At 44.0% G+C, this 72,089-nt stretch overlaps 1 protein-coding gene, 2 non-coding genes and 1 pseudogene across 3 annotated transcripts; 2 read left to right on the forward strand and 2 right to left on the reverse strand.

Moving 5' to 3' along the window:
• Positions 1-405: 405 nt before the first annotated feature.
• Positions 406-1,226, reverse strand: LOC134342288 (uncharacterized; annotated as a pseudogene).
• A 12,940-nt stretch (positions 1,227-14,166) lies between these two features.
• LOC134342277 (probable G-protein coupled receptor 139) lies at positions 14,167-22,368 on the reverse strand. The gene is made up of 4 exons (XM_063040246.1): positions 22,347-22,368; positions 21,090-21,278; positions 15,660-16,321; positions 14,167-14,334 (listed from the first exon to the last, which is right to left on the reverse strand). The coding sequence occupies exons 1-4, from the start codon at positions 22,366-22,368 to the stop codon at positions 14,167-14,169; spliced, it is 1,041 nt and encodes a 346-aa protein (XP_062896316.1).
• An 11,448-nt stretch (positions 22,369-33,816) lies between these two features.
• trnai-uau (transfer RNA isoleucine (anticodon UAU)) lies at positions 33,817-33,910 on the forward strand. Its single transcript has 2 exons — positions 33,817-33,854; positions 33,875-33,910. It is a non-coding gene; the product is annotated as a tRNA-Ile (tRNA).
• Positions 33,911-35,964: 2,054 nt separating this feature from the next.
• trnav-cac (transfer RNA valine (anticodon CAC)) lies at positions 35,965-36,037 on the forward strand. The gene has a single exon. It is a non-coding gene; the product is annotated as a tRNA-Val (tRNA).
• The last annotated feature ends 36,052 nt before the right edge of the window (positions 36,038-72,089 follow it).

Genomic DNA, 72,089 nt, shown 5'->3' on the forward strand with positions numbered 1-72,089 from the left:
TGTTGATTTAAAATTGTAATATTTTCGAAATCTTGTGTATATTGCTTGATTAAGCACTGCTGCGTTTAAATAATTCATTACGGGTTATATATGTATAAACTGTGTGAACTGCATACGTCATCACGATTCGAAACCCATCTGAAAATATTTACAAAGAAAAACAAGTACAAGAGCAATGTTTACTGTAAGTTCGCGTCGATCGTCGGCTGCCTTTTTCGTTTATCTTCTGCAAAAAGTAGGGTGAATTTAAGATTTTGTGGGATACGGAGGTCGCAAGTGTTTGTTCTTGTGCTGTGTCTATCTTGGGCTCTAAACCTGTTTTATTCTCCTCACTGCTACGTTCTCCGATGACGCCCGTACTGTAGCGTCAAGATGGAAATCACTGCGACCGCATCTGAGAAGAACTTAAATTTTTTGTCTATTAATTAGCTCAATAATTGACGTGAGTGGATATTTCGCTGCGCTGATGAACTGCTCTCTGAACTTGGACTGAGTTACCCCATAAATAAACGTGTTTGTGCAGCAACTTAATATCACCAGCATGTATCCCAATTGTGGAAATATGTATTCAGAATCGTTGTAATTATTTTGATCCAACCCGGCGATGGTGTTATAAAGAAACTCGGCAACATTCACCGACCACAGGACGATGAAGCTTCCGGAGACGGTGAGAAGTGAGATCACAGACCTCCTCCTGCTCTCCATCTCCGGGTCACTGCGGTTCTCCGCCTTGCTCTGACCCCTCAGCCCCTCACGGACGCGACTAGTCACTAAAATGTGTCTGACTGTCAGAGAGTTGAACAGTAGTATTAACACCAACGGGATTAACGGCGTTACAACTGCAGAAAACCATCTAAATCCCACCCATCCGTGATCCGTAGAGTATCTCGGCTTTCGAATACAGTCCCATGGAATACTGTCAATCACTTTCGCAGGACGATATATGAAGAAGTAGGGCGCGTTGGTAAAACAGAGCAGAACGCCGGTTGTTGTCAAAACCACAGCCGCAGTTTCCCGGTGCAATATTTCGTTTTCAACTTCTGGTAACAGATGGCGACAAACCGATCAAACGTAGAAGTGACGGTAAACCAACCAGAACATAGTCCCAGGGCATAGATCACACTGCATACGGGGGTGATATCCAGGAAAGTCCCTGGGAAATAATAATAACTGACCCGCCATAGAATGTCTTGAAAGATGATGATAAGTAGATCCGCCGTTGCCATGGTCACCAGGTAGCGAGTGGTGCAGGTAGAGAGGCCGCACTTTCCCCGGCTCAGGATCACCATCGTCACGAAATTCACTGGGGAAACAGCAAGAAGTATGAGGGACACACATCAAAGTTGCTGGTGAACGCAGCAGGCCAGGCAGCATCTCTAGGAAGAGGTACAGTCGACGTTTCAGGCCGAGACCCTTCGTCAGAATTATGAGGGAATTACTCTCTCGCGGTCCATGTGTTTCAGTGCAGAAATATGCTGGACATTGAGAACAATAAAACCTTGTGGACAACTCGTTTCTGGAATTTGAAAAAGGTGTAAAACGGTGCGGTGCTTGTTACTGGTAGAGGAGCAGTGTCATGGAAAGAGGCATTGTCAACTGATCGCCGGGGGCACTTTGGAGAAATCAACGTAAATCTCCCAGCATTGGGTTTTGACTCATGGTAAAACCTGAAGAATTGGAATTTTTTTCTCAGCGACGGTGATTGCCGCGTTCCAGTCACCTATGTTCTGGCATTCTCTGCATACCACGAAACCCGAGCTCTGTCCATTTACAAATTTCAAAGCAAATTTAGTTCTCCCGTTGCATTGTCTTCGACTCCTTCTAGGCTCCCGTTTGTCACTCGCCCACAGGGTTTCACCGGATTCGCTTATTCAAATTCCGCAACTACTCGGGTTCCTTCACACTATAGCAAGGGATCGGATCGAAAGATTCAATTCTCGCTTTTAAATATTCCCTCTGACCCGATTAACGTTGCAGATATTTTGCACGTTTGTGCTTAAAACATTCAATTTCTAAAGCAAAGACAATATAAGTACTTCAAAACATCTGCCTCTTTTAGGAGTTGCTCCAAACTACTGCAGCATTATTCTAAATGATTCAATGGTTATTGTTCCGGAGCGGAGTATCGCACGGACCTTACCCCGCCAGCCGCTAACGGAAACCGCAGTGTTGGCTCTTAACTCCCGCTTCGCCACGGACAACAGGGTGTGGAAACAAACTCTGGTACACTAAAGCGCGCACAGACCCTGATTTGAATTTTCGAAAACTCCCAATGGTTCCGAATCTGAGTCACAAGTGATGTCTACCGCTCTCCCCGAAATATCACGACGATCCTCTTCCCGCGTTCCCTTCAAACTTGCAGCAATTTATTTAAACACAGCGCAATACATTTATATTTAAGTTTAAAGCATATTACAATATTGATACGGAATATCACAAAGTAGCCAGTAAAGGTACCGAGGGGGTTGGATTATCGGACAGCGGCTTTACATTGATAAACCAAAACTCTCCGCCATGAATCCGCAAAATGACTCCATCTCCCCAATCTGCCATTCTACATTAGTTTCAGCTGCCGGTTTATTTTCAGTCGAAGCCGTGGATTAAACTGTAAGGGAACCTCCGAATGCACAGATTGTTGTGTTACAATATCGGTACCGCAGTCACCGATACACCGGCATCACAACGCTGTCGGTAACTGAACGAGTCCAAAGACCGCGCACACAGACAAGCAAATGTCAGTTCGCCGATGTTCTTACCAGGAACACCAATAACGGCAATGATCATGTAATATATCTTTCTCACACTGTACAATGTTTCAAGCATGTTGTGTGAGATTCAGCCTGACTTCCAGCTGCCCGCGATCTCGCTGAAGAAACACTGAGCTGATGAGTCTCCACGCTCATTCATTTATACTCGCTCCAGCACACCGAATATTCAATACTACACAAGGCTGACGTGTCTCCCAACAGCTGGGAGCTTGATGCAAAATTTCAAAATCTCAACGACGAAGAAATGACGGTTCAGAAGTCAATGAATCTTGTTGTAAAACACTCTCGGTTTTATTATCGTTATTGTTGAAACAGCTGTCACGAAGTTTGGAGCCAGTATGAAGCAAAGGAATTCAATAATCTCCATATGACCTTCGAAATGATGCAAATGCTGAAACCGACAGAGCATCTGCATTCGTTACATATGTTCCAACAGTGACAATTGATTTGCAGATGAACTAAATTGGTAGCGTTGTCGACAATTAGGTCAATAGTCGTATTTATTTGTTTAGCAATCTGAATTGCACTTTCTCTGCAAATATAACACAGCATTGTTTAGGAACGAAGGAGATGTCCTCTTTCCTCAAATTAAGGGGCTTCCCTTCCGCCACCATCAACACGACCCTGAACCGCATCTCTTCCATTTCACGCACATCTGCTCTAACACCATGCTCTCGCCACCCTACTAGGGATAGGGTTCCTCTTGTCCTCGCCACCAGCCTCCGGATCCAGTACGGCATTCTCCGAAACTTCCACCACCTCCAGCGGGATGACACAACCAAGCACATCTTTCTCTCCCCGCTCTCTCTGCTTTCTGCAGGGATCGCTCCCTACTCGACTCCCTTGTCCATTCGTCCCATCCCCCATCCCTTCCCACTGATCTCCCTCCTGGCACCTATCCGTGTAAGCGGAACAAGTGTTACACATGCCCTTACACTTCCTCCCTCACTACCATTCAGGGCCCCAGACAGTCCTTCCAGGTGAGGCGACACTTCACCTGTGAGTCGGTTGGGGTGATATACTGCGTCCGGTGCTCCCGATGTGGCCTTTTATATATTGGCGAGACCCGACGCAGACTGGGAGACTGTTTTGCTGAACACCTACGCTCTGTCCGCCAGAGAAAGCAGGATCTCCCAGTGACCACAAATTTTAATTCCACATCCCATTCCCATTCTGATGTGTCTATCAACGGCCTCCTCTACTGTAAAGATGAAGCCACACTCAGGTTGGAGGAACAACACCTCTCCCACTTTCTGCTTCCCACAGACATCTCTCCCTACGCGACTCCTTTGTCCATTCGTCACTCCCCACTGATATCCTTCCTGGCACTTATCCTTGCAAGAACAACTGCTGCAGCTGCCCCTACACCTCCTCCCTCTCTACCATTCAGGGCCCTAAACAGTCCTTCCTGGTGAGCCTGTTGGGATCATATACTGTGTTTGGTGCTTCCGACGTGGCCTCCCGTATATCGGTGAGCTCCATCGTAGATTGGGGGACTGCTTCGCCGAGCAACTATGCTCCGTTTGTATAAAAAAGTGGGATCTCCCAGTGCCCACAGTGGCCACCCATCCTAATTCTGCTTCCCATTCCCATTCCGATATGTTATCCATGTCCTGCTCCACTCGAGTGTTGAGACCACACTTGTGTTGGAGGAACAACACGTTATGTTCCATTTGCGTAGCTTCCAAACCGATGGCATGAACATTGATTTCTCGAACTTTCGGCAATGACTCACACCCCCCAACTTCACCATTTCCCATTCCCTCTCTCACATGTCCTTGCCAGCCCATCGCCTCCCTCTCGTGCTCCTTCCACTACCCTCTTTGCTTTCTTCCCTGCCTTTCTGTTTCTTTCACCAATTTGCTTCACAGCTCTGTTCCTCACCCCTCTCCTTTCAAATCCCATCAGTCTACTCTTCAGTCCTGCCGACGGATTTTGGCCCGAAACATCGACTGTCCTCTTTTCCTAGATGCTGTCGGGCCTGCTGGGTTCCTCCTGCATATTGTAGTGTTGATTGTATATTCTGTTTTTCTATTCTGATCTGCTACCTCGATGTACTTATGTATTGACTGGTCTGAAGTGAATGACGCAGAAGAAGAGCCTTTCACGTGTCTAGTTACCCGGTGCAGTAATAAGCCAAAGGGCCATCAGTTATTGCATGAAATTGATCAGTTTGTAAGATGGACAGTGAAGTGCAGGGAGAGGTCAATATTGAGGTACGCAGTGATTACCTTCATGGGTGAGTAGGGTTGGGATATTCACAAAGAGTGCTGCTGTAGAGACGGACAAGAAATGGAAGTTCAAACATCAATGACGGTAGGGATGCGGATCGATAATGTGGTGCTTAATATATTCCGAATACCCGCCTCCACTGACAGGAAAGGTCATGGTGCAATAATATATAAGATTGGTCCGATTAGAGTATCGTAACCTTTCTGCTCTTCACAAGTAAAGGCTGTGATGGCAGTGGAGCTTCTGCAGAGAGATTTCAGCAGAAACTGGAACATTTCAGATTGCAGCGGAGAATGTGTCATTCTCTCCTTGAAGCAGAGGAAGAGGCGCTTCACACAGATATTTAAACATTAGAGTCATATATATGTTCCGTGTTGCAACTGATGTCTCCAATACAAAGTTCATAGGTAGAGTTTTGGCCCAAGTTAGCGTAAGGTGTTGACTCTCTTCTTTTCATTCCGATATAAGCGATTTACTGCACTTTCAGAGTCGTCACGTACCCCGTGACGGGTTAAAGTGCCAGCAGAAATAGAAAACACTTTGGAGTCTGGTATTGCTATTAACTAATGCTGTTTGTTAATAACTACGCCATACAGTCATATAAATTCAGATACATTAAACAGGTTAGTAAACATTATATGTATATAAGTGTGGAAATATATACATATAAACAAGCTTCTTCAAGCCTAGAGGTAAACGGACACAGTCTTACGGTGATGAGTAAAGTTCAGTTCAGTTCGTGGTATTGAATTGAGTAGTGATGGAGAGAGACATATTTGTAATACAGGGTAAATGCCGAGAGAAGACAATTACGTCGATATTCCACAGATTCCACGACAACAATACAAAATAGCAATAGTAGGTTTTTCCCCGAAGTTTTTCCACTCCACACACGAAATATCACCGACAGTGATCGCCAACGAATATCCTTCCAACACAACTGGTACCGCACCCGAATTCAGCTACGGGACATCCCAAAGTGGTGGCCACAGGGTACTCCAACAGAATCCACGTATGGATTATCACCAACAGCATTCTATCCCTGTGGTACCGTCTTCAAGTGGTAAAACTACCAACCCAGGCGAGGATTATCAGACACAGGTAGTTTCCACACAAGGTTACCCCAAACACACAACTGTGATAGCCACCTATCCAGTTCCACGACATACGAAATAACGCCAACCGTGATTTGCCACAGGGGTGCCTTTTATCAGTGAACTACCACACCCAGACAAGAGTAACACACAAGTGGTATTCACAAAGGTTTCCCCTCACCAGAGAACCCACTCCTGCAGATTAACAAATTGACAATCACAGCTTCGCATTCGAATAGAATCAAACTCACCCTTACGGGCTACTTAGAGAGAGAGTCCAAACAGTGACCTCTTTGTCACTCGGTTTCCTCTGTTTCACACCTATCTCTCTTCTGTTCTCTTCCTGCAAACTTGTTCTAGTTGCAGACAAGTTGTGGGAGTCATTTATCAATACTCAGGATCGATCTCAACTCACTCCTTTTCGGGTCACTGAAAGTTTAATCCGGCGACCGACTGACTGGTGTCTTTCAATGACCGAATCCATCTTGACTCTGAGCCTGTGTTTCTCTGTGTCTGTAGCTGCCCCTGTAAAAGGCAAAAGCGCTGCAGGGAAACCATAACATCGATTGTCCATCAAATAACTCCACCCTCGGTTACCACGATGACTTACATAGAAACATAGAAACATAGAAAATAGGTGCAGGAGTAGGCCATTTGGCCCTTCGAGCCTGCACAGCCATTTATTATGATCATGGCTGATCATCCAACTCAGAACCCAGCCTTCCCTCCATACCCCCTGACCCCTGTAGCCACAAGGGCCATATCTAACTTCCTTTTAAACATAGCTAATGAACTGGCCTCAACAGTTTGCTGTGGCAGAGAATTCCACAGATTCACCACTCTCTGTGTGAAGAAGTTTTTCCTAACCTCGGTCCTAAAAGGCTTCCCCTCTATCCTCAAACTGTGACCCCTCGTTCTAGACCTCCCCAACATCGGGAAAGCCCAGTTCATCCAGTCTTTCTTCATATGAAAGACCTGCCATCCCAGGAATCAATTGTAACCCGTCCTTTTTGTACAGGTCACACCTGCGCCAAAAGAGGTCCCAATGATCCAAAAACTTGAATCCCTGCCCCCTGCTCCAATCCCTCAGCCACGCATTTATCCTCCACCTCATCGCATTCCTACTCTCACTGTCGCGTGGCACAGGCAGTAATCCCGAGATTACTACCTTTGCGGTCCTTTTTCTCAACTCCCTTCCTAGCTCCCTATATTCTTCTTTCAGGACCTCATCCCTTTTCCTACCTATGTCATTGGTACCTATATGTACCAGGACCTCTGGCTCTTCACCCTCCCACTTCAGGATATCTTGGACACGATCAGAAATATCCCGGACCCTGGCACCAGGGAGGCAAACTACCATCCGAGTCTCTGGACTGCGTCCACAGAACGTGCTGATCGTTGCTCTCTCTCTCTTCTCCTCTCTTTCCATGGCAACCCAGAAGCTGACAGCAGTAGTCAGTGTCCTTGTAAAAGTGTAAGCGCAGGCTGAAAGGCAGACTTTGCCCCTGTCTCTCTCTCAGCAGAAATCCAAAAGATAGTCTCAGTTCTTTCTTGTGCCTTAAAGTGACAGTCCACAGCAAAAACGAACCCCAGGGGTACATAACATGTTGTCTCCGCTAAATTAGAAGTAAATCTAATTTTAATTCTAATTTCCTTGATTCATAAATCTTTAATTCTTATTCCACTGTTCGGACTTACTCCCCTGTCTGCGGCGTTCTCAGCTGCTATCGTGAGGCAGAGCATAAATGAGAGGGGCGACATCTCATCTGGCAACGATCGGGAAGGAAATGTGTTAACCTTTCTTACTCAGGATGAACAGCTGTCTTGCTGTTTCCGTGGTCATACCCATGTTCCTTTCTCTCTCCGCTTCGATAAAATCCAAAGGAACGGCCAGTATTTCAAGCTTCACAGAGGCCGAATAAGTTTCATGTGCTGTTTTGTCTTCACCGGCCCACAATCTGTTTTAAACCAGTCCAAGCACTGACACTGACCGCGCCAGTGTTTGCAGGGAAGAAGACTAAGTGGGAGTGCAGAAGAGGAATCTTTAATGACAAGCTGCACTCCATAATGTTGCTTGCTTTAAAAGCATGTTGTCAACCAGCTGCACGTAGCTCGGTGCTCTGTATTGGCATCGGCGACAGCGGAAGGCAGGTGGAGAACCACATTACGCGGTGAGTTCTTGCTCCTTGCGTGTTTTTCCCCTAGTGGTAACAGAGACATCGAGGAGCAGATAGGGAGGCATATTATGCAACACTGGAATTATAATAACGTTTTTGTGACGGGTGATTTTAACTTTACTAATATTGACTCGCAACTCCTTAGAACAAGGGGTTTGGATGCGGTTGAATTTGCTGGGTGTGGTCAGAAAGGATTCCAGACGCAATATGTATGAAACACTCGGGTTTCCTCGGCTACATAAAGTCAACCTCCGACCCCGCCAAACGTGTGGACAAGGTTTATTTGGAAACAGGGAACACGAGGTACTCTGTGCCATTCTCCGGTGATGTGCATGCATATATTTGCGGTGATTGCCTGTATGGTGGATCTTTCGATTTAAAGAACATTCAGTACTGGAAACACGAAACAGAAATTGGGGTTAGGAATCCAAACTGGGACTTAGAATATATGATGTGGTGTTTTAATAAATTGGAAGAGATGGCGAGAAAGCATTAGCCACCAAAGGTTAACAGCAAGAAAGCAGAAAACCAGGCCCCTCAGAGGGCAGCGGTAACCCACCGAGACCCTCTGCTCCGACTGTCTCAGGCACCGGACTGTACCCTCAGATAACGCCCCACCTCCTTATCAGGAGCTCCCGGAACACATGGGATGGTTCTGGGTTTGTCTCAGCAACGTGATCACCAGCGGCAGAGGCAACGACAGCCGCCACCAGTGGGGCGGCGCTTAGAACGGTGTAAAGGTCAGAATCACAAGACCGCGGGACGGGCAGGGAGAATCCAGATTCTTCGGCGGGTACATGAATTGGTCTCGTCAGCAGAACTGGATCCAAGGCAGAGACGGAACAGGGCCCGCCGGTTCCGCAGATCAGGGGTTGGGTCAGATATTGGTTTTGTGAGATATGGCCATTTTAAAACCTTTGAGCCCGGCTGAGCCAATTCGGAATTATGCTCCCCACCCAAATCGGAAACGTGTGGCGGTGCTGAAGCGGTTGATCCAGACCAGCGAATTTTTCACCCCTTGCCGGAAGATATACAGGCCCTACCGAGAATATTATAGTCCCTTAGCAGACGGCAACGGAGGAAATCCCTGAAGTAAGAATACATGCATCAGGGGACTCGACAGGAGACGGTCCAGCATCATCCAGGGATGTCATGATAGGATGGCTAAGGGATTGTAAGCAACCTGATAGCTAAACAAGTAACATACATCAAAGTTGCTGGTGAACGCAGCAGGCCAAGCAGCATCTATAGGAAGAGGCGCAGTCGACGTTTCAGGCCGAGACCCTTCGTCAGGACTAACTGAAGGAAGAGTGAGTAAGGCAGTGAGTAGGTGATTTTGGAGAACTCACGAGATGTATGCAAGTGAACGGAGAAACATTTAGCGATTTTATTGCTAGATTTACCAATACGTGGGAAGCTAATGGAGGAATTCCTTAGAACATAACGAGTGCGACGCTGCTAAATTGCCTCGGACCTGAGGTGACCCACTCCTTCAAATTAACAAATTTGAATTGGCAAATACAAGACTGGACGGTGTATATAAATGTGCTAATAAATATGGAACGTAATAGCCTGCAGAAAGGGGGTTCTTCGGCCGGCTCAAAGTCCGTGTAATACTCCAGCGTTACCTGTCGCTGTTTTGTGGGGTTTGTGGGTTTTGAAGGGGTTTTGTGCGGGATTTCAAATAGTGCAACCCAGAACACCGTCTCCGTGATGCTGTCCTCAGAACAGCGGTTTTGAAAGAGATAATGTCCTGTGGATTGAAGACAGGCAAGGAGCCTTCGAGGTTCCGAAGGACGCGCTGAAGCAAGCACCAGACTTGGGTTTGCCTGACTATAGCAAACCCTTCGAGGTGTACGTAAACTGAAAGGAGCACAGGGCAGTGCAGTGCTGACTCAGGAGTATGGGGCATTGAAGATACAGGAGAGTATTGGGTTAGGGTAGGTTTAGTATTAGAGTTAGGTAGGGTTAAGGTGAGGTTAGGATACGGTTAGGTTTAGGGTTAGGATTAGATCGGGGTAGGATTAGGTAGGTTTAGCTTTAGCTAGGTTTAGGGTTAGGTAGTTTTAGTGTTAGGGTTAGGTTAGGGTCAGTATTGACCCAGGAACATTGGGGACTAATGAGACCGGAGGCTTGCCATTCCACCTCATCGCCCGTGTGGTAAGGGAAATGCCAGGATGCCTGCGAGCTGTAGCCGCCACAACAGTGTTGGTTCAAAAAGCTGATCCGCTACTGCTAGATTACGCCTGTACTGTCTTAACGCCCCTTAAAGTGATGCTTCTCCTGATTTCGGCGGTGACCTTGCACCTTTACAAACGTCAGACCTACGGCGCATGAGGTAATTCTCCTAAGGCTAATTTATCATTAAGAGCGTAGGCACTAAACTCTGCCGCGTTAGTGCCTTTAGCAGAGGAAGGCGAACCACATGTCTGCATCAAAGCTGTAGAATTAGTTACCTCGCCCCTTTCAAATTTATTCTCTGTGTCGTTGGTTAATCCGAACCTGATATCATTCACAGATGGGTCTGCACGCAAACCCAGTGATTATACAATACCGGCCGGATATGCGGTGGTGACCCTGTTTGATCGCACGGCACCAAGAGCAAGCAGGCAGTGAAAGGGGAGGCAGAGAATATGATAAGATTTTTTGTTGCTCGGAATACTGAGATTTATAAACGAGGAGAATGCATTTAATACTTATATACGCCTTACATGTCTCAAGCTGTTGGGTGCTCCCAGCCAGACTCTCTTACGCAGAAAGTGGGGGTAAGTCAGGTTCTTCAATGCGTGTTAAAGAATCACTTGTTTGTGACATTAGAGAAAAGTGAACGCCCCGTCCCGAAATTCTCGTTTTTGAATTTGCCATCCCCCAATTAAATCTGCTCATGGACCTTGAAAAACCCCGTGCAGTGCGAGTCTGTCCTTCAAGCAATTCTGTTAAACAAGTTCAACAGTTTTTAGGTTCGCAAACCTGCACAAGAGGTTTATTCAAACATTTAGCTCAATAGCGACCCCTCTGACTAATCTCACCAAAAAGACATCGTGATCTACTCGATGTCCCTGAGGGTTGACACAGCTGTCAAATAGCTCAAGAGCCGTTTTGTTACTGCCCCAGTTCTACGTTCACCTGCTCCCGAGCTACCCTTCCTTGTTGAGGTTGGGGCCCCTGATATTGGTGTGGGTGTGGATTTATCTCAAAAATTCACTGCGGACCAGAAACTGCATCCCTGTGCCTATTTTTTTCTGTCACTCGCTGAGGTGAATGAAGAAATCTGAAATAGAGAACTCCTGGCGGTGAATTTCGCACAAGAGGAATAATGGGATTGGTTTGAGGGGACTAGGCACCCATTCAGTCTCTGGACGGACCATAAGTACTTGACTTGTTTTTAGGACGGGAAAAGATTGAATTCCCCGCAAGCCTGGTGGTCACTGTTTTATTTTTATAACTATTTAATTTTATTATACCAAATCGTCTTGGTTCTGAAGATCAGAAACCTGATGCAATTAAGACTCAGATATGCTGCAGAAGTTGGGAGCCCATTACATCGGGCAAAACGTTATTGATCCCGTCTCGTCGAGTTTATATTCCCAAGATCTGCAAGCCGTAGAAGAGAATAAGCGGGGTTCTTGGACTAGTCGATTATTTTTCCCACCTGCGATAACTTTTGTGATTCTTAAATGGGATCACACTTTTGAGATAACAGATCATCTGGCTATCTGCCGGACTCTGGAGTTCATTAAAAAATGCTGGTGGTCCGGCATATATATGGATATTTCTTTGCTCGTCCAGGGCTGTGATATCTGTGTCCAGTACAAAGATCTTAATTCCCTTCCTCAGGGACTTCTTCAACCTCTGCCCATTCCTTCATGCCCCTTCCCCCGCCTTTCTCTAGATTATATTACCTGTCTGCCCCCAATCAATTCCTTCCCGCTATTTTAGTTGTGGTCCACGGGAATTCCAGTTCATTTCTCTAACTAAGCGATCGTCAGCGTGAGAGACAGCAGCTATTCTTATGCACCGAATTTCCGTACAGGTGGTTATCCTACTGTCTTTGTTCCAAACTGAGGTCCCCAATGCAGCTCCAAATTAGGGAAGCATTGTGAACATTGATTGGGGCATTCCTCGAGGTTCCATCCTCAAACTAGTGAACAGAGAAAGAGGACGAACCAGGACCAGGACCGAACCCTTCGCTGCCTTTTGTCCGGATATCTGTCCTCTTGGAGTGACCATATTATCTAGTCGGAGTTCGGTAACAATCCTCTTCAACGTTTACCATTTGGTATCACTCGCTTCAAGGTCAATTGGATTTCAGCCGCCTCACTTCCCTGATCCGGAATTTGGGATACTCTCAGCTGTACACTGTGTTCACAGGCACAAACAAAATTGGCTCAAGGAGAAAATACTCAGGCCAACGACCACAGAAAGAGGCGGCTTGGTCTTTATTTCTATATTGGTCAGCGGGTCTGCTTTTCACCTAAAGATCTTCCGCTCAAAACTAGAATCACGGAAAATAGCCCCTCGCTTTACCGGTCTCACGAAAGTCATTAGGAAAATTAACCTGGTAACATACAAATAACAACTTCCCCGTTCTGCGAGAATTCATTCCACCTCTCATGACTGTACATTGAAACATTTACTTTTTAGCCCCTCTGTAGCCTCTCTACATGGTCCCTAGACGGCTTCATCCACGGAAGTTAAGGGGACAAATACAATACTTGGCAGACTGCGAGTGACTGGATCAGGAGGAAGAGTTTCGGTTCCTTCCAGGGATATTTTGGACCCTAAACTTATTTCAGAATTAAATCGTTTACAGATAGCCCTGGAGCGTCAGGTGCCAACCTTAGGGAGAGGAGTTCTGTCATAACCACGGATCGTCGGTATAGTATTCTGTGGTCTCCGTCGTTTGCTATTTATGTTTCATATTTTCTGCCTTTTATTAATTATAATTACAATGCATCGTCGCGCTTCGGTTTTTTATATGTGCTACAGGTTGTTCTTACCTAGCTGATGTATAAGCGGCAATTGTCTTTGGGTATTTCCACTTACTTCTCCTCCAGAGTTTGCTGGTGTCCAAGAAAGCGTCCTTCGAATTTTCTCTCTTATCAGAATAGTTACTGGTAAGCTTGTCGAGAGTCGGGGCTTTTAATTAGCTGGGCGTGGATTACTTGGTGCCGCGGAATGTATTAAAAATGCTAGTGCTAACACCTCGGTGTTAGTGGGACTGATCCTTGCCTAGTGAAGTGCTGGCCGAGTTAGTCCGAGTTTTCCAAGACGTTGTAGGTTCTACTGTTTCTTTTTGTGTCTATTGTGAATAAAACTCTTTTTTTACACCCTTCCGCGTCTCAATGTGATCCTGCCCTTGTGTCGGAAGATGCAGAATAACGTCCATGCCATGCACAATTGCACCTGTTCTGTGGTGCGCATAAAGTTTGTCCTATGAACAAATTGTAACTATTTCCATAAAGGTGAGACTCAGTCAAAATATAGCGTGACCGACAATTTAATCGCCATGCTTTTCGAACTAATTACAGCTTTGTGAGGGCCGTCATTTTGTGTGGGTATAAGGGACGGGTAACCAAAGTTTCGAACTGTGCGGATTTCTGTGAGGATCGTCATGTTCTGTGGATAAAGGGGACGGGTGTCAGGAGTTGGAATTGATTGGAGATCTTTGGATATGTGCGAGGATCGTCATGTTGTGTGGATATAGGGGACGGGTATCAGGAGTTGGCTTAAGTTCCAGAACGAAGGTCAGGACGCACATCAGATTATGCAATAGAACGTGAAAGCCTAGTTTATGAGCACGAATACAAATTCCGCAAATAGATATATATCCAATTCACTGGAAAGAGAGAGGTAAGTATCTGTTTTACTGACTGGCATGTCTAGGGATGTGAGTCAAAGCCCGCTGCTCCTCGCCTTTCTGTAATTTCCATCAATCACTTTCATGCAGGCTCCGCAGGCCGGAGTTCTGAAGGTGTTCCGTGAGAAGTTGGGGTCGGAGGCGAAGTTGGAGCGAGCGGAGTGGAGACAAGTTGGAGCTGAGCTGTTGCGGAGCCCGTCCACCTAAAATAAACAGGGAGGTCTGTATGTCAGGTTGGATCTACACAACCAAAACCGAGGGAATGTCTCCTGTCCGCGAAATATGAGGAAATAAGCGAATTCTATTTGCAATGTGGAAGAGGAGGTTAACGCTTGGGCAATTAGATCTCTAATGATGTTTGGCTATTTAAAAAGCCGCGTGTTTAATGGTTTATGACGACGGCTATAGGCAAGAGGGAAATACACTCCAGCTGTGAAATGCAAGTCAGAGATGTTGCAGGAAATTAAAACTATTAAGAACGTCGGAAATATCGGCAGTGACAAAACCGTTTTCTGCGCTCGATGCTCACAATGTGGAGTCTTTCTCCAAGAAAACACAAAGCAATACTGCATGCTCGCTTTGACTCCCAGTTCCCGCGTGTCTGTGTTATTCGGTCTCCATCCTCAACGCACTCTGATCTCTGACCGGAGGCATGGTTCCAGCAGCATTAAAAGCGAGACTGTGTAATTACATTTCATCTTCCGCAAGCGCGGTACACTCAGTTCTTGTGAGGTCCATGAAAGGAATATTGGTATTTCCGCCCGTTTGCCCGCCTGTCACTCTTGTCTGACTTTTCCGTTGTCTGTCTGTTTCTGTGCATGTATCACGCGTCTGCCTGCCTGTCAGCCCTCCTTCTCTAACTCCCCCTCATCTCTCTCTCTCTCTCTCTCTCTCTCTCTCTCTCTCTCTCTCTCTCTCTCTCTCTCACACACACACACACACACACACACACACTTCCTCCCATCTCTGTCTATTTCTATCACCCCACCCTCCTTCAGTCCTCATTAGCACAAAGACATATGTATAACACTGACGCCTGGTCTAAAGCATAATTCCGAATTACAGTTCCTAAAAAGTAGAAACATCTTGGATGCACAATTTCTTTCGAACATGCTGCCTATTGCAGAAATGTATTATCATCATCATTATTATTCATATAGAAACACAAAAGAATGGGAGGTTTCCGACATGAAAGTTTAACAATATTTATTTGCATGTACTCTGTCCAGCTGGCTGACTGTTTGGAAATGTACTTTTTATTATTGTGAATACAGACACACAAAATATGAGAGTGGTTCCCGTGCTCTGAGTGGCGCTGAACCTGGGGAATATGGGAATGAACGTAGCGCTGGACGCTGGGAGATCGCGACTCTTGCTGATGACTGGGCGTTCAGCTCCATCCCCACAATTGGACATGAGGCAGCGCTGAACAGGGACCAGGTCCTGGGCTGTTGGGCTGAGCTCATTTCGCAGCTTTTTTAAAGAACCGGACTACTGAGGTGACTGGATATTTCATCGCGCTCTTTACCTGCTCCCTGAACTTGGACTGAGTCACTGCGTAGATAAAGGTGTTGGTGCAGCAACTTACGTTCGCTAACACGTAGCCAACTTGTGCCAAAACATTTTCGGAACCAATGCTGGCCTCTCCTGTCCCTTTGACCTGGTAATAGACGAATTCTACGACAACCGTCAGCCACAAGAGGATGAAGCTGCCAGAGAGGGTGAAGAGTAAAATCACAGACCTCTTCCTGTTCTCCATCTCCGGGTCTCTACTGTTCTCCCGTTTGCTCTGACCTCTGAGCCCCCTCCGGACACGACTGGCCACCAATATGTGCCGGACTGTCAGAGCGTTGAGCAGCAGAATTATAGCGAATGGGAGCAATGGTGTTAAAACAGTATCGAACCAGTCAAGTCCAAGCCAACCTTTGTCAGTGAAGTAGCTTGGCTTGGGACCGCAGAACCACGGGAGGTTGTCAATAATCTTCCCAGGTTCCGTTGCGAAGTAAAACGGAATATTTTTCAGACACAGAAGAAGTCCGGTTGTTATTTGCACCACAGCCGCAGTTTTCCCGGTGCAATATTTAGTTTTCAGCTTCTGACAACAAATGGCGACAAATCGATCAAAGGTGAATGTGACGGTGAACCAGACTGAACAATTTGTGGTTATTCGACGGAGTACGTGGATAACAGCTGTTACGAGAATAAACATAAAATTAAGATGTTTGCTGGCCTGGGCTAGCATCAGTGGCATCAGCAGTTGGTCTGCCACCTGCCCTCAGGGGAAGGAGAGATAAGGAACAATGGAGCAGCGTCTGGAGATGTGTAATGAAGGGATGTGGGAGGAAGAGCTGTCTGGAGCGGCTCCCCCCTTTGAACCCTGAACTGTTTGAAGTGATGGACAGGCGATACCCCAGCAGGGGGATAAAAAGGGACAGGTTCGCTAAGACAGACACACACGCCACCCGAGGTAACGAGACCCTGGAAGCGGTGCGCCTCTCACGAGTGGTGAGAAGTACCGGACAACGCACAGGGTGGAAAGGTACGATTAGCGGGAACCCGGTGTGTGTCCGCCCTTGCCTGGGTGCCGGGTTCACTGCAGAGGATCGACCGCATCAGGAGGAGGGGTCACAGTCGGTGACCTCAGGTGACATCACCAAGGACCCGCCCAAAAGTTGCTCGTGAGCAATCTCGCTGGTCTGTGAGTGAAGCTGTGCTGAATGATGAGTTGTTCTCTCTGTCTCTCTTCCCCCACCTTGTCCATCGCCATGGCAACGATTACTGCGAACTGAACTTTGAGTCATTTTGAAATTGGTCATTTACCCCTAGACAACGATAGAGCTTGATTGATGCTGTTATCTTAATGCTGTGCACATGTGTGTTTATCATCACTGAACTGTTGCATTTATTATCCTTTCGATTACTGTGTTGCTTGTTTCTTTAATAAAACTTTCTTAGTTCTAGTACTCCAGACTCCAACTGAGTGATCCATTTCTGCTGGTTTGGCAACCCAGTTACGGGGTACGTAACATAAGTGGGGTTCTCGTCCGCGATTTTGAACGCTAAATTTGGGACGGAGTAAATTGATTGGGTTAAAATTCCCGAAAGAAAGAAAAGACAAACAGCAGAAATGGAGGTTGAGGAATTTATAAAGGCGCCGACCTTGGAGGCATTAGAGGATGCCAGGAAATCGGAATTGATAGTGTGGCCAAACGGGTGAATCTTGCTAAGGTGAAGTCGACAATGAGGAGAGAGGAGATACACAGAGCTATTGTAGAGCACTATGTATCTAAAGGTGTGTTTCCCCAAGGTGAGCTGGGGGTGGTGTCTATTGAAAAACCTGCTGGAGACGCGGTACAGGTACAGCTTGAAAAACTGAAACTCGAGCAAGAGTTCCGGGTACGGCAGTTAGAACACGAAGAGAAGCAGTTAGAAAGGCAGGAGAGACAGTTAGAAAGGCGGGAGAGAGAGAAAGAGGTAGAAAGGCAAGAGAGAGAAAGACAGTTGGAGAGAGAGGAGAAACAGAGGGAAAGGGAATTTGAGCTGGAGAAGTTAAAGATAAGGGCCGAGCAGGGGCTCGTGCCGAACCAAGGTGGAGGGTTCCGGGCGACCCAGGAGGTTAGGCTGGTTCCCCCATTTGACGATACCGATGTGGATCGGTACTTTCTCCATTTCGAAAAAGTGGCCATAAGTCAGGACTGGCCGAGGGATAAGAGGGTTGTTTTACTTCAGAGTGTACTGAAAGGGAAAGCCCAACAAGCTTACTCAGCTTTATCCGCGGAAGATGCCCAGAAGTATGAGGTGGTGAAAGAGGCCATCCTCAGGATTTATGAGTTGGTCCCGGAGGCATACCGGCAGAGGTTCCGGAATGCGAGGAAGCGGTGGGACCGCACGTATTTGGAGTTTGCTAGCGAGATGCAAACATATTGTGAGCGTTGGTGCGCCTCGAAAGGGGTAGAGGGGGATTATGACAGACTGCTGCAGCTGATTCTGATTGAGCAGTTTAAAGGTTGTGTCCCTGAGGGTATGAGACCCTACCTCGATGAGAAAGAGGCAGCCACGTTAGCCGCAACTGCTAAGTTAGCGGATGAGTATGCGTTGACGCATAAAATGAAGCTTGCCCCGAGTAAAGGCTACCAGAAGGGTAGTCAGGACGGCGGGGAGAGTCCGCCGGAAAAGTCAGAAAGTAAGCCGGGGACTAGTGAAAAGGATAAGGTAGACCGGGAGCAGTCTGGTAGGAAGTCTCCTGGAGTCGTCTGTTATAATTGTGGGAAAGTCGGACACTTTGCGTCCAGGTGCTTTGCCCCAAGGAAGGAGACGGGAAAAGGAAAAGCGGAAATTTTGAATGGCTGTATTGAGCTGTTAAGCGAACCGCTAGGGAAGGTCAGGTCTGAAAAAGTCCAGGAAGGGCGCGAGAGGTTTATCTCGGCCGGACTGGTGTCAGTGAAAAAGAGGTTAAAACCAGTTCCAGTGCGGATCTGGAGAGACACGGGAGCGTGTCAGTCACTAATACTGAAGAGTGTATTAGAGTTTAGCTCAGAGACCCAGACTGGGGAGGTAGAGGTCAAAGGTGTTGGGGAAGGGACAGAGTCAGTCCCTTTGCACCAGATACATTTACAGAGCAACCTGGTCTCTGGACTAGTCACGATCGGGGTGAGGTCCGAATTACCGATGAAAGACGTGGAAGTCTTGCTCGGTAATGACATCGCCGGAGGAATCGTGTTCCCAGTCGTGAGATTGACGGGTCAGCCTGCCAGCATGGAGGCCCCGCCCGCGATGGTGAATTTGGCTGAAACATTTCTGCCAACCTTGTATGAGACAGGGTGTAGTGAGATAAGAGGTAGTGAGGGAGCTGGGACGGACGTAGCAGTAGCCAGGAAAGAATTTGTGCAGACGCAGGAGCGAGACGAGGGGCTGATGGTTTTGGCCGAGACCGCTCTCTCTGACACAGCCTTGACAAGCTATTGTGCGGATAAGGAGGTGCTAAGGAAGAAAGGGAAATCAAGTACAGCATCCGCAGATGAGGAGTGGGGGGTGGTGCAAAAGAGTTATGGGGATGAGGTTTTTAACATGGCCCACGAGGTACCCCCCGGTGGACATTTTGCGGTGCTGGAGGAAACAGTTGGTGGAATCATGAAAGAGATTTACCGGCTGCCCAGGGGGAAGAATGTTATTGATCATGACCGACGCCAACTGAGACGGTCACCGGCTTTTGATATGCTAACAAACCTAGTCGGTGTTAGCGTGGAAATCAATGAAGCTAGGGGCCCCTTGATAAGAGAAAAAAACCATTTTGAAAAGATTAGGATGGGATCGGTCAGATGGGAGAAGGCTATTGTTTTGGCCAGGTCTACTGATAAGGTCTCTCCCTTAATCCCCGAAGGAGTAATTAAACGACTCGCACCCATGTGTTTGATTGTCCCGAGGAAATGCAAAGAACTGGGACGTTGGGTGATTGTGGTTACAATAGGGCAGCCAAGTAAACAACACCCATATTTTTTGAGTAATTCAGTGACTAAAGGGCTGATGAACACAGAGGTGTGTATTGGCAATTTAACACGGCTGTCTGAAGCCAGCTTGATAGTGAACCTTGGAAAAAATGAATTCGGCCACACGAATGTCACTTACCTGGGAATTGTGGTGACACAGGGGCAGCTGGCAGTGATGCAAGCTACAGTGCAGGCTATCGCTGACCTCCCAACCCCGACAGACAAGAGGGCCCTCAGAAGGCTTTTGGAGATGGTGGGGTACTGCAGGAAGTTTTGCAATAACTCTGCGGTCAATACCCGTCCCCCTCCTACTAAGCCCTTGCGAGGGAAAATTGAGTCGGAATGGGACGACCCTTGTTGTTGTGGTCCGGGACAAAACCAAATGAGAGGTTACATTGGTCGCAATTCATCAGTGTTTTTGGCCACTATGAAGTTTGCTGAGTTGGAGCCTGGTCTAAGGGATTATTAATAACACGTGTAAAAGGAACAGAAAATGTGATGACTGTCTGTCAAGGTGTTGACAATTTCAAATTCTCTGTATTAGCTAAATAACTGTTAAAGATGTATATTGTGTATGTATCAGATAATGTAGTCATGTTTGTAATTTTTACCTCCCGGTAAAAATCCTTAAAGGGGGGAAGTGTTACGAGAATAAACATAAAATTAAGATGTTTGCTGGCCTGGGCTAGCATCAGTGGCATCAGCAGTTGGTCTGCCACCTGCCCTCAGGGGAAGGAGAGATAAGGAACAATGGAGCAGCGTCTGGAGATGTGTAATGAAGGGATGTGGGAGGAAGAGCTGTCTGGAGCGGCTCCCCCCTTTGAACCCTGAACTGTTTGAAGTGATGGACAGGCGATACCCCAGCAGGGGGATAAAAAGGGACAGGTTCGCTAAGACAGACACACACGCCACCCGAGGTAACGAGACCCTGGAAGCGGTGCGCCTCTCACGAGTGGTGAGAAGTATCGGACAACGCACAGGGTGGAAAGGTACGATTAGCGGGAACCCGGTGTGTGTCCGCCCTTGCCTGGGTGCCGGGTTCACTGCAGAGGATCGACCGCATCTGGAGGAGGGGTCACAGTCGGTGACCTCAGGTGACATCACCAAGGACCCGCCCAAAAGTTGCTCGTGAGCAATCTCGCTGGTCTGTGAGTGAAGCTGTGCTGAATGATGAGTTGTTCTCTCTGTCTCTCTTCCCCCACATTGTCCATCGCCATGGCAACGATTACTGCGAACTGAACTTTGAGTCATTTTGAAATTGGTCATTTACCCCTAGACAACGATAGAGCTTGATTGATGCTGTTATCTTAATGCTGTGCACATGTGTGTTTATCATCACTGAACTGTTGCATTTATTATCCTTTCGATTACTGTGTTGCTTGTTTCTTTAATAAAACTTTCTTAGTTCTAGTACTCCAGACTCCAACTGAGTGATCCATTTCTGCTGGTTTGGCAACCCAGTTACGGGGTACGTAACACAGCGCACACAGGAGTGATGTCCAGGAAACTCAGTGGGAAGTAATGATATTTGATTTGACTCAGGATTACTTCAATGACAATGACCAGTAGATCCGCCACCGCCATAGCCACCAGGTAACGAGTGGTGCAGGTGGAGAGGCCGCATTTACCCCGGGGCAGGATGATAATCGCCAGTAAATTCACTGTGTTGTCAAAAAAAAAACGGACATCAACTGAATGTTCCATGGATCTGATGCCGAAATCAAATCTCTTAGCGAAATAACATGCATTGGGTCAGAGCTTGTCATCCAAAGTAAACATTCTGCAGCACCTCGGGAACCTCCCTTTTTGGGTTAAAATTGGATTGGATCGATCAAAACACTGGCTCATTGGTTTCAGGCAGCATTTGTGAAGTAAACGGGTGATTTACGACCCAGGTCGAAGCCCTGTATAGCGACAGGCACAATATTCCCCACCCAAAACGTCGAATTTCCTTTGTCTCCAAAGATGCTGTTTGACCCGTTGACTTCCTCCAGCATTTTGCCCTTTTATTGCAGACCCCATTATCTGCCTCCTCTTACATCCTTACCGTTGCTGTCAATGGTGATGGTGGCTCCCAACACCCCGATTGTAAATCTAGTGACTGTCAATCCCAATAGTGGTGAACAGAGTAGCCGGCAGTGATGGGGTCCCATAGCGCAGAGTGCACATTGATGCAGGATCATTAGGCTATATGCTCCACGCTGGACTGTAACTAACAATTAGACATCTATTAATCTATCAGTTCATATCAATAATACTTCTTTTACTTTATTGAGACACAGCCCAGGGTAGGCCTAGCATTCCCCCATTTTAATCCTATCTAATCATGAGACAATTTACAACTAATCTAACAACCGGTACGGCTTTGGCCTGTGGGAGGAAACAGGAGCACCCGGAGGAAACGTGCACGGTCACGATGGGAACGTACAATCTCCTTACAGGCAGCGGCGGGTATTGAGCTAGTACTGTAAAGCATTGTGCTTACCACTGCACAACCTGGCAGCCCAAAATACTTCTCAAAACTTGTGCACGGCCACTCCTTAAAGCTCAAATCATAATACTTTGTTGCTTCATTAAAAGGCAGATCTGTCTTCAAGTATTTACCTTCATGAAGAGGATTCCCCGATCGTATCTGTTTTACACTTACCATAGCTGGCAAAATTACCGTTACGAGAGTGTCAGCAGCGCGCACAAGGAGTGACAGAATTTAAAGCATTAATCTCGCTTACCAGGAACTCCAATGGCTGCCATAATCACGTACAATATTCCACTGTCACTTGCAAATGTTTGCCACATTTCTGTGTGAGCCTATTCCGTCCCGATTCTTTTCTCAGCAGTCTTTGCGAGTGGAACACTGGCATAGCAGTTTACCTGAGTCTTTATAGCATTTCCGAGCTCCACGGGGACGTGTTTCAACACTTTCCACTAGCAACAGCAGAGTACAATTCCTACAGGGCAGCCTAAATTTCGTTAGTGGTGATGTAATCGTGAGATTCAAACAACTGGAAAATCTGACATTGCGGGAGACACGTGATTCTTGCATCATGTATTCGGCAATCTCTAAAACTATGTATAATTAATTAAACTTCTCAGATGTTTACAATAGACGCAACGATGAAGGGTCGCGTACGAATCCCCTTTCCCGTCCGCCTTCCTTCTTCACCCCATTTTTTGCCCCCACCTCAGAGCTCCCAGATTATGGGTGAAAGCTGAATATGTTAAGGGAAATTGAGGAGGGAGTTTCTTCATTCTGAAGGTGATGAGAGTGCGGAACGGGCTGCCTGTGGAAGTGGTGGATCCGGGTTCGCTTTCGACATCGAAGAGAACATTGGAAAAGTATTTGGTTAGGCGTTGTCCGGTGGGTGGTTGTGCAGGTAATAGGACTAGGCAGAAAAATTAATTCGCCATTGACTAGAAAGGTCAACGGCCCTGTTTCCTTGCGCTTGTGCTCAGTGACGTTAATAATATTCTGATTTGTAATTTTCACAGTTAGTTCTGTGTTGCTAATAAATGCACCTAGAAATTTCCGGAATTGGTGAAGAAGAAGATTGGAGAGATTGCGAATGGGAGGATAGGCAGATGATAGAGAGGGACGCGCTCAGACCAATGGTTTGAGATGAGTCCATTTTAATGCGAGGAGTAATATGAATAAAGCGGATGAGCTTAGAGCATGGATCAGCACTTAGAGTTATGATGTTGTGACCATTACAGAGACTTGGAGGGTGCAGGGGCAGGAATGGCTACTTCAAGTGGCAGGCTTGAGAAGTTTCAGGAAGGACAGGGAGGGAGCAATAAGAAGTGGGGGCGTGCCATGTTGATCAGAGATAGTGTCACGGCTGCAGAAAGGGAGGAATTCATGGAGAGGTTGTCGACGGAGTCTCTGTGGGTGGAAGGTACGAATAGGAAGGGGTCAGTAACTATACTGGGTGTTTTTTATAGACCACTCAATAGTAACAGGGACATCGAGGAGCAGATATGGAGACACATCTGGAAAGGTGTAATAATAACAGGGTTGTTGTGGTGGGAGATTTTAATTTCCCAATTATTGATTAGCCTCTCCCGGGAGTGAGGGGTTTAGATGGGGTAGAGTTTGTTAGGTGCCATGGTCCGGTCCGTGAAGTCCGCATTCCATTTAACGGTCCAATCCGTGGACTCAGGACTCCGGGTCATCCAGCTGTCCCTTGTTTCGGTTGGGTTAAACATAGGCACCTGATTCCCATTTTGGGGCTTGGGATATTAGAGTAGATTAGATTATGAGGACACGCAGTCCTCTTTTATTGTCATTTAGTAATGCATGCATTAAGAAATGATACAATTTATTCGTCCAGAATGATATCATAGAAACACAAGACAAACCAAGACTAAAAAAAACTGACAAAAAACACATAATTATAACATATAGTTACAACAGTGCAAAACAATACCGTAATTTGATGAAGAACAGACCATGGGCACGATTAAAAAAAGACACAAGGTCTCTCGAAAGTCCCATCATCTCACCCAGACGGTAGAAGGAAGAAAAACTCTCCCTGCCATAAGCTTCCAGTGCCGCAAACTTGCTGATGCAGCATCCTGGAAGCACCCGATCACAGTCCGACTCTGAGTCCACCCAAAAACTTCGAGCCTCCGACCACCCCTTCGACACCTAGCACCTAGCACCATCCCTGCCGAGCGCTTCGACCCCGGCCCCGGCAACAGGCAACTGGCAAAGTCGGGGATTTGGGACCTTCCCCTCCGGAGATTCTCCAACGCGCAGTAGCAGCGGCAGCGAAGTAGCATTTCAGAAGTTTCGGCTACTGTGGGAAGCGCGGGATGAGATGGCTGAGGCTCTGGCAATGATCTTTGCATTATCAATGAGGACGGGACAGATTCCAGAGCATTGGTGGATTGCGGACCTTGTTCCCTTATTCAAGAAAGAGAGTAGGGATAGCCCAGGAAATTATTGGCCAGTGAGAATTACTTCAGTGGTTGGTAGTTGATAGAGAAGATACTGAGAGGCAGGATTTATGAATATTTGAAGAGGCATAATATGATTCGGAATATTCAGCATGGCGTTGACAAAGGCAAGTCGTGCTTAACGAGCCAGATTGATTTTTTTTGGAGGATGTGGCTCAACACATTGATGAAGGTACAGCTATAGTTGTAGTGTACTGTATATGGATTCCAGCATGGCATTTGATAACGTTCCCCATGAAAGGCTTATTGAGAAAGTAAGGAGGTCATTGCTTTGTGGATTCAGAACTGGCTTGCCCACAGAACGCAAAAAGTGGTTGTAGACGGGTAATATTCTGCATGGATGTTGGTGATCAGTGGTGTGCCTCAGGGATCTGTTCTGGGAACCTTACTATTTCTGTGATTTTTATAAATGAGATGGATGAGGAAGTGGAGGGATGGGTTAGTAAATTTGCTGATGACACAAAGGTTGGGGGTGTTCTGGATCGTATGGAGGGCTGACAGAGGTTACAAAGGGACATTGTTAGGATGCAAAACCGGGGTGAGAAGTGGCAGATGGAATTCAAGTCAGATAAGTGTGAGGTGGTTCATTTTGGTAGGTCAAATATGATGTCAGAATATACCATTAATGGTTAGACTCTTGGCGGTGTGGAGTATCAGAGGGATCTTGGTTTCCGAGTCCATAGGACACTCAAAGGTGCTACGTAGGTTGACTCTGCTGTTAAGAAGGCATACGATGCATTGGCCTTCCTGAATCGAGGGATTGAGTTTAAGAGCCAGAGGTAATGTTGCAGCTATATAAGACCCTGGTCAGACCCCACTTGGAATACTGTACTCAGTTCTGGTCTCCTCACTACAGGAAGGATGTAGAAACCATAGAAGGGGTGTGGAGGAGATTTACAAGGATGTTGCCTGGACTGGGGAGCATGCCGTATGAGAATGCGTTCAGTGAATTCGGCCTTTTCTCCTTGGAGTGACGGATGATGAGAGGTGGCCTGATAGAGGTGTATAAGATGTTGAAAGGCGTTGACGTGTGGATAGTCAGAGGCTTTTTCCCAGGGCTGAGATAGTTTCCACAAGAGGACACAGGTTTATGCTGCTGGGGGTAGGTACACAGGAGATAACAGGGGTAATTTTTTATTTTGAGAGTGGTGAGTGCGCGGAATGGGCTGCCGGCGACGGTGGCGGAGGCGGAAACGATGTGGTATTTTAAGAGACTCCTGCATGGCTACATGGGGCACAGAAAAACAGAGGGCTATGGGTAAAGCCGAGGCAGTTCGAAGGTAGGGATCATGTTCGGCAGAGCTCTGTGGGCCGAATGGCCTGTATCGTGCTGTATGCTTTCTATGTTTCTATGAATGCACTCGGAAATTTCCTTAATGGGTGAAGAGGTTGCCCAGTGACTATTCCCGTGGTCATAGACACCGGGACGTCCTATCACTGTGCAGGTATGTCCTCTCCATTCGCTTTCACTCAGCCTGTCACTCATCAAGTTCACTGATTACAACAAATCACAGAACTCCCAGTGAAGGGAACCCCGACAGAGGATTCCCCGCTTTTCCTCAGTCTGGTTGTGTGGAATGTCTCCCATTCCCAGAGAATGATCTGGGAATTCTGTGTGAAAATGAGGAATGGGCTGACAATGTTGGACAAAATGCTGAAAGAATTTTTGGAGCTCGGCATGTAAAACAACACACTGAACTGAAAATCGCTTTAAAACATTTTAGAATAACAGTGCTCTAGGACAACAGTGTCCTGGTGCTGGGAACCAGGATGTCACGGACCGATTGCAGGGAATCCTCAAGAGTGAAGGTGAACATCAGGAAGTGGTGGTGCATGTCAGCACAAATGACGTGGGGAAGAAGAGGAAAGACATTTTACAGCGCGGCTTCAGAGAGCTCGGAAGCAGGCTGAATAGCAGGACTTCCAGGGTGGTTATCTCTGGTTTGCTTCCAGTTCCCCGTGCTGGAGTGCTCGAGAACAGGGAGATAATGGATCTGAATGTGTGGCTGAGGAACTGGTGCAGGAAGCAAGGGTCTACATTCTTGGACCACTGGGGTATGTTTCGTGGTAAGGATGAATTGTACAAAAGGGACGGGTTGCACCTTAATAAACGGGGCACCAGCACTCCGGCAGGCAGGTTTGCCTCTGCAACACGGGTGTGTTTAAACTAAGTAGATGGGGGGGGGGGGGGTGGGAGTGGACAAACTGGAAACGTAAGGATGGAGATAAAGGGAAAGTGAGAATAAGAAAAGTTAAGCAAGACAGCAGAACTAACGGAGCAGAAAGCTCAAGAAGGGATCGTACAGTATGGCCAAGTGAAATAAGAATTGATATGGGAGGTGAGGGGAGTAATGAATTAAAAGTATTGTATATGGATGCACGGAGTATAAGAAATAAATTGGATGAGGTTGAGGCACAGTTAGAAATTGGTAAGTATGATGTTGTGGGAATAACAGAGACATGGCTTCAAGTGGACAGGGCCTGGGAAAGGAATATTCAAGGGTATACGTCCTATCGAAAGGACAGACTGATGGGCACAGGGGGTGGGGTGGCTCTGTTGGTGAGGAATGATATTCAGTCCCTTGCGAGGGGGGACATAGAATCAGGAGAAATAGAGTCAGTATGGATAGAACTGAGAAATTCTAAGGGTAGAAAGACCCTAATGGGAGTTACCTACAGGCCCCCAAACAGTTGTCTGGATGTAGGGTGTTAGCTGAATCAAGAGTTGTAATTGGCATGTCGCAAAGGTAATGCTACAGTTGTTATGGGGGACTTCAACATGCAGGTAGACGGAGGAATCAGGCTGGTACTGGACCCCAAGAAAGGGAGTTTGTGGAGTCCCTCCGCGATGGATTCTTAGAACAGCTTGTACTGGAGCCTACCAGACAGAACGCAATTCTAGATTTAGTGTTGTGCAATGAACCGCATTTGATCAGGGACCTCGAGGTAAAGGAGCCATTAGGAGGTAGTGACCATAATGTGATAAGTTTTAATCTACAATTTGAGAGGGAGAAGGGAAACACGGAAGTGTCAGTATTACAGTTGAACAAAGGGAAGTATGGTGCTATGAGGGAGGAGCTGGCGAAAGTTCAATGGAACAATACCCTAGCAGGGATGAGAGTGGAACAGCAATGGCAAGTGTTTCTGGGAATAATGCGGAAGGTGAAGGATCGGTTCATTCCAATGAGGAGGAAAGATCCTAATGGGAGTAAGGGGAGGCCGTGGCTGACAAGGGAAATAATGGACAGAGTAAAAATAAAAGAGAAGAAGTATAACATAGCAAAGACTAGTAGGAAGCAGGAGGATTGAGAAACTTTTAAACAGCAACAGAAGGTAACTACAAAGGCAAAACGCGGAGAAAAAAAATGAGGTACGAAGGTAAACTAGCCAAGAATATAAAGGAGGATAGTAAAAGCTTCTTCAGGTATATGAAAAGGGAAAAAAAAATAGTTAAGACCAAAATTGGGTCCTTGAAGACAGATGCGGCTGAAATTATTTTGGGGAACAAGGAAATGGCAGAGGAGTTGAACAGGTACTTTGGATCTGTCTTCACTAGGGAAGACACAAACAATCTCCCAGATGTAATAGTGGCCAAAGGACCTAGGGTAATGGATGAATTGAAGGAAATTTATATTAGGCAGGAAATTTGGTTGGATAGGCTGTTGGGTCTGAAGGCTGATAAGTCCCCGGGACCTGATGGTCTGCATCCCATGGTACTTAAGGAGGTGGCTTTCGCAATCGTAGACGCATTGGTAATCATTTTTCAATCTCCTATAGATTCAGGATCAGTTCCTGTGGATTGGAGGGTGGCTAATGTTGTCCCTCTTTTCAAGAAGGGAGGAAGAGAGAAACAGGGAATTATAGACTCGTTAGCCTGACATCGGTTGTGGGAAAGATGCTGGAGTCAATTATAAAAGATGAAATTACGACACATCTGGATAGCAGTAACAGGGTTGGTCCGAGTTAGCATAGATTTACGGAGGGGAAATCGTGCTTGACTAATCTTCTGGAATTTTTTGAGGATGTAACTATGAAAATGGACAAGGGAGAGCCAGTTGATGTAGTGCATCTGGACTTTCAGAAAGCCTTTGATAAAGTCCCACGTACGAAATTAGTAGGCAAAATTAGGGAACATGGTATTGGGGGCAGAGTACTGACATGGATTGAAAATTAGCTGGCTGACTGAAAAGAGTCGCGATTAACGGGTCCCTTTCGGAATGGCAGGCGGTGACCAGTGGGCTACCACAGGGTTCAGTGCTGGGACCGCAGCTGTTTACAATATATATTAATGATTTAGATGAGGGAATTAAAAGTAACATTAGCAAATTTTCCGATGACACAAAGCTGAGTGGCAGTGTGAAATGTGTGGAAGATGTTATGAGAATGCAGAGTGACTTGGACAGCTTGAGTGAGTGGGCAGATGCATGGCAGATGCAGTTTAATGTGGATAAATGTGAGGTTATCCACTTTGGTGGTAAGAGCAGGAAGGCAGATTATTATCTAAATGGAGTCAAGTTAGGAAAAGGGGAAGCACAACGAGATCTCGGTGTTCTTGTAGATCAGTCACTGGAAGCAAGCATGCAAGTACAGCCGGCAGTGAAGAAGGCTAATGGCACGATGGACTTCATAACAAGGGCAATTGAGTATAAGAGCAAAGAGGTCCTTCTGCAGCTGTACAGGGCCCTGGTGAGACCACACCTTGTCATGGTCCCGATCGGGGTCTATTTAAATTTACTTCGTTACGATCCGGACCGTTGACTGCCTGTTTCCCTTTGGTTTCCTGTTTTCCCGTCTCCGTCGGCCTTGGTGATTAGAGGCAATTTACTCTCGGCTGAACCGGTAGTTCGTCGTCTCCGGCTTTCAGCTGTTCGGCGCGGGAGAGTCTGCAAAGTCACTATAGGTACGGCGTGCCAATGTCATCTGGCCGGAGCAAGCCTTGTCTCCGCCCGGAGCGAGTGCCGGTAATTCGCCTTTCCTCACCGGAGCACTCCTGTCAAGTTACCTCGCCAAATCGAGCCTGCAAAGATTCCTCACCGAGGTGGGTCCGTCAGTTAACCAGCCGGAGGGAATCAAGAACCGCTGTCTACTGTTCCCGGGCCGAGTCGAGACCTCGCCACTACCTGGAGGCTCCAAGTCTAGTCCTGGCTCCGGGGGCATTCAAGTACCAAGTCCAGTCCTGTTCCTGGCGCATCCAAGTTCCGAGTCAAATCCCGGTTCTGGCGGCATCCAGGTTCCGAGTCAAGTCCCTTCCCTGGTGGTCTGTGGTTCCTGTCCTACCACCCCCTCCCCCGCCCCGTCTGAATCCCTTCTCTGCCCCTCTCGCCTCTAGCTTTCGTCTGCAGCCCTCGCCAGCACCTCGGTCTAGTTCTGTCGCTGGAGCTAGATAGGTACTGTCTGGTGTTCTTTCGTGTTGGTCTTGTCTTGTCCTCGTCTCCGTGGGGTAAGTCAGGCCGTCTTGCCGTAGGGGTCATGAGTCCCGGCCCTATGTCCTGTACCCAAGGAGGGGTCCCGACTGTGTTCTGTGTATGTGTCCATGGTTCCATTACCTGCTCTCCCGAGACCGAGGCTCTGCTTTTCTATGTTCCTCCTCTCCCTGGCCCATGTCATGTCCTTACTTGGTTCTGGAGTCCGAGCCCGAGGCAAGCTCCAGGTACTGGGTCCTTGCCCAGTCTCGGGCTCGGAGTCCATACCCTAGCCTGTTCATGTCACCTCTAGTTCTGGGATCCGATTCCGAGTCCAAGCCCAGACCCTTGGTCCCAGTCTAGTCATAGTCCTGAGTCCTTGTCCAATTCGCTATTCCTGCTTCTGCCTTGCTCTCCTGGTATCAAACAATAAACTAAATCTAAGTAACCTCACAAGATGTGTCTATCATTTGGGTCCACCCTTGCTCCCAATGCCCCCCACTGTGACATCTCTCCTATTGGACACTTTCCTATTGGTATTTTCCGCTTATCATCCCAGGTCATTTATTTCGCTCCTCTATTCCATCCACCCAGCGCCACCTAACACCTTCTAGTTTGTCCTCCTCTCCTCCCGCAGACTTCGTATTTGGGCATCTTCCCCTTTCCTTTCCAGTCCTGTTGAAAGCTGCGACCCGAAGTGTCGAGCGTTTATTCATTTCTATTGGGTGCCTGACCTTCGGAGGTCCTCCAGAATTTTGTCTGCGCTGCGTATTGATGCAGTCCCTCGTAGAGTAAACCGGCTGCCATCAAATTCACACCACTATGAAGCAAAGTAATTCAGTCACTGTACACATATCTCTGAAATTGGTGCAAATACTTAAACCGACAGAGCATCTACATTCATCGCATTTGTACCAACAATGAAATGTGCTTTTCAGATGCTCGAAATTGGTAGCGTTGCGAACAGTGAGGGAGATATTCGTATTTACTTATTTGACAATCTTAGTCGTCCTTTCGCTGTAAATACAACAGAACAATATATATCCTGTTTATTTTTCCTGATGTGTTAACTCGATGTGTTGAATGGTCTGAACTGAACGGCACATAAAAACAGCCTTTCACCACGTCTTGATGCTGGTTGCAGTCAAAAGTCAACGGGTCGTCAGATATGCGATGATATTGGTCAGTTTGTCTGCTGGTCGGAGAAGGGCAGGCAAAGATAAATACCGTCCATGGATGACAAGGACTGGGAGATTCACAAAGAGTGACGGCGTTCTCGTGATGTAGAGAAGGACAAGAAAACAGATGTTCAAACACCAATAACGTTTTCAGACGCCGGTCGATAACTTGGTGCTGAACACATTCCGAATATCTGCCTTCACTGACCAGAAAGGTCAAGACATAAGAATATATAGTTCTTCACAAACAAGAGAAAATCTGCAGATGATGGAAATCCAAGAAACACACATAAAATTGCGTATATAATATTTGTCTGATTAGAGATCTTAACTTTCCTGCTGTGAATGCAATGGAACCGATGCAGAGCGGTTTCACCGGGAATTTGGAACATTTCAGATATCAGTGCGGGATCCTTCATTCCCTCCTTGAAGCGGGGGAAGATGAGATGCTTCATACAGAAGCTTAATAAGTATTGCAGAGGTACTTGTGTTCACTATGGTCACCATTTCTCCATATCAGCTGCATCTAACACGATGTACACAGGTTCAGGGAAGTGTAGGTTTTAGAGGATGTCGCGTAATGTGTTGACGTTCTTTGTTCCATTCTGACGTAATACAATGACGCGACGATTTAATTGAACATTTGCCGGCCGAGGCTACTGCGCTTTCATTGTTCACAACGAGAAACATTGTAAACAATAAACACACTGAGTTGGGCTGCTCAATCTACGGAATACTTGTCCACGCATTTGATCCCGAGTTCCCGATTAATGCTGAATCCACTGATATCAGGAATTTAATCTCCGTCTGCGGTGGGGGATATGTGTGTTGATGATCCTGCTGCCTTTTGTTTCCTTCTTGGTTTCATTTCCTCCCGAATTAGAAGAAGATTTGTATAATTTCATCATAAATTTACCTTTTAACCTGAAGTTGTACCCGCTTGAGCTGAAAGCGAAGATCAATAAGGAGGTTTATCGATCAACCTTGCTTTTATAAGATGAAACTTGCTCTTATTAGTCGAAGCCTTAAGTTCAAAAGTGAAGAGGTTATGTTGCAAATTTATAAAAGTCTGATTAGGCTATTTCTGGAGTATTGCATACAATTCTGCTCGCCCTACTGTAGGAAGGAAGTTCAGGCTTTGAAGAAGTTGAAGAGGAGGTTTACCTGGATGCTGCCGGATTAAAGGAAATGTGCGTATATGAAAGGTTGGATTAACATGGTTTGTTTTCTCTGGAGCACCGGGAGCTGAAGGGGATCTAGTAGAGGTTTAGAAGATTATGAGGGGAAGAGTTAGAGTAGACAGGGTGTGTCGGTTTCCCAGGGTTGAAGTAACTAATATCAGATGGCATGCATTGAAGGTGAGAGGAGGTAGATTCTGGGGAGATATCAAGGTCAAGTTTTTTTTGAACAGAGTGGTGGATGCCTGGAGTGCACTGCCCAGTACGGTGGTAGAAACAAAAACATTAGAAGCTTTAAAGAGATCAGATCCAAAATTCAGAAAACAAAGAATAGCGTTTATTATCGCCAGCATGTGTTGTGAAATGTTGTAACTTAGCAGCAGTAGTTCAAAGTAATACATAATATCGAACAAGAAAATAAATAATAATAAATAAGCAAATCAATGATAGTATACGTATATCGAATAGATTAGAAATCGTGTAAAAAAAAGCAGAAATAATATATATTTGAAAATTGAGGTCGTGCTTATGGGTTCAATGTCCATTTAAATCGGATGGCGGAGCAGAAGAACCTGTTTCTGAATCTCTGAGTGTGTACCTTCAGGCTTCTGTGCCTCCTATCTGATGGTAACAGTGGGCAAAGGGCATGTCCTGGCTACTGGAGGTCCGTCATAGTGGAAACTTTCTGAGGCACCGCTCCTTGAAGATGTCCTGGGTCTTCGTAGGCTAGTATCCACGATGGAGAAGAACAAATTTTACAAACCTCTGCAGCTTCTTTCGGTTCTGTGCAGTATCCGCCCCCCCCCCCCCCCCCCCCGCCCATACCAGACAGTGATGCAGCCTGTCAGAATGCTTCCCAATGTACATCTATAGAAGCTTTTCAGTGCATTGGTTGACATACCGAATCTCTTCAAACTCCTGATGAAGTATAGATGTTTTCTTGCCTCTTTATAACTGCATCGATCTATGACGACCAGGATAAGTCCTCAGAGATCTTGACACCTAGGAATTGAAACTGCTCACTGTCTCCACTTCTGATCCCTCTATGAGGATTGGAATGTATTCCTTCGTCTTACCCTTCCTGAAGTCCACACGCAGCTCTTTCGTCTTGTTGATGTTCAGTGCCAGGTTGTTGTTGCGACACCACTCCACTAGTTGGCATATCTCACTCCTGTAGGCCCTCTCTTCTCCATCTGAGATTCTACCTACAATGTTTGCATCATCAGCAAATTTATAGGTGGCATTTGATGCGCACATTTGATTACTCGATATGCACATGGATGTCAGGAAGATCGAGGGATATGGACATGGTACGAAGGAGGGATTAGAGTTTGAGTATCTTTGATTTGCTGTTTAGATCCTACGGCAATACACTGTGGGCTGAACGGCCTTTCGGGTATATTTCTATGCTCTTTGCTCCACGATATAGGCATTTCTTCCAATTTTTCTTTCCAGATATTTAAAACGAAGTGTTTGCAGCACTGGGCTCTAGTGGCGCAATCGGTTAGCGCGCGGTACTTATATGGCAGTACACGGCGGAGAAATGCCGAGGCTGTGAGTTCGAGCCTCACCTAGAGCACTTGTGATTTTAATGCTTGCAACGACCAGGTGACTGGCCGTTTCTCAAGCTGAGCATTCAGCTGAAATGTTATATTTACTTTTGCGTTTGTCAGACACCCTGCTTATTACTTGCGTTTAACTTCGAAGCGATGCACCTTTGATTTTGATCTGAGCAAAACGAGTGTGAGCCTACCAGCGTTGCAGGAGAACCATCCTTATTCAGTAAAAGGCATGAGCCCACATGGCTGCACGCATTCTCCCTGTTTGGTTCTTTCGTTCAACGCGCAGCCTCACTTCCCGTTGTTGAACGTGTCTGAGGTGGTTTCGTTGTTGAATCAAGGCATCTCGTGTCTCCACATTCCTGTCTTCTCAATTCAATTAACCAAATAGAGAAACAACGAACCCGACCTTTCCTGAAGCCATGCTTCAGAAGCACTCTAATTACACATCACCTTGGTTCGTTGTGCCGTCGATTAAGCTCAATGTTTCCTTGCACCGGCGAATTGTTTCAGGCACATGCGAAAGAAAGAGATATTAATCGTAGCCTCAATGGCCGGAAATTGTATCGAGATGCTGATATCTCTCTCCGTCTCTCTCAACATGATGCTGCGTTCGTTGTGAACCGATTTATAGAATAATTCTCACTTGTCCCGTGTTCACCAAGCCTCTGTGAAAGAGAGGACACCTCCCCCGATTCTACTGACGTGCTGAGCTTCCGTTTCCAATGGTCAGATCCCTCTCGCTGCAATGCGATCCCTCCACTGCGACCTTTGATGTGATCTACTTGCCTGAAGGTTATTGTTCCCAATGTAATTTTCCTTCACAATAGGTCGTTTAATTGGCCGTTCATGTCTTTGTCTGTTTGCGATCCGACGGATCAGATTGGAACATGATCATCAGTGAGATATCAGTGTGATGGTGTGTCTGGTGTTAGTGCGGATTCGGTGTGACGATTGGCCGTGATTCATTACTCTACAATTGGTATCATCTCACAAGTAACTCCGGTTTGTAACGCGTCCTGTTGTCTATAAATGTATCGGCACATTGTTCAGTCACTTTCAATTAACTTGTAATCTGAGGACGAGGGAGACAGGGTGAGAAACCTTAAAGTCGCCGTTGAATTTAGCTCGTGAGCTGGAGCGCCACCCCGTGGAGCCTGATGAAAGCTAGGGTACCGAAGCTGTTTTCATTCTTAAAAGTTGCTGGTGAACACAGCAGGCCAGGCAGCATCTACAGGAAGAGGTACAGTCGACGTTTCGGGCCGAGACCCTTCGTCAGGACTAACTGAAATAAGAGCTAGTAAGATATTTGAAAGTTGGAGGGGGAGGGGGAGATCCAAAATGATAGGAGAAGACAGGAGGGGGAGGGATGGAGCCAAGAGCTGGACAGGTGATTGGCAAAAGGGATATGAGAGGATCATTGGACCGGAGGCCTAGGGAGAAAGAAAGGGGGAGGGGGAGCCCAGAGGATGGGGCAAGCGGTGTAGTGAGAGGGACAGAGGAAGAAACAGGAGAGAGAGAAAAAGAATATACATAAATAAATAAATAAATAAATAAATAAATACGTTTTTAAAAATATATATATCTCCGTTATTTATTATCCCTCCCCCTCCTGTCTTCTCCTACTATTTTGGTTCCCCCCATTCCCCTGCCATTTTCAAATCTCTAACTATCTCTTCTTTCAGTTAGTCCTGACGAAGGGTCTCGGCCCGAAACGTCGATTGTACCTCTTCCTAGAGATGCTGCCTGGCCTGCTGCGTCCACTAGCAACTTTGATGGGTGTTGTTCGAAATTCCAGCATCTGCAGATTTCCTTGTGTTTGCTGTTTGAATTCCTTGCTTTATATAAAAAAACATAATTCAGTTACTTGTTACATATCGCGCCCTGACCAGCACCCCACAGGAAATTGTTAATGCATGTAACTGTATATGTCGCATAAATGTAATAATTGTCATTGAAAGCGAAGAGGATCTGTGGATAATGATTTGTTCTTACTGCTATAATGAAGAACAGGGTGGGGAGGGGGTGCCTCGGGTCATTGCTCAATAGCGCAGAGTATTGAGAGCTTTGCACGGTTTCTGTGGTGTAGTGGTTATCACGTTCGCTTCACACGCGAAAGGTCCCCAGTTCAATCCTGGGCAGAAACATTGTTTGGGCTCCAGTGTTTGGGATGAACTTGAGACTCAACTTTTCAGTTTGTGTTCACATTTATTGTCATGGGCATCCAGGTGGAAATGTCACGAACATTCGCATTTCTAGCAGCAGCACGTCGTATTTCAAACCTGAAAAGGTAAATTAAAGAAAGAAGAATTAGTATAAATGATATATAATTTCCAGGAAAACATAAACGGATTTAAACATAAGGAGGTTCGTGGATGACGTAGACGGCGCAACGGGAGAATTAGCTGTTCGAAGCTATTGTCGCAGAGCGGAGGATGCATTGTGGTTTCATCGGAGCGGACATCTCAAATGTTCCCATCCAGACAAACATCATGAGCAAATACCGTGTGCTGCAAAATTTCAAATCTACTTTAAAATGTTAAAACGCTTTCTTTGTCTTTCCCCGTGTTTTCTCTCCTTCCTATTCTCTTATTATAGACTCTTTGTTCAAATTCTCCTCCACCCTCTCTCACTCTATCTCTCCCCACCTCTCTTTCTCTCTCACACACGCACTCACACGCACACAATTTCTGTGATTCTCTTTCTTTTCCCTCTCGCTAGCAGCACCACAGCTACCCCACCTCCCCGTCAGTGTTGCAAATGTTTGTGCTTCGCACAGTATGTGACGCGGTGGAAACGATTGGAGACATCGACACTTAAATTTTTCAGGACTTGATTCTGCGATGTTCCGGTGATATTGCATCGCAGACACAAGTTAATATCTCACCATTGGTATCGCACATCCATTGCTATTAACGGACCAAGGAGAAGGACTGATAAAAATGCCAGCATCCTGATTCTGCAAGAATGTCGAAAAGAATGATTAAAACCTTCCTGTACAATGACGGTGATGTAGAGCAGGAAAAACTGGGTACCGTTTGCTCTGGAGACGAGATGACGTTGGTTATCGTATATCGGTATAGAGTCGGGACCGCGGTCCTTTTCGATATATGGAAGTTGCTGTGAATCCATGCAAATGTTCGAGGCCGATTTTTCACACTCAGTGGTGAGTGCGTGGAATTCACTGATGGAGGCGGATACAAGAGGGTATTTTAAGAAACTCATGGAAAGATACCTGTACATGGTGCTTAGAAAAAATAAAACGGTAGCAAAATTCTAAGCAGTTTCTAGTGTAGGTTGCAGGGTCAGCACCATATTGTGACCGAATGGATTTGAATGAATATCTAGCAGTAAAGTGTCATCCTTTTTATCTACCACGGGAGTTATCTCGGGTCATTCTTTTAGCGATTTACATTCCACCTCAGGCGAACGTCAAGCAGGACTTAGATGACCTGAGCAATGGGATCAACATGTATGAAACAGCGCACCCTAACGCCTTCACCATCGTTTTGGGAGATTTTAGCAAGGCCAGTCTCAAAAAAAAAAGTCACTAAGCAATTACCTTCAACAGATCACTTGCAATACCAGAGGAAATAACACACTGTACCATTGCTAGACGATCAACAAGAATGACTACCGTGCTGTTCCACTCCCTCACTTCCGGAGGTTTGACCACCTACTTCTACTCCTGAGTATAGGCAGAGACTGAAGACTGCAGCACCATCACTGAGGACCAAGAAGGTTTGGACAAGAGAAGCACAGGGACGTGTACAGAACTGGTTTGAATCGGTGGACTGGGTTGTATTCAGAGATTCATCTTTGGATCTGGATGTGTATGCTGCTGTTGTTACCGACTTCATTAAAACCTGTGTGGATGAGTGTGTGCCTACACAGACTTACTGTACATTCCCAAACCAAAAGCCGTTGATAAACCAGGAGATACGTCGTCTGCTGAAGGCTAGATTTGTGGCATTCAAGTCCGGCAACCCAGGCCTGTACCAGAAAATCAGGTATGATTTCCGGAGGGCTACTTCAAGGGCGAAGAGACAATTTCGAACGAAGTTGGAGGGACAACAGATGCGTAGCAACTCTGGCAGGGTTTGCAAGACATTACTTCCTACAAAACAATATTCAACAGCATGAATGGCAGCGGTGCTTCACTACCAGATGAACTCAACGTCTTCTATGTCCGCTTTGAAAGGGAGAACACAGCTACAGCTGTGAAGATCCCTGCTGCAACTGATTACACTGTGGTCTCTGTCTCAGAGGCCGATGTTAGACTGTCTTTAAAGAGTGAACCCTGGCAACGCAGAAGGTCCCGATGGAGTACCTGGTAAGGCTCTGAAATCACTGTTACGGGCAGAAGTTCCGACTTGCTTTAAAAAGGCGACAATTATACCAGTGCCTAAGAAGAATAACGTGGGCTGCATTAATGACTATCGCCCGGTAGCACTCACATTAACAGTGATGAAATACGTTGAGAGGTTGGTTATGACTAGACTGAACTCCTTCTTCAGCAAGGACCTGAACCTATTGCAATTTGCATATCTCCGCAATAGGTCATCGGCAGACGTAATCTCCATGGCTCTCCATATGGCTTTAGACCATCGAGACAACACAAACACCTACGTCAGCATCCTCAAACAACAGGAATTCTGCAGATGCTGGAAATTCAAGCAACACACAACAAAGTTGCTGGCGAACGCAGCAGGCCAGGCAGCAACTTTGATGTGTGTTACGTCATGATCTGTTCATCGACTATAGCTAGACATTTAATACCATTATTCCCACAATTCTGATTGAGAAGTTGCAGAACCAGGGAATCTGTACTTCCCTCTGCAACTGGATCTTCGACTTCCTAACTGGAAGACCACAGTCTGTGCGGAATAGTGATAACATATCCGCCTCGCTGACAATCAGCATTGGCGCACCTCAGGGGTGTGTGCTTAGCCCACTGCTCTACTGTCTGTATACACATGACAGTGTCGCTAGGCATAGCTCAAATACCATCTACAAATTTGCTGACAATACAACCATTGTTGGTCGAATCTCAGGTGGTGACGAGGGGGCGTACAGGAGTGAGATATGCCAGCTAGTGGAATGGTGCCACAGCAACAACCTGGCACTCAACGTCAGTAAGACGAAAGAGCTGGTTACAAACATACATAGAAACATAGAAAACCTACCGCACAATACAGGCCCTTCGGCCAACAAAGTTGTGTCGAACATGTCCCTACCTTATTAATTACTAGGCTTACCCATATCCCGCTATTTTTCTAAGTTCCATGTACCTATCCAAAAGTCTCTTAAAAGACCCTAATATATCCGCCTCCACCACCTTGCCGGCAGCCCATTCCAAGCACTCACCACTCTACGTAAAAATCATACGCTTGGCATCCCTTTTGTACCTATACCCCAGCACTTTAAACCTGTGCCCTCTTGTGGCAGCCATTTCAGCCCTGGGAAAAGGCATCTGGTTATCCAGACGATCAATGCCTCTCATCATCTTCTACACCTCTATCAAGTCACCTCTCATCCTCCGTCTCTCCGAGGAGAAAAGGCCGAGTTCACTGAACCTGTTTTCATAAGGCATGCTCCCCAATCCAGGCAACATCCTTGTAGATCCCCTCTGCACCCTTTCTATGGCTTCCACATCCTTCCTGTAGTGAGGCGACCAGAACTTAGCACAGTATTCCAAGTGGGTTCTGACCGGCGTCCTATAAAAGACTATCCCTATTACATTTCTTGAACAAAAAAATAACATTTGCCATTCTCTCATCCTCCCGTACCACTTCTGTGGCCAGTGATGCCGCAAATGTCATGTCCAAAATCGCAGCAATATCTTCGCTCGTTTTCTCTAATTACCTGGATTGCATACCTTCTAGCACCGGGAAATGGTTTATATTTATCTATTCTCAGTTTCCAGATTGTAATTCTAAGGGTCTGCATGCCTCAGCACACCTGCCCTTTTCGCTGTATCCACATTCATCAAGGTTTCACTCACTGGTGAATCCCGATGGGAAAGTATCAAAGTGTCACTGCTTCCTTGCACTACAAACACATGCTTCCTCTTTTATCTCTTGTCTCCCCAACTCTCGTTCTCGTCATCCTCCTGTTTTTCACCTACCATAATGCAGCTTTCCCATGCCTTCTTATGTTCCCTTTTAATTCTTCTAAGTCTATTGTTAAATCCCTCCTGGCTACGTTGTGACTTTCCATAGCCTTGCCTGATTCTTCCTTCCAAAATTTTAAGTATATTTCTTTCTTCTTCTTGATGAGGTGTTCCATATCTCTTATCAACCTGGGTTAATTTACGGGGCCATCCGATCCCTGCCTCAATGAAACAAACCCATGCTGAACCCCAATCGAGTGCTCCATTAACAATCTCCATATTTCTCTTGTGCATTTGAAGGAACAAATCGCTTCCCTAATTCGGCTCCCACGTTCCTACCCATTATTATCAATTAAGTACATTCCATGTTGTCTGTTCCTATCCCAGTGTAAGGTATGTCGAATAGCTGTGCTCTATCGTTCTGAAATGCTGACACGCGGAGAGATCAGTTACCTGACCCATTTCACTTTTTAGTATTAGCACAGGATCGACTGTTCACATGTCCGCCTGTCCGCTACTTGTGCCAGGTCTCCTTCCTGTACACAACTGAGAAATTCTGTCACATCTAAACCTATTAAACTGAGGAATTGCCGATGATTATCAGTGAAGTTTAAGTTACCTGTGACAACAGCCGTGTTAATAAAAGCAGCTGCGCAAAATCTATCTCCCGATCTGTCACTGTGTGTTGTTTTCGTTTGGTGATGGGAGCTCTGTACAGAATGCTCTCAAGCGAGTGTTTCTTCCCTTCCTACTTGGTAACATACAATCCTACCACAGTGTCCTCCCTTTCCGCAGCTGTGATAGTATCACACTCTCCCTGCGTTTAAAAGGTTTTCTCTTTACTATCTTTAACCCGACTGTGAGCATTTTGAAACTTCTGAACCCCGAACCATGAACTATATTAAAAAAAAATGTGTGGTAATATCAAAACAGCAGGATACTCCCAACTGCCAATTGTATATCGGTAACCAATAGATTGAACAAAAGACCATCTTCAATTACCTTGGTAGCGTTATATCAGAAAATGCTAGAAGCAAAGTAGAAATAAAAAAGAATTGCCATTGCCAAAACCAACTTTCAAAAAATGAAACCCATTTTTACCAACAGACGCATTTCTATGATAACAAGGCTTAGGCTACTAAAATGTTACATCTGATCAATATTGCTGTATGCTTCCGAAACGTGGACTATAACACCAGAACTCAAAAGAAACTTAGAAGCAACAGAAATGTGGTTTCTTAGAAGAATGCTGAAGATATCATACAGGGTAACTAATGAGTCAGTACTCCAACGTGCCCATACAAAAACATCCTTAATGAGAACATTAAATGAGAGGAAACTGGGCAATTCCTGGGCCATGTCATCAAAAACGGAGAAATAAAATGCCTTAATCTAATGATTTATTTCAAATGTTTTATTTGGAATAATATGGAAGCTGAATAATCAGACGCTTGAATCCTCAATTCTGAATTGCAATTGGAGTGGGCGTTATCTACACAGACGGCCATTTAACTTAATTCCATCCTTCAGCTCTTGTCTGAATTTCCTCTGTGTCAGTGTATAGATACAAGTATTGGTTAACACACTGAGAGTTTGCAACATGTACCCAAATTGCTGCAGTATATATACCGGGGAACTCAAATGTCTGTCCAGGTAATAGTAATTTTCCGTTTGCCCTTTCAGGGAACGAGCTGTATAGGGCATCCAAAGTAATACAAAATTAGCTGAAATTGCAAACAATAAAATCATCGATTTTCTGCGGTTTTCCACCTCGGTGTCTTTCTGTTTATAACTGCTGTTCCGAAACCCTCTGCAGACTCTATTTGCCGCAATTATATGTCTTACTGTCAACCCATTGAAGACAAGGATTAAGCTGATTGGTAGCAACGGTGTTAAAATGCCATCTAGTAATTCGTATCCTTTCCACACGGGTGAAGTAGCGTATTCATGTGAGAAGGCGCAACGCCATGGCACGTTGTCAATGATGACGTAAGGTTCAACAACAAAGTAAAACGGGACATTTCTCCCGCAGCTCACTAAAACCACCGTCAACATAACTACCGTTACTGTTCTCTCAGTGCAGTATCGTTCCCCGAGTTTTCGACAACATATTGCGATGAAACGATCGAAAGTAAAACTGACCGTAAACCAAACAGAACAGTCCCTCGTCACAACAAATAATACCATTGTCAGAGCGCACACAGGAGTGATGAGCAGGGATCTGTAATGAATGTAGATATTGTTAGTCTGTTCCACTAAAGCAAAAACTATAACCACCATCATATCCGCTGTTGCCATTCCAACCGGGTAACGGGTGATGCATTTGGAGAGTCCGCATTTTCCCCGGGACAGGATCACAATCGCCGTTAAATTAACTACAAGAAATTTGGAGAGAAAAAAATAATAAACACAGAATTATCGTTACCTGCTAATGGCTGAATGCCTATTTTTTTTTTCACCATTGCTACGCAGGGTACGATTTTTTTGGAAGTGAAAAGCAGAAAGTCAATTTGTGTGGACTTGGTCCGTGCACACCGGCTGTACAATAATGGACGGAATTAGCAGTAGGTTGGCGACTTTTCGGCAGATTAGAACCGGGCATCTGATTTCCATGACTCACGTACCGGTGAAGTTCGATCGCTCCATTAACAAGACCATTCCCATTATTCGAGGTAAAATAGCTGAAAGGTTTATTTGTAGTGAAATAGTGAGATTTAATGCATAAATTATAATTTAACGTTTTATGGAAGAACAGACCCGCATGTCGATATTCGACTGGCCTGTCACTTGAAAAAGCTTCTGATCTGGAAATGCGACCACTGTCGGTTCAGAAAGCCGAGCAAGGTGAAACTATGGAACTATGGCAATATTGGCACCAACGTCATTGACACAAGAAATAAAAAAAACATCACGTAGAAACAATATGGAAGCTGAATAACAAAACTAGCAGATGCTTGAATCCTCAATTCTGGAAACACATTTCAGATGAAGTTCGTATCTGTGCTCAGTAAAAGTTCAAACAGTGCAATTGAACGAAAACAAGATTACGACGGTACCAAACAAAGAGTGACCAGCTCCAGTACCTTACCAGGGACACCAATCGCTATAATTGCAGGATAGAAAACGCCCGCGATGTAGTAAATCGCTGGATATCCCATATTCTGTCAGAAGCAGCGTTCAGTTTTCAGGGAACGATCCAAATGCTCATATGGATTGGTGGCAGGTTTTACAGAGTTATATGCAATTCAGAGTAATTCCACTGAGGCAATTAGAGTGGTTATGACATCTGTCGCATGAGGGACAGCCAGCTACACAAATAGTTACATTAAAGTGTTTTCTCACTCTGTAACCTTACCATGAATTTGTATCCCCAAGGGATGTTACAAGTTATTAACTTTTAAACAAAAGATAATACGAACGTTACCAATGTACTTTCCAAGACATCTGACGCCAGCAGTTAAAATGGGACATATCCTGATCAGTGTTGTTTCTAACATAGACAATCATCCTGATCAATCAACATGGACAATCAACTTCAAACAGATTTATTTTGTTCCATTCAGCGGAGCACATTCACTTCCTATGGGGTGGGGGGGGGGGGGTTCAGCTCGGCAGGTGAAATAGGGTAGAATTTATTGAGGGGGAAGATAAGATCACTTTTTTCTGTCGCGTGTTTTAGTCATTTCGAGTCATTTGAATGACGAAAATCACAGTAACAGCTGATGACATGTATCACAATAAAACACGTTATACCTATGTTCTTCTAAGCATATAAAAAAACATCGAGAGTAATATTCCAGGGACCTTTGAGAATAAAAACTTACGCGCCCATACGAATTTAGATGCGGCTTGTGGACGGATTGATGAACGTTCTTTTCTCGATTAGCAGAGAGTGGATGGTTGATTCTTTGACTCTGACAAGAGTAGTGCAGGGATTGGTGTTAGACCCATTGCTTTTTTTTATCATGTATGTCAATGACTCAGATGTCAATGTAGAAAACTCAATCAGAAAAATTTCGGATGACTCCTAAGTTGGAGGGGTTGTTCCTGCCAGGAACTCTATCCAAGCTTGTAGCTTGATGTTGACTGGCTAGGAAATGGGCTGAAAAATGACAGATAGCATTTAATACGGACAAGCATGAAATGGTCTGCGTTGTGAGGAAAGATGCAACAGGTTTCGACGCACATATTGAATATGTGGAGTTACTGTGCAGCATTTAAAAAGAGACCTGGCGAGACAGGTCAATAATTCCAGGAAATCGGTGTCACGGGCAGATCGGCTCGTATTGAGCTCTGATCACAGTGTCCGTCACAATCAGATCACGGAGTAAAGGAGTTGGGACGTTATGCTGAAGTTGTACAACACGTTGGTGAGGCCGTAGATAGAATATCGTGGGCTGTTCTGGCCACCTACTTACAGTTTGGAAATATCAACAAGCTTCAGAATGTCCAGCGATAATTTGAATTGTAGAGTTCGGGAAATGAACAGGGTGAATTCACGCAGATTTTCCCCATCCAGGTTCTATACGATAGACACCATAGAGAGGGTGCGTGGATACTAGGGAGGGAGTGCAGAGGAGATCTACAAGGGTGTTGCCTGGAATGGAGGTCGTCCCTTAGGTGAACAGCTCGAGTGCACTTGGCCTTTTCTCCTTGTAGTGACGGAGGATGAGAGGTGACCTGATCGAGGTGTATAAGATGAAGGGAGTCATTGATCGCTTGAATAGTCAGAGATTTTTCTCCCCCAGGGCCGAAATGGCTAACACAAGAGGGCATAGCTTTAAAGTGCTTGGAAATAGGTACAGAGGGGATACCAGGGGTAAGCTTTTCACACAGAGGGCGGTGTGTGCGTGGAATGCAGTGCCGGAGGCGGTGGTGGAAGCGGATACAACAGGGTCTTTTAAGAACCTTGTAGACAGGTACACTGAGCTTCGAAAAATAGAGGTCTGTGCGCTCGGGAATGTTTGGGGAGCTGCTAGAGTAGGTCACATATTTGGCACCGTATTGTGGATCGAAGGGCCTGCAATATGCTGTAGATTTATATGTCCTATATTCTACCCTTTGAGTGAATCTACAACTAGAGTTTATAGGCTTGGGGAGAAAGTTGAAATATGCAGCAAGTGTATGTAGTCGAAGTTATTCACTCAGAGGGTCTAGCGAGTGTGGAAGGAACTTCAAGCATAACTGCTAGATGCGGATTCAATTGTATTATTTCAGTGAAGGTTGTATAGGTACGTGGATGAGAGAGGGACGAAGGGTGCAGATAAATGGGACGCGGCGGAAGAACACAGTGGCATGACCTAGATCAGCGGTCCCCAACCACCAGGCCGCTGACCTGTACCGGGCCGCGAGGAAACGATATGATTTGGCGATATGTGTCAGCTGCACCTTTCCTCATTCCCTGTCACGCACTGTTGAGTTTGAACGCACGCGAGGTCATTACGCATGTGAGGTCATTACCCGCGCGTCATCCATGTCAGCGCTGGAAAGAGATGAATTCCTCGAGCTTGCAAATGACGGCGGCCTGAAAAGTATGTTTGACATAACATCTCTGCCGGTATTTTGGATCAAAGTCAAGGCTAAATATCTTGAGATAGCCACGAAAGCACTGAAAACGTTGCTTCCATTTCCAACATCATATCTCTGCGAAGCAGGATTTTCTGCAATGAATGCAACGGAAACTAAATTGCGGAATAGACTGGACATAAGGAACTCCCTTCGAGTATCATTGTTTCCCATCACCGCTCGATGACACCGTCTTGTTGCTGGGAACAAGTATTCAGCCCAGGGCTCTCACTGATTCAGCGATATTGGTGTGTTGCAATGATTTTATATGTTCATACGGGGAAAATATGTGCTGTGTGTTTAATATCCAAACGTTACTTAAAATGCTATTGACTTATAAGTGACTTATATAACCGTATAATAATTACAGCAGTGAAACAGGCCATCACTGTCCTTCTAGTCCGTGCCGAACGCTACTCTCACCTAGTCCCACCGACCTGCACTCAGCCCATAACCATCCATTTCTTTCCTGTCCATATACCTATCCATTTTTTATTTAAATGGTAATATCGAACCTGTCTCCTACCACTTCAACTGGAAGTTGGTTCGACACTTACTTCCAGCTCTCCTGTCCTCCCCTGATAATTGACTTATCACTATATTCATGCGAGGAAAATATGCGCTGTTAGTTTAATATTAAATTTGTTAGATAAACCCTTTCAGAAACTAAATTGAGTGTATTAGCCACTTATTACCTATATTCCGGACTCCCGTACAGAATCGCCAAAAACGATTTTTAGGGGGAGAAAAATCGGCACGTACACTCATGCGCACTGGTGCCCGCGCAATGCTTCATGGTCATTGTAGTCTTTCTCGGAGTAAACACAACGTATTTGACTGTTACTCTAGTCCGTTGGCAACCCTATCCCCACCCCCCACCCCCATCCCCACAGGGTCGGCCGTTACGCTAGAATATTGTCAATAATAAACCGGTCCGCGTTGCAAAAAAGGGTTGAGGACCTCTGCATTTTGAGACTCGTACACACGCGTGACCCTCGGCTCCTTTGAGAATATCTCAGCACTGATAACACGCTTTTCCCTCTCATACTTTGAATATGATTTGTGAAGCTAACTACGCTAGTCTCAACGTGTGATTCATCTTTTCTTGTAAATTGCTTTCTATCAGTAACTCGTAAACAGTTGCCATTTGTTGCGATACCAATTTATTTCAATATCTACTCCGTCATTTTATTGTCAACTGCGCTATTAATCAACATATGCGGTTAATTGATCAATACATCAATGCTCGTACTAGTTCTGTCGATTTCTGTGATAATTGTGCTGTTACCAAGGCATCATTTAATATGTCTCCAACTGCTCCTCCGATGGCAATGATTGACTTCTCTTTTTATAAGATTTCAGCCTTTGAAGTAGTGAATGGGAAGAGGTAGAGAAGAAGAGTGATGGACGGAGATTGTTGTTCATCCATCGTCGTCATCGATGAAGACCTCGTCACCATTAGTCACTATGAGACAGGATGCCGTGTGTCCGAGGATAAATGGTCAGGCCAATTCGGCAGGAAATGTCCTGGCATATGTTGAGCAGACATGTGTAGGCACTGTAGATGTTGCGCTGTGGCTCTAGACTTGCGCAGCTCGCCCTTATGTCGTGCTTCAGCAGTCGCTTTGATTCGTGAGCTGGACAGCCCTTGTGGATAAGGCCGCGCCAGGTAGGGGGTTTCGTGCTAACGTTTCCTAGGTGGTCGTGTCTATGTCAAGCGACTTCAGTAAGGCCTTTAGTGTGTTTTTGCATCGTTTCGTCTGCTCTCCATGCGAGCGTCTTCCAGCAGAGAGTTCCCCAAGAAAGGAGCTGCTTGGGTATGCGATCGTCCGGCATACGGATGACATGAATTACCCACCGGGTCTGTGCTCTCATCAGCAGTGTGTGGACTGATGGTAGACTTGCTCTGGAGAGAACCTCAGTGTCTGGTAGTTTATCTTGCCATCTGATGTCTGATATTCTACGAAGACAAGTCATGTGGAAATCGTTGAGCTGTCTTGCACGCCTTCGATACACGGTCCATGATTCACAGGCATACAGGAGGGCAGTGAGTACCACGGTTCTGTAGACCTTCAGTTGTTTAGCTGGGCTGATTCCTCGGCATGCCCATATAGTGGAGCGCAGTCTACCGAAAGCAGAACTTGCCTTTGTTCTGCAGTTAACTTCTGTATCAATAGTCACTGCTCGGGAGAAGGTGCTGCCAAGGTAATTAAACTGGTCCACTGCCTGTAGTTTCTGTCCTTTGACTGTGAATTTCGGTTCTGTGTACGGTGCATGAGGGGCAGGTTGGTGCATAACTTCGGTCTTTCTGATGTTGATGGTGAGTCCAAAGTTGTCACAAGCCTTGGAGAAAATTGTCCATATTGACTTGCATCTCTGGCTCCGAGCCAGCATACAGGGCGTAGTCATCGGCAAAGAGGAAGTCTGTCAGAACAGTTTCCTTCATTTGGCAGTAGCTGGAAGTCTCCTCAGGTTGAAGAACTTAAGGCTGATTCCAACATCACTGGCATCATTCAGCATGGCAGTAAGCATCATGCTGAACAGTGTGGGTGTGAGCACTCAGCCCTGTTTGACACCATTGGTGACTGGGAACGCCTCCAAGGATTCTCCGCCGTCCAGCACTCCGGCCATCATGCCATCATGGAACTGGTGTACCATCTGAAAGAATATGGCGAGGCAGCCGAGCTTTGACATGATCTTCCACAGGCCTTGGCGGCAGACAGTGTTGAAGGCTTTCATGAAGTCAACAAAAGTCGTGTAGTGTTCGAGATTCTGCTCCCGACACTTTTCCTGAAGTTGCTGCGCGACAAAAATCATGCCAATAGTCCCACGACCTTTGTGAAAGCCACACTGTGACTTTCTCAGCAGGCCCAGCTCCAGAAGAGTGAGCAGACGATTTAGCAGCCCACTTGCAAGGGTTTTACCTGCGATGGAGAGCAGTGAGATTCCTCGGTGGTTACCGCATACTTGTCGATTGCCTTTCCTGTTGTAGAGGTGTACGATGGATGCATCTTTAAGCTCCTGAGGAATGGATCCTTGCTTCCAAAAAGACTGCAACAACTCGATGAGATTTTCTATAAGTACAGGACCACCAGCTTTGTAGATCTCTGCAGGTATGGCGTCTGCCCCTGGGGCGTTGCCACTGGATAGCTGGCTGACAGCTTTCATGACTTCGGATACTACCGGTGTGTCATCCATGTCGACGTTGATATCGACCTGGGGAATCCTTCTATCGCCTCATCGTTAATAGATGACGGTCGGTTGAGTACGGAGGTGTATTTCTCGGCAAAGTTGGTGTCTGAATCACACGGGGACCCTGAGATGGCGGGTTTCCCTGCAACTGGGGTTATTGCCCCAGACGCTGGAGGTGCTGCCTGGACGAGCACTGAACACCACACACAATGCAGAATGAAATGTGATGAAGAGGGGTCATTTGCTGGATGGCATCAACATTCTTATTGACTTGCTGAAGATTTAAGTGTGGAATATGCCATTATACTCTTGTTCCGTGTTATCTGTGGGGAAAAAAGTAGGATATTTTAAGAAGCGAGTCACAGAGCAAGTCTTCAACATTAATCTATGCATCCTGTTGCAAGGCAGTTTGAAACTCATTTTGCCAGACTACCTGGGATTCACTGGTCTCCGTTCTCCCAGACCGGCCGCAGATCCATCTGGATAGGAACACTGTGGAATGTTCACACGTTCATTCGCTAATGCGAAAATCATGGATTTTAAATGGTGAATGTGAAGCGTTAGTGTTCCACAATGGGGTACCAGAGTCTATATAGAGTCTCACCAACGTGGAATGAAGGAGGACGTGTCGATGCAGGAAGAGCACTTGTAATGTTTGCAGTGATAAATCCCAGGAAGGAGAGTAGAAATAGGGAGGGATTTGACAAGGGAGAGACGGGATACCTGCATAAACCGCAGAATGGGATGGGGGCCGTGTTGGAGATTGTATTGTCGTAAGATCTCATTGAAGACGGAGGAAGTTACGGAGCAGAAGTGCTGGAGGTATGTTAGGTAACAGCATGAAGATCTTTTATTTTCCCCCAGCTATTACGCTGGAGGACGGTATAAGGGTAAATTCTGCAGAAAGTGAGACATAGGTATCCAGAAATACTCACCCGTTTTCGGGTGATAATGTCTTTCAGTCAGTGGAAGGTCAGGCAAATGTTGTGCAAAATAAAACCATGAAACCTGCAAAATAGTGATGATTGCTATCTGAAATAAATAAAAATGTAGGAAACTGCACCAAATTTCAAGCGTGTGAAGATGTTTTTTCAGCATCTTAAATGGGCGGCATCTAAGGATACTGGCCGACGGTATACTTACGTGCTCGAAAGTGTTGAATGTTCTGCCAACTCTGCAACAAAATTCCAGATGCTGTCTCTCTTTTGAATACAATTACAGTCATTGTCATCCTGAAAATGTCGATTTTGCACTGGTCAAATAAATATCGTAAACATTTATTATGATAAGTATCATCAACTACAACTAGCATTGTCTCAGTAAAAATTGGATCTTTCATCTTCAGGATCATATATACATCTACTGCATTTTGCCGGCTTAAAAAGCTCCCTGTCGTTAACAGAGATCCGTTGTGCTCTGCCAGAGAGCAGATTCGATACTTATCTAGCACATGCTGTTCTTGCTATGAAAGTGACTAATTATTAATATTTCTCAAATTAGCAGCTGAAGTTTCATGCCAAAATAAAATCTCCTAGACCCTTCATTTTAAAATGTTATAAACAGTAATGGATTTGCACCTCTGGTGTGGGCTTGTCGTACTCTACCCAGAGGCAGCTAGTCCACCTTTATTCCCCTCCTGACACCCAGCTCTTACCGGTGGCTCCGAGTAACTGTTTGCATCCGACAGTGGCAACCCCTGGTGCGACGCTTCGACAGGCGGGCTAAACCAGGTGAGGGTAGCCGGGACACTTTAACCTCCGTGAGTTAGAGACTTTCTTACCCGAGAATGTGAAACAAATTACCGGGCGCGGCTGATGAGATCAACTACAACCTCCAACACCCAAGAAGCCGGTGTAGCAACGCTTCATGGAGAGAAGGGCAAAACAAGTCACGGAAGGCGTCACGTTTATCCACGGCAGCCGAGGAAGTCTCCCATCTTGACGTTCTTTCCTACCACTGTACCAAAGCTTTTGAGGCCGAGAGAGTGGAACTGCCCCAGTGCAACGGCTTTTTCACTATGAAATTCTTCCTTCATAAGTTAAGCCATCGTCGGAAATGACGGACAATCAACACCGATAAACAATAAACAAAAATGAATTAGAAGAAAAACAATAAACCATAAAGATAGGACATAACCTATTGGTATTCTTCTAGGATTTTACCTTGCACGATTTTTACGATCATTTCAAGAATACATCTGTTTTCTGGTTATAATTCAACATATTCCATATAAATTTTCACCACGGCTATTTCAAAGAACGAGTTTTTCAGTTTATTGACGACGGACGTATATAAATGAATAGATAAGTGCTTAGGTAGATAGATAGATAGATAGAGAGAGAGAGAGATATAGATAGATAGGTATAGAGAGAGAGAGAGAGAGAGAGAGAGAGAGAGAGAGAGAGAGAGAAAGAGAGAGAGAGAGAGAGAGAGAGAGAGAGAGAGAGAGAGAGAAAGAGAGAGAGTGATAGAAGAGAGAGAGAGAGAGAGAGAGAGAGAGAGAGAGAGAGAGAGAGAGAGAGAATGATTAAGAAGCATTAATTTTACGAGACAGGTAATTTGATTCCCTTTGTGGACTGAGACCAGAAACTGAGGAGACTCCTAGATGTCTACATGGAGCTTAGAAATATCGAGGGCTATGGGTAACCCCTAGGTAGTTCTAACATAGTATGGCACTGCTTTGTAGGACGAAGGGCCAGTATTATGCTGCAGGCTTTCAATGTTTCTATGTTTGTAATAATTCAATAACTCTATGAATTCACTTCCCTGTAATCCATTAGTAACTGGGTTTCCCTCTCAATATCTTGGAAATTGAAGTCTCCCATAAGTATAACATCACACTCAGAACTTATCTTTTTAATATTGTGATGGAGAAGTAGGTAACGCGGAATTCTCCTCAGTGTGGAGACTTCGCTGGTCGTGTATGTATGAAGGAAAATAAAAACGCTGTGATAAAGATCCTAATGATTACCCATGGGACGATGTGAGGCACGGAATTCAAACGAACCCAGAGCAAAAGGATGCTTAATTAAGAATTGGGTAGAATTACGGTTGCAAAATGAAGTGCAGAAGGACTGATTAGAAGAAGCAAACATGTTTTCAATCACGTGGTGACCCGTCATGCAGAGAGGCTGTCAGACTTAATGAGAAGGCAAAATATTTGGCCGGAAGGTGGGTGCGAGGAGCGTGTAAATAATGCATTTGAATCAGTTTTAGAAGGTTTGTGAAAGAAAGGAGTGAGTGATAAGAAGCAGATTAGCTTGTAGCGACTTTTAAGGATTGAGTAAAATCTCTACTGATTATGAATATATTTGAATATAATGCCGAAGTCATTATCAGAAAAGAAATGTAATTGTGGCGATCAAACTAGCTGTCTAAAGCTGATAGAAAAGCTGCTGGGCCAGTATCTCAATTCAGAGGGAAACAGGGGCTGGATTTCAAATAGGACGTTTGTGCCTGACGTAGTGACGCAGCTCCGTATGATTATGACGATAATAGGCAGCCCATTTCCAAACAGCTCCTGCCAGCATATAACCAAAGGACCCAGTACTATTGCCACTATTTCCACCGCCTTCCCCGCTGGGACCAGAATGAAAGTGGCAATGGAAGGAAACAGGGGGCAGGAATATGAAAGAACAATATAAAATGCACTACATACTTCGTGCCCCAGCACCTGAGAGATATTGATCATGATATTCAGTACTGGCCGGGGATAACCATAGTGAGCTGTTAAATTCAACGGATCACCGGAGAGCAGGTACTGCAGAGGAAAGGAAATTGATTGGACTGTGTTTGCATGCGAACATATCAAAATACCACAACACACAGCAGCTTTATAAAACCTCAGAATTACATCCATAACATTCGACGTCTGCCGAAAATACAGGGATAGGAGAGCAAGAGAAGAATTAAAGCACCTCGGAAGTTGCGTTTGGGTATCAACAGTGCATAATTAGCAGTGCATACCTCTAGACGTGCTAACCTAATGTAACTAGTTCAGCGCCAAACATTAAAATAGAAGAACTTAAGAAACAGAAGCAGGAGTAGGCTATTTGGTCCATCAAGCCCGCTCCAACATTTAATGAGATTATGGCCAATCTGAGCACGGAGTCATCTCCACCGACCTCCATAACCCTTCATTCCCCTACTATGCAAAAAATATACCCAAACTTGTTGTAAATATATTTACTGGAGTATCCTGCACTGTTTCATTGTGCAGAGAATTCCGCAGATCACGACTCTCTCGGAAAAGCAGTTCCTTCTCATCTCCGTCCTAAAACTACATCGCCGAGTCGTGAGGCTATGTCCCCAAGTTCTAATTTCATCTACCAGTGGAAACAACTTTCCTGCCTCTATCTCATCTAACCGTTTCATAGTTTTATATGTTTCTATGGTGTGTAACCCCAGGCCAGAGTCTTCAAAAGAACCCTGAAAATGTAGAAAAAGAGATATTAAAGATAGAAATAGAGCTGTTTCTCAAGATACAAGCAAAGCAGACTCCGTTAGGCGCCGTCGTCCTAGCTCCTCCTTCCGTTTATATGGGAGGTATCACACTAAAGGAATATGCCTCCGTCAATTACTACGGCTTCAAAGACCATAGTTCCGGATTGGAGGTCCGTGTGGCAACGGTCCCGGTGCAGTGTCCAAATCTATTACTTCAACGGTGGTAATGGTGATTATTAAACATGACACTACATAACAAATCGTTCATTTAGTCACAATCCCATCTTTGGTTAGCGATTGGAGGTGAGAGCACGTTTATGTCGCTGGAGATTTGGTCACGTGGTGACGACATTATTTCAATATGTTGAATATTAACTTGAGAACGATATATAACTACCAGCGTCACTTTGCTTTCGACTAGAAAGTATTTCTTAAATGTTGTATGATTCCAATTATGGATTATTTGTCAATTGTTCAACACTTAAAAGTCTGTCATGCTCTGCGATAGTTTAAAGTTTGAACGCATTGAGAATGTAAAATATTGTCAGGAGACTTCCGGTAGCGCTCATGGAGTGAAGTCGCGTTCTTGACTCGCTCCATTACCTCTGAGTTTTTTTTCCTCTATGGTCAGCTATACTTTAATTAACCATTAAGGCATCAATTCTTACAATACTTTGAATTAAACTGAATTCTCCGACAACTGGATGAAACTTAGATCTGCTATGTCTAAGAACGGGAAAAACGGCAAGGATGGTAAACCTCCGGTTAAACCGAAAGCTACGGATCTCCCCCCGACTGAATCACCGGTGACTTTGAAAGCGATATCGGAGTTAATTCAGAGGGAAATTTCAACCTCTGTTAGGGAGATGATTCGTACGGAAATTGCAGGCTCTGTTAAAGACCTGATTCATACGGAAATCTCAATTAATTTCCAGAAAATTGCCGATTTAATTGATAAGATGCAAACATGTATTGCGGAACATCAGTCGGCTATATCTGATCTTCAAAAATTCGCGCAACAAAGTGAGCTTAAGATGGGGAAAATCGAAGAAACAATTAATGTAATGAAGAAGAAACTTGACTTTTTGACTTTTAAAAACTCTGACTTGGAATCTAGAATGCGACGGCAGAATTTACGAATGATTGGCGTGAGGGAAGCTGTTGAAGCCAACAACCCCATGAAATATTTCTCTCAACTTTTAAAAGATGCATTCTCTACTGTATTTCCTGACCAACCACCGCTTCTGGATCGTGTTCACAGAATCCCATCATACTCGTCTAGGTCAGATAGACCTAGGCATGTTATTTTACGTTTTCATTACTTTCAAGACAAGGAGAGACTGTTTCGATTCGCTCGATCTAAAGGTTTCATTGATTTTTCGGATCTTAAGTTCCGATTCGTGGAAGATTTCAGTAAACCAATCTGGGACCAACGGGTCCGTTACAGATCCGTGATGTCGGAATTCTATAAGATGGATTTAAGACCAGCGCTGTTGTACCCTGCACGTCTAAGGATTCGCATGTCAGATGGAGTCCTTCGTTTTTTTGATTCTCCATCGGATGCCCAGAGTTATCTGGATCAACTTTCATCTTCAACATCTTAATTGCCTTTTTTTAATTATCTCCGTTGATCGGAGGCTGTGAATTGGTTGGTTTTAACTTTTTCGTGCCCTATTTGGGCAGAAAAGTTTACTTTTGATTTCTTAATATGGCTGCTAAACTTTCTTTTTAACTGCGTCATTTCTTTCTTTTCCCAGGGGATTCTGGGTGGTTACTTCCCTTTTGTCATCTTACGTATTTCCTGTGCGGCCTTAAATTTTGTAGTTTTTTAAAATTTTATTCTGTTTTGCTTTTTATAATCACTTTATGTTAATAATCCTATTTTTTTTTTGTTGCTGTGTCTATTCATGAGTTTGAGGTTTATTGTGGTTTTTTTTTAAATATATATTTTCCGGCATTTGTTCTGTTCTGTGTGTATTTTAATTGAGCTAACTTTTTTTTACTTATTTTTTTACTGTTTTACAATTAGCTGATCCTTTTCATATTTATACCTTTTTTTTAGGGAGCGTATACCGGAAGTCATGGGGGTAGTTTTAGCGCTTGCTTCTTTCTGGCGGGTCTGCTTTAGATTTTGCCTTGGGGTCTTGGGGTGGGGGGTGGTGGGAGGGGCTTCACGTTTTAGTTTGTTTTTCTTTGGGCTATATACATTATTGAAGTACTGGTTGCGTCCTTTTCCCCGGTATCTTTTGTATGTTCTGTTTCCTCTCCGGGTTTGTGGGTCGCGCCTATTGTCAATCCTCCTTGTTGTGGGTTGACTTTAGGATTTATGGAGTCTATTATTAATTTTGTCTCCTGGAATACTAATGGTCTTAATCATCCTATTAAAAGGAAAAAAGTTTTTAAAGTGTTCCGGAGACTTAAAGCACAAATTTTATTTTTACAAGAGACCCATGTACGGAGGGGGGACAGACTACGTTTTTTCAAATTCTGGAAGGGACAACAATTTCATTCGAACTCCAATGCTAAGATTCGAGGCGTCTCTATTTTTATAGATTCCTCAGTTACTTTTATACAACAGGATATTATCTCTGATCCGAATGGTAGATTTTTATTGGTTAGTGGTTTACTATTTAATAAAAAAGTAGTTTTGGTTAATGTTTATGCTCCTAATATGGATTGTCCGGAATTTTATAAATCATTGTTTGATCAGTTTCCGAATTTGAACGAGTTTTCATTGATTTGGGGCGGAGATCTTAATACCTGTTTATCTCCAGCTTTGGACCGTTCGGCTCCTTTACGGACTTTACCTAATAAATCTGCAAATTTGATTAATTTTTTTCCTTTCTGATTCTGGGTCGACGGACATTTGGCGTTTTCTGCATCCTCAGGAAAAAGATTTTTCCTTCTTTTCACATGTTCATCATTCCTATTCAAGAATTGATTATTTTTTCATTGATTCTCGTCTCATTCCTTCAGTGATTAAATGTGATTATGATTCTATAACCATTTCGGATCATGCTCCACTTAAGCTTTCTATTAAAATTATGGCCAATATACCAAACAATAGACAATGGCGTTTTAATTCGCTGTTGCTTCAGGACTCGGACTTTGTTAATTTTATGAATGAACAGAATGAGCTTTTTTTTTTACAATTAACCATACAGAAGATATTTCGGTTAACACTCTTTGGGACACTTTTAAAGCCTATATTCGGGGTCAGATTATTTCGTATTCCGTTGCTTTGAGGAAGAAACAGAAGCAGGAGGAGATGGTAATTGTGGACAAGATTAAAGAAATTGATAAGAAATATGTTATGGCTCCTTCTGAGGAGCTATACAAACAAAGAACTGAACTTCAAATGGAATACAGTTTACTACTCTCGTCCTCGATTGTAAACCAATTAAAGAAAACAAGAAGTGATTTTTATGTTCACAGTGATAAAATTGGCAAGCTGCTGGCTAATCAATTGAAATCTAATTAGGTTAAATCTCAAATCAATCAGATTTATAACCAAAATGATCGATTGATATTGGATCATGTGGGGATTAATCAAACCTTTTGTGATTTTTATTCTTCTTTATATCAATCAGAGTCTCCTCGAGATTCTAAATATATGAATGATTTTTTAGATAAGTTAGACTTCCCTCAGATTTCACAGGATATGTCTTCTTTATTAGATACTTCCATTACAATGGATGAGATTAAGAATGTTATTTTTTCTATGAATCTGGGGAAAGCTTCTGGCCCTGATGGGTTTACCGTTGAATTTTATAAATGTTTTGCTTCTTTATTGATTCCTTGGCTCTATAAGGTTTTTGAGGCTTCTTTGAAACTTGGTAAACTTCCGGAATCTTTTAATAGAGCGTCAATTTCTTTAATACTAAAGAAGGATAAAGACCCTGCTCAATGTGCATCTTATAGACCAATATCTTTATTAAATGTTGATTCTAAAGTTTTTTCTAAGTTATTAGCAAATAGACTAGAAAAAGTACTTCCTTCTATTATTTCGGAAGACCAAACGGGTTTTATTAAAGGTCGTTACTCTTTTTATAATATTCGTACATTGTTAAATATTGTTTATACTCCCTCACAAAATGTTCCTGAGTGTGTTATTTCTTTAGATGCCGAGAAAGCATTTGATAGAGTAGAATGGCCTTATTTATTTAAGGTGCTTGAAATGTTTAATTTTAGCTTGAAATTTATATCCTGGATTAAACTGTTATATCACTCCCCTGTAGCCTCGGTTCGTACTAACTCTTTAAACTCACCTTTTTGTCCTCTCTTTCGTGGTACTCGACAAGGCTGTCCTCTTAGTCCCCTATTATTTGATATTGCATTAGAACCTCTTGCAATTGCTATTCGAGAATCTTCAAATATTACTGGGATAACTCGGGGATTAAAGTCCCATAAATTATCACTCTATGCTGATGATTTACTTTTATATATTTCTAATCCTGAGAGATCCATTCCTGCTGTTTTAGAGTTATTAGCACAATTTGGTCTTTTCTCAGGTTATAAATTAAATCTTAGTAAGAGTGAACTTTTTCCGATTAATAAACATCTTCCCTTATATTATAAATTTCTATTTAAATTGATTAATAATTACTTTTCATATCTTGGGATTAAAATTACTTGTAAACATAAAGATTTATTTAAGACTAACTTTTTACCATTAATAGACCATATTACTCAACTTTCATCTAAATGGTTTCCTTTATATTTAACTTTGATTGGTCGTATTAATGCAGTTAAGATGTTTTTTTTGCCAAAATTTTTATATGTGTTTCAGGCATTACCAATTTTCGTTCCTAAATCTTTTTTTGATAAAGTTGACTCTAAAATTTCTTCATTTATTTGGCAGAATAAGAATCCGAGACTGGGTAAAATACATTTACAGAAAGCTAAGAGAGATGGAGGTTTAGCATTACCTAACTTTAGATTTTATTATTGGGCTATTAATATTCGACATATGAAATTTTGGTTACTTGACCGGGACATACTATCTATTCCTAAATGGGTAGCATTGGAATTACAATCTGTTCAGGGTTATACACTTCGTTCTATTTTAGGTTCCTCTCTTCCTTTTGATTCGAAAGGCCTTAAGCAGGTCTCTAACCCGATAGTTAAATATGTTTTGCGCATTTGGTTTCAATTCAGAAAATTTTTTGATCTTAATCAATTCGGGTTAGCGATTCCTATTTTAGGTAACATATTTTTTCCTCCCTCTTTTACGGATCGCGCTTTTCAAACTTGGAAGACTAAGGGTATTTTACGGTTTTTGGATTTATTTTTAGATGGTTCCCTTATGTCTTTTGAACAATTATCTAATAAATATAACTTATCAAGAATACATTTTTTTAGATATTTACAGGTTAGAAATTTCCTAAGTACTATACTTTCTTCCTTTCCAATGCTTCCTCCTATATATATTTTAGATTCGATAATTAACCTTAATCCATGTCAGAAAGGTGCATCGGCTATGATTTATAATATTATTATGAAACTTAGGAAAGCTCCATTTGATAAGATTAGGGTAGATTGGGAACAGGAATTGGGGCTTACCATTTCTGTGGATGATTGGGGGCAGATTTTACAATTAGTTAATACTTCCTCTATTTGTGCTAAACATTCCCTAATTCAATTTAAAGTGGTTCATAGAGCACATATGTCCAAAGATAAGTTAGCGCGTTTTTACTCGCATATTAATCCTTTCTGTGATAGATGTTCGGGGCAGATAGCCTCTTTAACTCATATGTTTTGGTCTTGCCCTACTTTGGAAACTTTTTGGAGAGATATTTTCAATATTATTTCTAAGGTATTAAATATAGATATCTCTCCTCACCCTATTACTGCTATCTTTGGACTTCCCAACATTTCTAGTAATCTTTCCCCTTCAGCCCGTAGAATGATTGCATTTCTTACTTTAATGGCGAAAAGATGTATTTTACAACATTGGAAAGAGCTTAATGCTCCAACTACCTTTTTTTGGTTCTCTCAGACGATTTTATGTTTGAATTTGGAGAAAATTAGAAGTAACCTTTATGATTCTTCATTTAAATTTGAACAGATTTGGGGACCTTTTATTCGATATTTTCATTTAATGTAATATTTACCCTTCTTGTTTTTTTTCACTGTTTTAATGGAGCTCGGGATTGAGGACGTGATTTTAAGTTTAACTCTGTTTGGTTTCAAGTTAGCCCATTGCTTTGCCTTGCTTTTAGTTAGCTGCACGGTGGGTTTTTTTGGGGTTTTTTTTTTTTTCTTTTTTTTCCATTGATATATATAAAATTTAGTATACTATTATGTTATCTTGGTTTCTTATGCTTAAATTACATTGTTTGTAGTATTTTCTTTTTGGTATTGTTATCTTTTGGAATTTTATTATACTTTAACATTGTATTAATGTTTATATGGCTTACCTTTTTTGTATACTTACTCAATAAATAGATTTAAAAAGAAAGAAAGAGAATGTAAAATATTGCACAAGGACTGGACACTTGTGAGTTCAGTTTAAAGAGGAACAATGGTAATACGTCCCTGAGTTAACTGAAGGCTATCAGAGACTGCTGCTTTTTCCGAAATTGTATAAGGTCTGTGTATGGTGGCCACAATCACCCACATATGGTTTCCCTTTGTTCTTTAGAATACTTGATAAGGATTTTCACTCCAGGAATTAATTGTTTATTCTACATACGCAAGTTACCGGCGACAGATTTGAAGTATGAAACGATCGACCTGAGATTTTTGTTTTGTCTTACATGCGTATTTAGATTGTGCTCTTAAGTTTGTTTGCTGTGGTATTGATTTTAGAGGGAGATACGGATTCTGCACTGGCCATGTGAAATCAAGGCTAATGTGCGTGAGATATTAGTATATCAATTCCTGGTAAGATAAACCCGCTGTTCAATGGTAAATTGACATTAAGGCAGATTCGTGCATGTTGAATTGTTAATTTGACATTCGCATTCTAGGAGGCTGGTTCATTTGGGGAGAACCAAAGGATACTGCTGAGTACATTGAAATGCTGATTTTGAGTTGCAGGGTTCCACTGGAAAAGATTGTTTTGATGTAATGGTAGCATCGGCCCTGTAATAAATAAACGTGACTTCAGTTTAGATAGTGTGCGATTTCAGTCCGGATTCGGTACTTTGTTTTCATCATCAGTCCTACCTCAGTAAATTATCAAAATTCTGCAGGATGGACAAATTAATGTCTGTCTCTCAGAATACTGTAATATCAAAGTCTAGATATAGTTATAAAGTGTACTAAAGATTATACCTTCCCTGTGGATCATCACTAGCCACTTTCCTCCAGGCAGAATACACTCCATCCACTACCTCATCGGCCTTCCCTTAGTTAGTCAGTTCTGAATCTATGCAGCCAGGTTTCACTACATCCCAGGCCACCTGATTTTCTGAATGCGTGCACCATGGGGAACCCAGTCTAATACTTTAAAAAATTATTATACCTTAGATCAACTGTTCTGATTTCATCTGCCTATGTTTTTTCCACATTTTCATGGAATTTATTCAGGCTCAGAAAGAACGAACTGTCCCTTTCAAAAGCATGCTGACTGTCCCCATCCAGAATATGTTTCTCCAGATAATCATAAATTCCGTCTCTAAGAAATCTCTCTAATAGCTTGTCCACTACTGACTGAAGACTCATTGGACTGGCCTGTAATTCTCAAGACTACCTCTATTACTTTTCTTGAACAAATAAATACCATTTGCCATTCTCCAATCCTCCCGTACTACTTCTGTGGCCAGTGATGACGCAAATGTCATGTCCAAAAGCGCGGCAATGTCTTCCCTCGCTTTCTCTAATTACATGGATTATGTCCTTTTCAGAACCGTGAAATGGTTTATGTTCATGTTTTCCTAGTTTCCAGCTCGTGATTCTAAGCGTCTGCATGCCCCAGCAAACCTGCCCTTTTTCACTGTATCCCTGTTCATCAATGTCGCACTCACTGATGAATACTGAAGCAATATTATCAGTAAGGACCTTCACTGCCTCCTTCCATTCCAGGCACATGCTTCCCCTTTTATTGGTGATCTCTCCCACTCTCTCTCGTCATCTCCTGTTCTTCACCTACCTTAATGCGGCTCTCAGTCCTTCTCATGCCCCCTTCTAAATCAATTGTTAAATTGCCTCCTGGCTAACTACTGAATACATCCCAAACTGTCTGTTCCTATCCCAGTGTAAGGTATTAGTAAATGTTGAATAGCTGTGCTCTTTCGTTCTGAAATGCTGACCTGCGAAGAGATCTGTTACTTGATCCTCTAGTACCAGATCCAGGAAGCTCGCTAGATCTTCCATGAGAAATTATGTCACATCTAAACCTTTTAAACAGAAGAAGTGCCTATGATTATTGCTGGAGTTTAAATTACCACTGACAACAATCGTGATAATACGGCACCAGTCCAAATTCTGTCTCCCGATCTGTCACTGTCTCTGTGTTGTTTTCGTTTTAGTGATGGGAGCTCTGTACAGAATACTCTCAAGTGCTTGTTCACTTTCTGCTCCAGAGTTCTACTCACAGTCTAGTAACATACAGTCCCACCACAGTCCCCCACCCTTTCCGCAGCTATGATACTATCACACTCTCTATGTGTTTCAAAGAGACTTATTTTACGCTGTTTCACACGACTATGACAATTTTAAAAACATCTGAACCCAGAAAAGTCCGGAAGTCATTCCTCCCTTCGTGACTAAATTGACTTTATTTCTTACATCCTTCACATACATGAGTAGTAAAAATCATTACGTTACGTATCCGTCACAAGGTACAATGTGCAATCAGAGTAATTTATGCTAATAGAACAATACATGTAACATAGAAATACATTCAAATCCGTGTGAGTTAATCAGTGTGATGGTTTGGTAGATGAAGCTCTCCCGGAGCCTGTTGGTCCTGTCTTTTATGATGCGGTATGGTTTCCCGGATGATTGTCAAGTTTGTGTGATAGTTTGGAATTTATTCATTTCAGGATGACCAGGGACATGTTTATTTGAACTTATGACATATTTGCCAAACTTACTAATTTTTAGAACTGTTTAATTCGAAAACTTAGCTGAATTGCAATTGGTCCTAGACGTTATCTACACAGTTGTTTGCATCCCAAATTGAGCTCCCAAGTTCCTATCTTGTAGCATCAATTAAATACATTCCATATCATCAGCTCCTATCCCAGTGTAAGCTTATAGTAAATGTCCAATACTCGATCGGCGAAGAGACCTGTCACCTGATCCGTTTCATTTTCTAGTACATGATCTTGGATGGACAGTTCTCTATTTCGCCTGCCCTCTTATTGTCTCAGGACACCTTCCGAGACCCAACTGAGAAATTCCGCCATATCTAAACTTTTTCACCTGTCGAAGTGCCAATGAATATTAGAGAGAATAAGTTACCTATGACAACAGGTGTCTTAATATGGCACTGTTCAAAATCTATCTCCCGAATTGTTCCTCGCTTTTCCGTATGTTTATTTTATTTATTTGCTTTTTCTTTTTTGACAGGCTGGTAGGGCGTGTGGTCTGTATAGAATACTCCCAAAGGAGTGATTGTTCCCTTTCTGCTTCTGAGATCAATTTACAGTCTATCAATAGGTAATCTCTCCACAGTTTCTTCCCTTTCTACAGCTGTGATACTATCATGCCCTCACTGTGTTTTAAAGGCACTTCCTTTACACTCTTTTACCTGACATTGTGCATTTTGAAACATCTGAACCCGGGGAAGTTCAGAACCCATTGCCACCCTTGTGATTGTCAATTCTCCTTGATAGTTTGGAGTGCACCACAACATACGTAAAAATCATGCCAGCTACATGAACGTTTGTCCAGTTTCCTATCTTAAATGCAGGAAGTATGCAATCTTCCGTGGATTTTGCAATCACTGATGATCATGCAAATGAATGATTGAATTCATGATCAACCTACTCACATTTGAAACTGTTTTATTCAAAAACTCATCTGATTTGCAATTGGACGTGGTCGCTATCCACACAGATGGCCGTTCAATGTAAACACAGTCCATTCTTCAGCTCTTCTCTGAATTTCCTCTGTGTCAGTGTATAGATACAAGTATTGGTGCACAGACTGAGCATTTGCAACATGTACCCAAATTGTTGTAGGGTGTATACCGGGAACTCAAATATCTGACCTCATAAATATAGTTTACAGTTTGCCATTTCATGGAATGAGCTACATATGCTATCCAAAATAATATGAAATCAGCTGAAATCGCAGACAAGAAAATTATCGATTTTCTGAGATTTTCCATCTCGGTGTCCTTCTGTTTATCACTGCTGTTACGAAGGCCTCTACGGACTCTATTTGCTGCAATAATATGTCTTACTGTTAACCCATTGAACACAAGAATTAAGCCGATTGGTAGCAATGGTGTTAAAATTCTATCCAGTAATTCGTATCCTTTCCACACGGGTGAAGTAGCGTATTCATGCGTGAAGGCACAACGCCACGGCATGTCGTCAATGATGACGTAAGGTTCAACGTCAAAGTAAAACGGGACACTTCTCCCGCAGCTCACTATAACCACGGTCAACATAATCAACGTTGCTGTTCTCTCAGTGCAGTATCGTTCCCCGAGCTTTCGACAACATATTGCGATGAAACGATCAAAGGTAAAACTGACCATAAACCAAACAGAACAGTCCCTCGTCACAATAAATAATACAATTGTCACAGCGCATACAGGAGTGATGAGCAGGGATCTGTAATGAATGTAGATATTGTTGGTCTGTTCCAGTAATCCGAGAACGATAACCACCATCATATCCGCTGTTGCTATTCCAATCAGGTAACGAGTGATGCATTTGAAGAGTCCGCATTTTCCCCGAGATAGAATCACAATCGCCGTTAAATTGACTACGGGAAATTTGGAGAAAAAGAAACAGCACAGAATTATCGTTAGCTCTAAATGCCTGAATGCTATGTGGGGCATAGAGTATTTGGAAGTGAAAAGCATAAATTCAATGTGTACTGACTCCGGCCGGAGGACAATAATGGACAGAAGTGGCAATTGGTTGTCGTCTTTCCGACATTTAAGACGAGTGCATCTAATTTCCACGACTCCCGAACCGGTGAGCGGTCGAACTCTCTATAAGCAACACCATTTCAATTATTTGAGCTAAAATAGCTGAAGGCATTATTTGTAGTAAAAGAAAGAGAGAGATTCAGTGCATAAATTTGGTGGTTTATGGAACAGCAGACTGAGTGCCGATGGTTAAAAAAAAACTATCGGTTTTAACTGGCCGGTCAGTTTAAAAAGAAACTTCCAATCTGGAAACGCGACCACTGTCGGTTCAGAAAGCCGAGTTAGGGGAAGCTATAAAACTATGGCAATTTCGGCCCTAACGTAATTGTGAAAAGAAAAAGAAATCATCACATAGGAGAAAAAAAGCATGAAAACTGAATAACAAAACTATCAGATGCTTGAATCCTCAATTCTGGAAACTCATTCCAGACGAAGGCTGCATCTGTGCTCAGTAAAAGTCCGAACAGTGCAACCGAACGGAAGCAAGATGACGACGGCACCGTACATAGAGTGACCAGCTCCAGTATCTTACCAGGGATACCGATCGCTACAACTGCAGGATAGAAAACGCCCGCGATGTAGTAAATTGCTGGATATCCCATATTCCGTCAGGGGCAGCGTTCAGTTGCACGTTCCAACTGCTCATCTGGACTGGTGACTGGTTTTACAGAGTTATAAGCAATTCAAAGTAATTCCACTGAGGGAGTTAGTGTGGTTATGACATCTGTCGCATGAGGGACAACCAGCTACCCATACAGTTACAATAAAGTGTTTTTCTCACTCTGTAACCATGCGATGAATTCGTATCCCCAAGAGATGTCATACGTTATTAACTTTTAAACAAACAATAATACGAACGTTACCAATGTACTTTCCAAGGCATCTGACGTCAGCTGCTGAAATGGCACATTTTCTGATCAGGGTTGTTTCTAACATAGACAATTATCCTGAACAATCAACAGGGAGAATCCACTTCAAACAGATTTATTTTGTCCCATTCAGCGGAGCACATTCGCTTCTGATATTGAGGGCGGGAGATTATCTCGGCAGGTGAAGTAGAGTACAATTTATTGAGGGGGAAGATAGGATCATTTTTTTTCTGTCGCTTGTTTTAGTCATTTCGAGTCATTTGAATGACGAAAGTCACAGTATCACCTGGTGACAAGTCATAATAAAATAAGTTGTATGTTCTTCTGAGCATATAAAAGAGATCGAGAGTAATATTCCAGGGACCTTTGATAATTAAAAAAAGGTACGCGCCCACACGAATTTAGATGCGGCATGTGGACGGATTGATGAACGTTCTGTTCTCGATTAGTAGAAAGTGGAAAGTTGATTCTTTGACTCTGACAAGTGTAGTACAGAGATTAGTATGAGATCCATTGTCCTTTTTTTATCATGTATGTTAATGGCTAAGATGTCGATGTAGGAAACTGAATCAGAAGAATTGCGGACGATTCCTAAGTTGGGGGCGTTGTTCGAGCCAGGACTCTATCCAAGTTTGCAGCGTGATGTTGACTGGCTGGGAAGTGTGCCGAAAAATGCCAGGTCGCATTTAATGCAGACAAGTGTGAGATGGTCTGCGTTGTGAGGAAAGATACAACAGGTTTCGACACACAATTTGAATATGTGTGCAGTATTTAAAAAAAGATGCCTGGCGATACAGATTGATAATTCCAGGAAATCGGCGTCACGGGCAGATCGGCTCGTATTGAACTCTGATCACAGTGGCCATCACAATCAGTTCACTGAGTACACAAGTTGGGACGTTTTGTAGAAGGTCTGCAACACGTTGGTGAGGCCGTGGATATCGCGGTGCCGGGGAGGATCACAGCGGGATGACCTAGATGGACGGAAGAGCCTATTTCCCTGTAGTAATAATCTGTGACTTCATGACGATCTCTGTCCCCTTTCCCCATTCAGTGTCTTCTCATTTTTGTCATCAGTCTAAGGGAATTTGTGTGGATACTAGAGAGGGAGTGCAGAGGAGATTTACAAGCGTGTTCCCTGGAATGGAGGACGTACCTTAGGAGAACAGGGAGAACATACAACTTGGAGCCACGGAGGATGAGAGGTGACCTGATAGAGGTGTATAAGACGAAGAGAGTCATTGATCTCGTGGATAGTCAGAGAATCCCCCCCCCCCCCGGGCCGAAATGGCTAACACAAGAGGGCATAGTTTTAAAGTGCCTGGAAATAGGCACAGAGGGGATACTAGGGGTAAGTTTTTCACACAGCGGGCGCCGTGTGCGTGAAATGCAGTGCCGGCGGCGGTGGTGGAAGCAGATACAATAGGGTCTTTTAAGAGTTTTTCAGACAGGTACATGGAGCTCAGAAAAATAGAGGGCTATGCGCTCGGGAAAGTCCAGGGATTTTCTAGAGAAAGTTACATATTTGGCACAGCATTGTGGATCGAAGCGCCTGTAATATGTTGTAGATTTCTATGTTCCATGTTCTATCCTTTGAGTGAATCTATAACTAGAGTTCATAGGCTTGGGGAGAAAATTGAAATATGCAAGCAGTGTATGTATTAGAACTGAGATTCGTGCGAGTGTGGAATGAACTGCAAGCGTAACTGGTAGATGCGGATTCAATTCTATCATTTCTGTGAAGGTTATGTAGGTACGTGGATTAGAGCGGAGCAGAGGGTGCAGATATATGGGACGATCACAGAGGGATGACCTAGTTGAACAGAAGAGCTTATTTCTCTGTAGTAATAATCTGTGACTTCATGACTATCTCTGTCCCATTTCCCCATTCAGTGTCTTCTCATTTTCCATCTCGTCACCAATTTCGTATGTGCAGAAATTTCGTCTGTTATTATCACTATGGGCTGACTCACCGCTCTGTCTGCATTGTGGAACGTGTATCACTCTGTATCCACTGTGGAACTCATACCGATGCGTGGCCCTCAGCTTCTTTGAGAATATCTCAGCGCTGATAACACACTTTTCCCTCTCACACTTTGAACACGATTTCTGAGGCTGACTGCACTAGTCTCACCGTGTGATTCACCTTTTCTTGTGAACTGCTTTCTATCAGCAACCATTTGTTGCGACAGCAATTTATTTCAGTTCCTTCTACGCTATTTCATGCTCCAATGCGCCATTAATCAATACATCTTTTTCATTGCTCAATACATCAACGCTTGTACTAGTTTTGTTGAATTCTGCAATATTTGTGCTGTTACCAAGTCATCATTTATTGTCTGTCTCCAATTGTTCCTCCGATGGCAATGATTCACTTGTCTTTTATAGGATTGCAACCTTTCAAGTGGCGAATGGGAAGAGGTAGAGAATAACAATGACGTGCAGAGATATATTTCTCGGCAAAGCAGGTTTCTGACTCACTCGGGGACTCTGAGATGTCGAGTTCCCCTGCAACTGTGGTCATTGGTCCAGACGCTGGTGGTGCTGCCTGGACGAGCACTGAACACGGTACACACTGCAGAATGAAATGTGATGAAGCGCGGTCCTTTGCTGGATGGCATCAACATCCGTATTGACTTGCTGAAGATTTAAGTGTGGAATATTCCATCATACTCTTGTTCCGTGTCACCTGTGGACAAAAAGTAGGATATTTTAGGAGGCGAGTCACAGAACAAGTCGCCAACGTGAATCTGTGCATCCAGTTGCAAGGCAGTTAGAAACCCATTTTGCATGTCTACTGGGATTTACTGGGCTCCGTTCCTATAGACGGGCCGCAGATCCGTTTGGGTAGGAACCCTGGGGAATGTTTACACGTTCATTCGCCAATGTCAAAAAGCATGGATTTTAGCGGGTGAATATGAAGCTACTGTATATTGGGTCTCACCAATCTGGAATAAGTGAGGACGCGCAGATGCAGGTCAGGCACATGTAACATGAATGTGAAATCATAGAAAGCGTGCACAGGAAACTTACAAAGATGTTACCTGGAATAGGGAGCATGACTTATGAGAATAGGTTGAGTGAACTCGGCCTTTTTTCTTTGAAGCGACTGAGGATTAGAGGTGATCTGATAGAGGTGTATGAAATGATTAGATGCATTGATCGTATGGATAGCCAAACGCTTTTTCCGAGGACTGAAATGGCTAGCACGAGAAAGCACAATTTTAAGGTGCTTGGAAATAGGTATTGAGGAGAGGTCAGGGGTGAGTTTTTTTTTTCCACAGAGAGTGGTCAGTGCGTGGAATGGGCTGCCGGCGACGTGGTGGCGGCCGACACGATAGGGTCTTTTCAGAGACTCCTGGACAGGTACATGGAGGTTAGAAAAATTGTGAGCTATATGCAACCCCAGGTAATTTCCAAGGTAAGGACATGCTCGGAAGAGCTTTGTGGGACGAAGGGCCAGTATTGTGCTGCAGGTTTTCTATGGTTTTATGACGGTGGAGGAAGGTTAGTGTAAATTCTCCAGAGGGTGAGACATAGAGGTCGAGAAATATTCACCCGTTTCAGAGTGATAATATCGTTCAGTCGATCAAAGGTCAGGCAAATGGTTGCAAAATCAAACAATGAAAACGGCAAGATAATGACGAGCAACACACATCAAAATCGCTGGTGAACGCAGCAGGCCAGGCAGCATCTCTAGGAAGAGGTACAGTCGACGTTTCAGGCCGAGACCCTTCGTCAGAGTTAGTCCTTCATCTGTATACATCTGTTTTCTGGTTATAGTTGTGCATAGTCCATAGAAATTGTTACCACGGCTATTTCAAAGAAAGAGATATTCAGTTTATCGTCAATATAAATAGATAGATAGGTTCAAAAATAGATAGATAGATGGATTGTGAAGGATTACATTTACGAGACAGATAATTTGATTTTTCTCGGCTGTGAGGAGAAACTGAAGTTATTTCCTTCCTTCCAAGGGATCCAGTACTACAAGGAACAGGACTAGAGGAACATCACTGCCCACGCGGTGTTACAAGTGCTGATTCTAACACGCCACCGAACACGTGTCACTTCTTTTCCAGATCCCTCATTTCTGCAATGTTATTAACACATGACATTCATTCCCACGATGTCTCACACAGAGAATATCACTGCTTATTCAGAACCATCTTCATGTATTCTGGTAAATTCATTGCTTGTCCAATCTCATGATGGACGACAAAAACAATATGCATGACCATGAAATCTTATCAATACACTTCTTTATAAAAAATTCTCTTCAGCACAATCACACTACTAGTGATGATACCCTGCAATCAATGATCACACTGTCGCTGAATATCAGAACATATTGTTTATGTATTTATTCGTCAAAATATCCCTTGCAGCAAATCAAATGTGGATAACCCACAAATTACTAACTGCAGAATCAATGCCTAAGATATGTAATTATTAATGGAATTTATAGTACCCTGCACAACAGGAGATGACTATGCGTTGTGGGCAGAATTTCCGTGCAACTTGTCTTTCAACGGAGAGTGTTGTCTGGTCAATGTACCAAGGAGTGACTGAAACATCAGTGGACATGACATTTATCCTCGGCTTTCATTGTTATTTTCGTACTCATATCAGGTGTAAGCCAGCAGATAAGGAGAAAAGTTCACTCGTTTTTTTCTATTATCATATTGGGCCATGTTTATATATCGAGGCACCGGCACATCTCTATTTTCGTATATCTAAATGAAATTCAGCGTTATTTACTTGAGAATCTTGTTGCACTTTTCAACTAAATATAATTTATTTGTACTGCAGGAAAAAAAAATCCGGACGTTGCTCGGTGGGTTCGCAGATAGAGAACCGCAATGACGAAAATAGGTGCAGTTTGTGTTCAGTAATGGAAACCACCGGGAATATGAGAGGCAAGTGCTCATCACCTTTACACAACCGATATGATATTCACTGATGTCTCATACCAGGGATAAAGTAGTGAATTTATTGTAAAAATACCCTGTTTACGTGTAAGCATATGTTAGGTATGCTTAACCTTTGGGAAAAATGTGTTGTATGCTGCGAATAAACGTGCAAGTTCTCCGTTGTTTTAAGCAGATGGTTTAGAAAAAAAAAAAGAGGGAATTATTGTACATCACTAGTTAGATTAATTAGTTTCAGCTGAGATGTAGTTAACCCATTATAGATCGGCACGTGCAGAATTGCGAGATACACTCAATTATATGTTTGTGTACAATAAAATAAAATAAAGATTTTGAAATAATTTGCAACCGACAACGCAACCTTATGAATATACACAAGCTCAGAAAGGTGAGAGGTAGATAATAGACAATAGGTGCAGGAGTAGGCCATTCGGCACATCGAGCCAGCACCGCCATTCACTGTGATCATGGCTGATCATCCACAATCAGTATCCATTTCCTGCCTTATCCCCATAACCTTTGATTCCGCTATCTTTAAGAGCTCTATCCATCTCTTTCTTGAAAGCATCCAGAGACTTGGCCTCTACAGCCTTCTGGGGCAGAGCATTCCATATATCCACCACTTTCTGGTTGAAAACGTTTTTCCTCAACTCCGTTCTAAATTGTCTTCCCTTTATTATTAAACTGTGGCCTCTGGTTCTGGACTCACCCATCAGTGGGAACATGCTTCCTGCCTCCAGCGTGCCCAATCCTTTAACAATCTTATATGTTTCAATAAGATCCCTTCTCAGCCTTTAAAATTCTAGAGTAAACAAGCCCATTTGCTCTAATCTTTCGACATATGACAGTCCTGCCATCCCGGGAATTAATCTTGTGAACCTACGCTGCACTCCCTCAATAGCAAGAATGTCCTTCCTCAAATTTGGAGACCAAAACCGCACACAGTACTCCAGGTGTGGTCTCACCGGGGCCCTGTACAGCTACAGAAGGACCTCTTTGCTCTTATACTCAATTACCCTTGTTATGAAGGCCAGCATGCCATTAGCTTTCTTCACTGCCTGCTGCACTTGCATGTTTGCTTTCAGTGACTGATGTACAAGAACACCTAGATTTCGTTGTGCTTCCCCTTTTCCTAACGACTCCATTTAGATAATAATCTGCCTTCCTGCTCTTACCACCACAGTGGATACCCTCACATTTATCCACATTAAACTGCATCTGCCATGCATTCGCCCACTCACCCAGCCTGTCCAAGTCACCCTGCATTCTCATAAAATCCTCCTCACATTTCAAACTGCCACCCAGCTTTGTGTCATCGGCAAATTTGCTAATGTTACTTTCAATTCCCTCATCTAAATCATTAATATATATTGTAAACAGCTGCGGTCCCAGCCCTGAACCCTGAGGTACTCTTCGTTTTCTGTCAGCCAGCCAATTTTCAATCCATGTCAGTACTCTGCCCCCAATACCATGTTCCCTAATTTTGCCCAATAATCTCCTATGTGGGACTTTATCAAAGGCTTTCTGAAAGTTCAGGTACACAACATCCATTGGCTCTCCCTTGTCCATTTTCATAGTTACATCCTCAAAAAATTCCAGAAGAATAGTCAAGCACGATTTCCCCTTCGTAAATTCATGCTGACTCGGACCGATCCTGTTACTGCTATCCAGATGTGTCGTAATTTCATCTTTTATAATTGACTCCAGCATCTTTCCCACCACCAACGTCAGGCTAACCGGTCTATAATTCCCTGCTTTCTCTCTTCCTCCCTTCTTGAAGAGAGGGACAACATTAGCCACCCTCCAATCCACAGGAACTGATCCTGAATCTATAGACCATTGGAAAATGATTACCAATGCGTCCACGATTTCTAAAGCCACCTCTTTAAGTACCCTGGGATGCAGACCATCAGGTCCTGGGGACTTATCAGCCTTCAGAACCAACAGTTTATCAAACACCATTTCTTGCCTAATATAAACTTCCTTCAGTTTATCCATTACCCTAGGTCCTTTGGCCACTATTACATCTGG

The sequence above is a fragment of the Mobula hypostoma genome, unplaced genomic scaffold (genome assembly GCF_963921235.1).
Source record: "Mobula hypostoma unplaced genomic scaffold, sMobHyp1.1 scaffold_56, whole genome shotgun sequence".
Taxonomy (NCBI): Eukaryota; Metazoa; Chordata; class Chondrichthyes; order Myliobatiformes; family Myliobatidae; genus Mobula; species Mobula hypostoma.

What these genes read in the sequence shown, in the direction of transcription:
- LOC134342277 (XM_063040246.1), bottom strand. Translation starts at nt 22,368, where the DNA reads ATGGCAGCCATTGGAGTTCCTG. An exon ending in TCCTGTGTGCGCTGTGTTAC is followed by an intron (nt 16,322 to 21,089) that starts GTACCCCGTAAC and finishes TTCTCGTAACAG; the next exon opens with CTGTTATCCACGTACTCCGT. An exon ending in AGTCCAAGTTCAGGGAGCAG is followed by an intron (nt 14,335 to 15,659) that starts GTAAAGAGCGCG and finishes TGTTTATTTTAG; the next exon opens with GTGGACGGGCTCCGCAACAG.